The sequence below is a fragment of the Rhipicephalus microplus genome, chromosome 6 (genome assembly GCF_043290135.1).
Source record: "Rhipicephalus microplus isolate Deutch F79 chromosome 6, USDA_Rmic, whole genome shotgun sequence".
NCBI lineage: Eukaryota > Metazoa > Arthropoda > Arachnida > Ixodida > Ixodidae > Rhipicephalus > Rhipicephalus microplus.
In genome coordinates, this window is record NC_134705.1 from 23673055 (window position 1) to 23745143 (window position 72089).

Below are 72089 nucleotides of genomic sequence, written 5' to 3' on the forward strand. Positions count from 1 at the left end.
TGAGAATACCAGAAGTTCAATAACACAACTACAGAGAAAGAAAAACACCTTTTATGAAGTCATTTTATGGTAAAAACACTTTGTTAACTGTGTTAATGTACTGCTACAAGAGCTAAACTAGTAATTTTATGTTCCTCCTCAACCAGAGCTTAGAAACATATTTCACTCCCTGACATGCCCCCCACAGACAACATTGTAGGCTTGAGGGTAACGAATCTGTGTACATACGCAAATATTTTTTTACAAACTTGTCTTCAATTGAATCATTTGCAGCCATTAACATGTACCTGGAGAAATTGGTGAAGCTAGCTTGGCATACTCACTTACATTTCATAAGCAACTCTATCATTTGAAAGGCATAAGCATGAATATAGGTTAGTCACAAATGGGATGAGTAAACCTGTGCAGGAATACGAGTAATTACTTACATGAGTGCGAGTTCACATGTAGCGCGAATGGTAGTGAGTCTCAGTGAGTGTGAGTTAATGTGAGTTTGAATGCGAGTGACTACTCATGACATTGAGTGGGAGAATGTGAGTATGAGGTAGTGACAAGTGATGTGAGTAGACTCGAGCATCAACATGAGTGAACACTCATTGATTTGAGTAGACATGAGGTGGCGAATGGGTGAGTATTGAAGGGGGCAGTGGAGGGAATAACTTTCAGCGTATGCATTATAGTGAGTGAAGTGTAAGTGTGAGTCACATGAATCAGTGCAAGTACTCTAAAATTTCGACCGAGAACCCTCCCCCTTTACAGGGAATGATAATCTTACCCGATTTGGAAAAGAGGATCTTTCTCTGTCACCGACTAGTCACTGGGGCTTATTTAAGACCTACACCAAAAATGGGAGGAGGCTCTAGCTTGGATGGGGGTGCTTGCTTGGCCTTTTACGGTAGGTGCGAGTCTGAGTATAGGTGAATGTCAAGGGGTGCGAAGAGCTGTAATATGACAATTGTATGGTACGGGAAACAATGAATCGGAGTTGGTACTCACGCTTATAAAGTACACTTTGGGCTAAAAATTTTTTATGTGCTTATACACTTTTGCATATGCAGCACTGTTATTCCTGTGAAACCATAACCTGTTCGTTTATTCAAGCCTGTATTTTTTCCAATCTACATTCATCACCCTAACTCTCATAATCCGATTAGACAGCAGTATTGGGAAATAATTAAATAGATATTCTGAACCCACAGTTTTCCATCAGGGGAGTGAATATTTAGGTTCCCCGCAGCTCCCTTTCCCCTTCAATGTGAAAATATTGTTACATGACATCGGCAACGAAAGAGCATTATAGATGTCAAAGACGATGAAAGCGACCGTGCTCGTGTTGTTGTTGCTGCTGTTCTTCCATCTTGGCTGCAGCTGCCTCTAACTCTCCCTGTATATTTTGGAAATATAGTTATTTCATTCATTCTCTCACCCTGTGACATTTGGTGGTAGTGCCGGGTAGAACACGATATAACGGAGCTCTGCAGTGGCCGACGCTTGGATTTTTCCACCATGGCAAACCAGGGACTGGCTCCCGCCGAGGCGACTACAACAACAACTGTTGTCCTTCCGCAGTTAAAAGATCCTGGCACGTTCTGTGGCACGGATGATGTCGACATCGAAGAATGGTTGCCGTTGTACGAACGTACAAGTAAGAATTACCGCTGGGATGAAACTCTTATGTTAGCAAATATCCTGTTCCACTTAAAAGGAACAGCAAAAGTGTGGTTCGAGAACCGCGAAGATGAAATTGGAAGCTGGGATGCGTGCAAAGAAAAGATGCGCGCCCTTTTCGGCAAGTCTGTGGGTAGAAAGGCAGCGGCCAAGAAGGAGTTGGCATCTCGTGCGCAAACGTCATCATAGTCCTACGTGACTTACATACAGGACGTCCTTGCCCTTTGCCGAAAAGCGGACAACGGTATGGAAGAAACCAAAAAAGTAGCTCACATAATTAAAGGCAATGCAGACGATGCATTCAACCTTTTCATATGCAAGGACTGCAATACGGTCGGTGCCATCATCAAGGAGTGCCAGCGTTTTGAGGCCGCAAAAAGTCAACGTATCGCCCATAAATTCACCGACTACCAAACACAGCAGCAACCTGGTTGTGTGAAGACAGGCCTGAGCTGCAGACGCCGTTAACTGCAGAGCACGTGACCAAGATCATCAGACGTGAACTTGAAGCTCTGTCTCCTGCGTCCACGTGCTCCCATGTCTCTGACTCTAGCCCTCAGATGGTGCCACTGGTACATGCCATTGTGCGACTAGAGCTTTCCAATGCTGGACTGGCCTCCGAGTGCACTACAGCACCCTCACAGCCGATCAACTGTCGTCGACCCCCTGTTTCTTATGCCCAAAGCCAAAACCTTCTGGGGCGCCCTCGCAATCCAGCCGAGTGGAGAACTGCTGACGATCGCCCGATTTGTTTCAACTGCTACCGTATTAGACACGTGGCCCGCCATTGTAACACTCGGTGGTATTGGCATCAGGCATCCTATGGGTACACCCATCGGTCAGAGAGGGATCATGGACACCTTCAAACTTACCGGGAGTCACCTCAGGGCACCAGTGAAGGCGTTCCTTCTATGGCGTGATATCGTCGTCGCTCTCCATCTCCGCATGCTCACCAGTCCCGTTCACCGCTCTCCCGTCGCCCATCGTCTCGCTCGCCCCAATTTCGCCGACCAACGTCGCCGACGGACCACCTGCCGCGGGAAAACTAGATGACGCAGCTCCCGGAAGTGATACTGCATCGACCACTTGCCCGCCAAATGCTCTGACCATGCTGCCGACTCGACGCAACCTTATTGACGTTGAAGTAGATGACACACCCGTTGTTGCACTTGTGGACACAGGGGCTCAGATATCAGTGATGAATTCAGAACTTCGTAGCCGCCTTAGGAAAGTTTTAACGCCACCCACAGTGCCGCTCATCCAGGTCGCCGACGGTGGCACGTTTCCTGTGCTTGGATTGTGCTCGGCGCGTATAAGTGTGGCTGATCGCTCCACGACAGTGCTATTTGCTGTGCTCGAGAAATGTTCCCATGAACTTATCCTCTGCATGGTCTTTTTATCCGCCCACTCTGCCCTTATTGATTGTGGAACCGGCATGCTTCAACTTGATTTACCGTGTCACCATGACGACCCAACCCCAGCTCAACCCCGTCTGTGTTCTGCATATCACGTTCGCCTAGCATCTCAAGCCGTTACTTACGTGAACCTGAGATCTGTCCCTCCTGTTCCCGATGGTGACTACATGTTGACACCTATTGCTGACGTTCTGCTGGCCAAAAATGTTGCAGTGCCTCACACACTTTTGACAGTCACGGCAAATACAGCGTCTCTTCCGATCTTAAACTTCAGCTGGTGTGCTCAAGTTATCCCAGATGGTATGACTTCGGAAAACGTTTTTTTCTATAGATGCTGCCATTTCGGCGTTTGTTGCCGAGTCTTCTTCGTCCTCTGTTCCGTTTTTATCCTCGAAGAGCGCAGCGGATGCCACCATCGACAAGATGATCACCCCGGACTTTCTTCCAGCACAGACAGCTGACATCCGGCACCTGCTGAAATGCTACCGCGACATCTTTGATATTGATGACCGCCCTTTGGGTCAGACATCCTTTGTAACTCATAGGAATAACACTAAAGACGCCAGCCCCATCTGACGACGTCCTTATCGCGTGTCTAATGCTGAGCGACAATTTATCCAGCATGAAGTTGAAGAAATGCTCACAAAAGACGTCATAGAACCTTATTGAAGTTCATGGGCATCGCCGGTCGTGCTAGTCAAGAAGAAGGATTGCAGCTGGCGTTTCTGCGTAGACTACCGCCACCTAAACAAAGTAACACGTAAGGACGTGTATCCACTGCCGCGGATTGACGATGCTCTCGACTGCATTCATGGTTCTGCCTACTTTTCATCTATCGACTTGCGATCAGGATTCTCGGCAGATTTCTGTCGATCATCGAGACCGTGATAAAACCGCATTCATCACACCGGATGGACTTTTACAGTACAAGGTTATGCCATTCGGATTGTGTAATGCGCCAGCTACATTTGAAAGGATGATGGACTCTCCCCTGCATGGATACAAATGGACCACGTGCCTGTGCTATCTCGATGACGTCATCGTATGTTCACCTACATTCGAAAGCCACCTTAGCCGCCTAAAGGCTCTTCTTGAGGTTTTCCGGAAAGCAGGACTTCAGCTCAACTCTTCCAAATGTCGCTTTGGCCGTCGGAAAATCACTGTACTGGGCCACCTTGTCAGTTCTCGAGGCGTGCAACCTGATCCTGACAAAATTCGAGTTGTCAAAGATTTTCCCATACCACGTTGCGCCAACGATGTACGGAGTTTTATCGGCCTTTGTTGTTACTTTCGACGTTTTGTGAAGAATTTTGTTTACATTCCCCAACCACTTACGGAGCTACTGAAGAAGGACATGCCTTTTTATTAGAGTACTGACCAAGCAACTGCCTTCAGCACCCTTACAACATTATTTACTTCCCCGCCCATCTTGGCCCATTTCGACCCGTCAGCCCATACTGAAGTTCGTACCGATGCCAGCAGAAATAGAATTGGTGCTGTTCTCGCCCAGCGGCAACGAGGACAGGATCGTGTCATTGCTTATGCCAGTCGCCTCCTTTCTTCTTGGAGAGCAAGTTTTCCATGACAGAGCGTGAGTGCCTCGCACTAGTCTGGGCAGTTGGAAAATTTCGACCATTATGACCGCACCTTTTCGGTAATTACAGATCACCACGCCTTGTGCTGGCTGTCGTCCCTTAAAGATCCAACAGGACGACTTGGCCATTGGGCCTTAAAACTACAAGAATACAGCTTTGACGTGGCATACAAATCTGGCCGAATGCACCAGGATGCCGTCTGTCTATCCCTTCACCCCGTAGACCCACCTGACCTTTCAGCACATGAGTCTGACCCTTGTTTTTTTTTTGCCATGTCGGCTTTCACCGACATACGCAAGGATCAGCTCAGCGATGTTCACTTACGGTGTATCGTGCAGAGTCAACGCTTGCCCCACGTAGACCCGTCGCTACACTTGTTCGTTTTCCGCGATGGCATTCTTTACCGACACAACACGAGCACCGCAGGACCAGAGCTACTACTCGTAGTTCCTGCGACACTCCGTTCCGCTGTACTTGAACAGATTCACGACGCCCCAACCGCGGGACATCTCGGGGTCATGCGCACGTACGATCGCGTGTGGCGTAGATTCGTCTGGCCAGGCCTTTACCGTTCTGGGCGCCAATACGTTGCTGCATGCAAGTCCTGCCAGCGCTCCAAACATTCCACCTTGCCAACAGCTGGTCCGCTCCAACCAATAGACATACCCACCGTTCCTTTCTACCGCGTCGGTATTGATCTCGTTGGACCATTTCCTACTTCTCTCACTGAAAACAAGTAGATAGCCGTAGCCACTGATTACGCCACAAGATACGCTATCACACGAATGCTACCGACAAGCTGTGCCACTGACGTCACGGAATTCTTGCTTCATGACGTAATTCTTCACCATGGCGCTCCTCGACACCTGCTGACTGATCGGGGTCGCTCATTTCTTTCAAAGTAGTAAGTGACATCCTTCGCTCATGTTCGACGCGTCACAAGCTCACTACCGCCTATCACCCACAAACAAATGGTCTTACCGAGCGCCTAAATGGAACATTGACAACAATGCTCTCCATGTACATTTCCAAAGATCACTTTGATTGGGATAGTACTTTTCCTTATATGACATTGGCGTGCAATTCATCATGCCACGACACCACTGGCTTCTCCCCCTTCTATTTATTTTCGGCCTCCATCCAGCGTTACCCTACGAGACTCTTCTCCTGTCAACTACGCATACGGTTACAGAGTGCGCCCGGGATGCCACTGCTAGGGCTCAAGTGGCCCGCTTAATCGCACGGGAACGTCTTCTTGGCTCGTAGTTCTCTCAGAAGGCCCGCTACGATAGCCCTCACAGAGTATTTTCCTACTTTCCTGTTTCATTGGTTCTCCTCTGGACACCATGCCGCCACGTTGGCCTCTCTTCGAAGCTCCTGTCTCGCTGCTCGGGGCCTTACAAGGTTTTACGCCGGCTTACTGATGTCACATACGAGATTGCTTCGTTGGACAGTCAGTTATCGTCGTCCGCACCCGCTACTGACGTCGTCCACGTGACCGCCTAAGACTGTGCTTATCCGCATGTGATCCTACTCTCCTTTAGGCGCCGAGACGGCGCTGCCAGCAGCGGGGGGTTGTATGTTACACGACATCGGCAACGAAAGAGCATCATAGATGACGAAGACGATGAAAGCGACCGTGCTGGTGTTGTTGTTGCTGCTGTTCTTTCATCTTAGCTGCAGCTGCCTCTCCCTGTATATTTTGTAAATATATTTATTTCACTCATTCTCTCCGCCCATGACAATATAAGGCAGATTTTGCACACTCTCCTCTTAGAAGAAACTGGTAGTTTAGGTAAAAGCTGACACTTGTTTTACCTCTTAGGTGAAACCTGTGACTGTATGCTCATGCGCTTTGCGTGCACTTAAAGCCACTTGTCATGTGCGCCTTACGAAATCCACTCAATTCCAGAGAGTTTTTGTAATACCACTGTAACACTGGAGCTTTCAATGTCATTCGAATGAAATGATATTTGCATCTAATGAGATTATGCGAATGCTACACAGAGATATACAATCCCATTAAAATCAAAGAAAATGGGCAATCGAATGAGTTCGAGAAACATATTCGCCGATGCAGTTTAACCAAATGTATACCTTCTACCCCAGAGACATAAAAGGTGACATTTAGCAGTATATATTTGAGCTGCATGGATGCAAACACGCTAATAGTGCAGCTTTCTTTTTGGGGCATCTATTATTTTAACAAGAATGCTGTTACAAATGTCTTCACTCTCCACCTCAGTGGCGCTTGGCTGCCGGTGCTGTCGGCCATGACATAAACAAGCAGACACTTCTGGACACGCGTATGCGTGTTTTGCAGTGAAGGCATCAGCTGCATGAGCGCATTGAACCCACGCAGGGACGCTTGCTAAGCTAGGGCCGTTCCGTTGCGAGCTGTTCGCCCACATGGGCCCGTGCGAGACCGTGTTTTAAAGCGAAAAAATGTGATACGCTCTGGGTTTATGTTTGCAGTTGCACCACAAGATACCAGGTGTGCAATTGTTACTTCGCGTTCTAAAAAAACCTGAATAGACCTGAGACGTTCATTTTGTCGTTTTTTTGTCACCCCGCGCGCGCCGTGCTCCTTGTGGTTATTTTATCGGCTCTGTGTATACTGGTTAGGTGGGTCGTCTTGGCTCATGGTGGCCATTTATTCTGCGATATAAAATTTCTATGCGTATTTATTTAGGAAATGATTTTTTCGCATGTTTTTTAAAAAGAAATAACACAAGCAATAAGCAGTTGCAAGTGAGCACCTGTCCTGTCTACGTGTTTTTTTCTGAATATCTTCAATTTATCACTCTACATTTTCCTTTTTCAATTTTTGCAACAATTTCTTTCTGAATTGTTGACATTGATGCCATGTACAATCACAATGACAACTTTTTCCAGCCGTGGTGTAGCACCACCACGAATCAAATAGTATTCGTAGCTCAGTTTACCATTTGAATCTAGAAACATTAACATCTCCAGTCTAATTAGTCTGCTTGCGCTATTCAGCGATATTTTCGTAAAAAAGTTTTCGTTTGCTGCATATAACGTCCTTAAAAAAGTTTTCTTATCCTCCGTAAAGCTTTCAAAGTTTTCATATCTTCCGTAACTAGCCTTCCGTATATACGACATGTCTTCCGTATCTTTCCATATCTTTTATAAGGATTTTTTCGTAGGTCCAACATGACTTCCGTATGTTTCCATATTTCCCTTAAAAAATTTTCCGTATATGCCATACAACTTCCGTATACTTCCACATAACTCCATATCTATTCCGTATATTTCATAAGAAAATCGTACGTCGTCCATATTTTTTCCGCAGGATTTCATACAGAACATTTTAGTAGGGTAACTAAAAGCTACAATATATGTAGAAGTAGCGCACTTTTGCCTGGCACAAGTTAGTGTCGTGTTGTAGCAAGTTTCGTGTCTTTGTTGTCCCTACTCATAGGTCGCTACTTCGCCATGCGGTATAGTTATTCGTGGCTGCTCATTTTTGAAACTATTCAACAACTATTCTATCTAGTCATGACACATGCGTATTAGATACTGTCTCAAAAATGCTTCCTTTGAGCAGCCCCAGCGATATTTTTAAATGCTAAGGAATTCCTAGCGAAATTCAGCGTCTCTGAGCATATCTATCTATCTATCTATCTATCTATCTGTCTATCTATCTATCTATCTATCTATCTATCTATCTATCTATCTATCTATCTATCTATCTATCTATCTATCTATCTATCTATCTATCTATCTATCTATCTATCTAGCCGCTTACGACTTTTGCTCTGCTGGCTGTTTCGATAATGGTATCGACACCAAATTTGGTATGGCATAACATCACTGTATGAATAACATATTTGACAAGTAATAAATAACATGAAAATTATGATATGTATGTCATGAATTTTATGATTCACAGTTCATGACTCTGCAGCTCTTGCGGTGGTTTCGTTGACATGGCATGTTGCTAAACTGCTATGGTATGGCATGATTGCATGGCGAAGAAAAGTGACAGACCCTAACATGAAAATCATGACATGCGTGTTATGTAACAACATGACTACATGGCACGCTCAAGATGCGCTCGCAACCGTTTCGCTAGCGTCACATATACCAAATTCGGTATTAGAGTACGTGATTGAGTGACGATGGTATGTGACTGGTGCAAACATGATAATCATGAGATCCTAGTCTTGTAACAACTTGATAGGTACCACGCTCATGATGCACTGTAGGCCGTTTTGCTAGCTTCACCTTTACCAAACTCGGTATTATGCGATGCGAACGGACGACATAGACACATCTAAACATGATAATCACGACATGCATGTCATGTAACAACATGACTACATGCCACACTGATAATGCGCTACCGGCCGTTTTCGCTAGCTTAACATATGCCAAGTTTGGTAGTACGTTACGCAAATGGAGGACGAATGTATGTTAATGGTGCAAACATAATAATCACGAAATGCGTGTCATGTGAGAACATCACTACGTGCTGCAGTCAAGGCACCAATACATTTCAACGTGACGCGGTGCGCGTGCTCACCGGTGTTCATTTTGTCACATCACGCCGGCAATGCCACGCCAGGCGCCGGTTTCGCCATATAGTCGCAGGCGTGCGCCGCGCTGCGCTGCCTTGATGCATGCGCGTTATAGCGCGTCCGGCGTCCCTTTGTTATGAAAAGTGGGAGACGCAGTGTTGTCTGGGTAACAAATGAATGCGAAATGCAGCATGTCGCAGTTCGCGCCGGTTGCCATTGAGCTGCGCAGATGGACGCTGGTCGCGCCTCGCGTAAGACTATACGGTGCTAGCGTGTTTCTAACGTAGCGTCGCTGTGCCCAGTGTGCGCGCATTAACGTTACATCGGAGTATATTGGGCCCTCCATGATGCGTTCGAGGCCGTTTAGCTAGCTTGATTGAATTGTGGGGTTTATCATCTCAAAACCACCATATGATTATGAAAGACTCCGTAGTGGAGGGCTCCGGGGCTCGCTAGCTTCACATTTACCGAATTTGCTGTTACGTGGCGTCAATGGATGATGAAATATATGACTGGTGCAAACATGATAATCCTGACACACTTGTCATGTAAGAACATGACAACATACCACGGTCATAGCGTGATCGCGGCTGTTTTGCTACCTCCACATATACTGAATTCGGTATTACGTGACGTGAATAGATGATGAAGGTAAACGACACATCCAAACATGATGACCACGACCGGCCATCATGCACAACATCTTTACCTACACGTCGTAACGTGGTGCTGATTTTAAAGTGACGTATCAACATTTCTCAATGGTGCTTCGCATATTATCGATTCTCACTGTACGTAGGATCTGCCAATTTTTTTATATTGACGCCACCTGAGTTTGCTTTCGCCCTGATTCTTGGTCAAATATACTTCTTTCATTCTCTACAGATGAAAACAGAATGCTATACACTTATCCACCTGGATGCCTGACAACAGCTGGTATAGAATGCCTTCCTGAAGGTAAATACTTGAAATATTTTAGAAACTTCTGCAAAACAGAAATAATAACCTAAATAGTAATTCATTCGTCGCTATAGGTTGAAATGCGAAACAGCTATGTTACCGCTAAACATTTTTCTTGAAAATCAAACAGGTCAGCAGAAGGATTGGACAAACAGTACGTGTTCAGAATATAGAAAGTTCCAAATTTTTTATACATTATTTTTAATAGTGCCACAGATATTCTGCATTTACGCTTCATAGCTACGCTTCGTGCTGGAAACAAATCTACTAATACGCAGTGGTGGTCATGTATTACCTTGTATGGCATCATTGAAATCATTGAACTGTTGTGTTTTTATGCATCTCGTAAATGTTATTTTTTGTAACGCCGGCATAAAGCAGTTTTTCAATCTTTATTCAGTATGTACCAACTATACTGATGCTGCAGTATTTTTTGAAGTACGTCAGTCTCTATCGTATGCGTAGTTCACTGAGAAACGTAAAATTATTGACTTGGCTTTTCTAAGTCAATGAAAGGCATGTCCTGCAAAAGTGCTGCCTGGGAAAACCAAATGTTAACAGATTGTATCAAAGTTGCAGATTTTATGTATAAGGCGCTTACCACACTGAACTAACAATGACTGAAGAATGAAATGCACCAGTGGGCTAGAGAAACGCCTGATTGATTTGATTGATTTGTGTGGTTTACCGTCCCAAAACCGCCATATGATTATGAGAGACGCCGTAGTGGAGGGCTCTGGAAATTTTGACTGCCTGAGGTTCTTTAACGTGCACCCAAATCTGAGCACATGGGCCTACGACATTTCCACCCCCGACGGAATTGCAGCCGCCACATCTGGGATTCAAACCCGCGACCAGCGGGTCATCAGCTGAGAATCTTAGCCACTTGACCACCGCAGAGGGGCCTAAAGAAACGCTAGGTCAGTATTTTAGAACTATTCTGTAAGAAAGACGATAAACTTTGAAGTAAATCACTCAACTGTCTCCTAACGTTGTACAAGATGTTTCCGAAGATTATTTCTGATAGCATAACAGCTCTGCTTACCCCTAAGAAACCTAGCGAATAACCTTTCCTGCATGAAAACGGTTCGCTGCCATGAATTTTTTCAAGTGTTTGATCAAATTATTCATAAACATGAATACAAACTTCTTTACTTCATATGGCATTCATAGATTACGAGAGACATTGGTCTCGGTAGAGACCACAGCATTTCTTGAGGCACTGCGTTGGCAGGGAGTAATTAGAACATACGTGAATGCCAGTTGATATATACTTAGACTACATAATCATTTTGCTCCTCTGTCTGGAGCGGCTGCAGGCCCATTGCCATATTTTCTAGGAACAATTCTATTTTGCAAAAGCGCTGATAGTATCTTTCTTCCATGTTTAGCAAGGTGCACTAGAGCTGGGAGACAACTTCATTAGGCGGATTCATGCTCTCGCTCACACAAGAGAGCATTTCGCGAATCTTCGACTGTGCCCTGCTAGCCATTTTATCCTGCTCTCCAGCAATGGGCCTCTTTTTGGCGGGCCTCTCCGCGTCACAGGCGGCCACCACCGGTGTCTCCGTTGGTACTGACTCAGCTATTAAAAACCAGTTTTTCTTGCGGACCTTCGACGCGAAATGTTTGATCTGTCTTTATGTCTTTACAATTGCCTGTTTGTCCTCTCTAACAGTACCGTAAACGGCGCCAGAGAACACAAACGGTCCTCAAAACGACCGACCCCATCTGTAGCGCCCGACAAAATTGCTCAAGCTTCAGCAGTCATACTTGTGAGATTGTCAATTAAAAACAACTACCCTGTTGAAAAAACGTCCACCATAGGAATGGTGGAATCCACCAACCACCATTTTGGTGGATTATGAGTGTGGAAATGTTGATGGCGCGTGGTGTATGGTGGCGTATGGTGGAGCGGATGGTGGATGGCGCACTCCAGCCGGCAATGGTGGAGCGCGAAGCAGCGTCAGAACTACCGTGACGAGCTGCCACTAAAAAAGTAATAAACAATATTGTATAAAAAAGAATGTAGCAAGCACCTGTAACAAAAGGTGCGCCAGCGTGGGATCGAACCTGCCACCTCCAATTTTGAACTGAGCACACTAACCACTGCGCCAGGCCGACAGATGGCGTCATGGGTGTTAAAGAAGTAGTCAACTCACAAAATCACTGTTTAACTTCAGTTCTGTTTGTTGTTTACTCGGGAGGGATGGGATGAGCACCTGCAACTAAACTTTCCACATTTGATAAACGCAACGAAATGCTGCCTGTAACAATTGCCACTGCTATAATGGCGATTGCGCTATGTTTTTGTTACAATTTACAACAACAAGAAAAAAAACAAATCAGTGGACTGAAGAGCCGGTAGAGTTTATCGGCGGTTTCTGGCAAGTTTTTTATCCGTTTCTCGCTCCTTTCAATGGGCGATATCAGTTCAGGCTTTATTACACTTCATGTTCATTTGATAGACACACACACCAAATTGATTTTGATGTTTTTCGCGCAACGCACACCGCAGTCGTGCCAGCGTACCGCTGTTGCTATCGTTCGTTATGTTCGTTATGTAGCTATCGTTCCCCGGCTGCGGCGGCTGCATTTCCGATGGAGGCGGAAATGTTGTAGGCCCGTGTGCTCAGATTTGGGTGCACGTTAAAGAACCCCAGGTGGTCTAAATTTCCGGAGCCCTCCACTACGGCGTCTCTCATAATCATATAGTGGTTTTGGGACGTTAAACCCTACATATCAATCAATCAATCAAATCATGTAGCTATCGTTCATATGTTTGTTATGTAGCTGTTGCTAACTACATAACGGCTTGTCCAAAACGAATGCATTGCACCAAATACATTACGTTATCTTATTCGTTCAGTAAGCGCACGAATTGACGTGTCTATGTTCTCGCATAAGAGCCAGCGAATTGCTGGCGAGTGCGACCGGTGGCTGTCGGTGAGGGGAGGCGTACCTTTGGTCGAAGTGCTGCAAGCCCGTCGCATTGATGTTTGTCGCTTCTTGCGCGGACAGCGTACACAATAAAAAAGGCTTCATTTAGGTTATATGATGCCGCAGCTGTGCTGTATTGTCACTTTTACTCGTCAAAATTGCGTATTCTGAAAACCAAAAGCGCCAATAACGTTTGTACGGGCTCGGTCGGTATGACTAACCTTTGGTGGAAATCATTGTGGTAGAACAAAAGGGTGAAAGTTAAATTCGCTGGCACTCATCTTGACGCATGTCAAAAGTTGAAAGTTTATGTGTATTCGCACGTACTTTGTTAACTTAAAGGGACGGCTCAACCAATAGAGTGTGCAAGAATTACCAGAGTTGGGTTTCTAGCGTGGCGACATCAAGTGACGGCGCTGTGTTCTGCTCCATCATTGAAAGGGGCAATTGCGAGCTAGAGTCCATTTATTTGTCGACAGCTGCGTACCGATGTAAAACATTTATTTTCATGTTCACAGTGACAACTCCAGTAAACATGTAAACATATTTCCGCCCGCATATACTATGCTCCACAAAAATTGAAGCGTTGTTGACACCACAGGAATATATAAAAAAAACGTACTAAAAAGCGTAATGAGCAGCGTTGGTTTCTTTTGACCGTAAACATATATCTCTGCGCATTCAAGAATGAAACACTACAAATAAGTGATTTCACATACTGTAATGTGCTTTTCATCATGCCACCGCCATCCACCAAGCTCCCGCCATGCCACCGTCATCCACCTTGCTCACCAAGCCTTCCACTAAACACGTTTTGCCTCGCCATCATGAGCCGGCATTTTCCGCCGTCAACACTATTGGCTCGCCCCCACCACCACAATCTGCCACCATTCTTTCCACTATAGCCGTCATCAGCCGGCATTTTCCACTGTCACCACCATTCGCTCGCCACCACCACCTCCGCCATCTGCCATCATTTTTTTCACTCTCGCCGTCATCAGCCATTATGCCCGCTACAGTTTCTATTATATTCTATTATATTCACTAATATTTCCACCATATTCACTAATAGTTCCACCATATCCACCAACGATTCCAGCATCCATCAACCCAGGATTTTCAATAGGGTATTGCGCTTATCTGAGGCACCATAGCAACAGGTCAATATTTTGTTTGTATTTTTACTAGAAAAAGCGTACTTAAGCATTTTAAGAATCGTAGCCTTTATAACGCTGCGTTGGCCATGCAACGCTTGCACGAATCGGCAAGTGTTTCTAACGCTTGCTAAGACGACATGGTGGTGTCACCTACTGCTCGCCTTTCATTCTACACCTTATCACCTTAGAGACGGGTCCGCATGGCGCGCGCTCCGTTTTCCAGGATAACTGCCAGATAGCGCTTATGTCTTACGTGTGACGTGACTTGATGTCCTCGTTCGCTTCCGCTGCACGCTCAAGGCACTCTAACGCAGCGCCTCGAAAATACCGTTTACTGATTTTCTTGCCCAGAATTTATCAAATAAACGTTCTGTTCACTCTCTTCAGATGCAAGACTGTCGTCTTTAGATGACATTTGCGGTGTAACATGCAGGTAGGAGGCCAATATTTTTGTCTGCCAACCTAAAAGCTCTTCCTTGCCTCTTCTAATCACGGCCATTTCTGCCATGAGATTCGCTATCCTTTTTCTCACCATCTCGTTTTCGCAATCTAATTTCGAAAGCCTGTTTTAATTGCGCAGCGCAGACCCTGCGTTTCCTGTTTCACAGACCTAATCCACCTAAGTCGGCTGGCCCCCTGGTCTTCGTTGCCTGGACAAAGATCTTCTTGACTTGAACTTGATTTGCGGTCCTCCTCCGCATCGGTGACAATGATAGCTAGAACGCCCCTTAGATTGTGACTTGGCCATAGACGGGGAATTGGAGCATTCTCTGGATTGGGAGTGTCTTGTAGATCGGCAACGCTGTCTGTACCTGGAGCGTCTTTTGTGCCCTTGCATCGAAAGCTGCTGAGTCTGTTTTCTGTCACGGCTGCCAGATGGTGTGGTCGAGTCTTGATTTCTTTAGGCTTCGGCCGCTCTTTTTTATCTTCTCCTTACCACGTACGGGATCTGGTACCAGTGGCTGCACAGTTTGGCTGTGGTCATGTGTGCACCATCGCCAACTTGCACTTGGTAATACATTGATGCAGCTCGTCCGGTTTCCATGCGCTGCATCCTCTACAAATAGTTTCTCACAGTTTAGGCACACATCAGTCCGATGTCCCAATCTGCCACATGCATAGCAGTTGTGCACCTGCTTTCCACACGAAAAGCACATCACTAACACTAGTCCATAGCGCACAAAGTTTGGAACTTTTCAACTGTCGAATGCAACAATATTGTAGCCCATGTTCTTGATCTTTTTTCCCACCAGAGCCTGCGGATTTCTGGCATTGATGTTCTTCAATTATTCAGTGCTTTTGCTCATGGTGATGCCCCTAATCACCCACTTACAAGTACGGTGCGGCGCAGCTTCGTAGGCACTGACCTCATGTTTGTTTCCTCTCACCACGATCACAATTTTTCTAGTGTATCTTCCTGAATTGACCCGGTCTGGCTTGCTAACCACGATTATGTCTTACTGAAAGTTCAGAGTTCGGGCAGATGACATCTGCTCCAGTATGAGTTCTAGTGACAGTTGCTTTTTTAAGAGGCTGAAGGAGGGAAATCACATTGGGTAGACTTAACTTTTCAGGAAGCCACTTTTAGTGGCAATGATGGCGCGTTCACGTTTCGGTGTTTTCGTGCTAAGAACTTTTACTGTCAAATTGCAGTTGGAGATGCGCGCGTCCTTCACGTCAAGTGTTTACAATTCTACACCTTGTGCGCTCATATATTTTCATAAGAGCATGAATAAGTATTCTCCAAATACGCCAGCTTGAAATCAAATATACAATTGACGTTGCGCTAACACACATGTCATTTTTGCAGATAGCAAACGCTTCACCTATCTTTCTTATATGAGATTCTTTTCTGAATATTCCCAGTGACGTTCTATTAGGAACACAAGCGAACTGGCCCAACACTCTTTTGCCGCACCTTTTCTCCTTTGCTCTCTTGCAGCGATGTACATGGACAACCACATCACGAAGTCAATGATGTGTTCTAATCTGTATGGCTCGGTATGTAATGACAATTATTTCTACAATAACGAAAGAAAGGACTCCTCTTTTTGGCCATACCGATATAGCAGCCTGTATCTAATCTACAAAACGTTGCAAAAGGCCATCCATGGTGAGTGAGTGACATTGTTTTGCCTAAAAGCTGAAATACGAACTTAGTAACGCGTATGTTTTCACAAACACAATAAAAACTTTGTCTTTATACTTTTACGCAGGCTCAATGTGGACGAGAAGGCGCCACTTTTGTGACTATATGCTAAAAGTTCTAATGATACTATTGTGTTTTTTGAAGTCCAGAATTTAAAATGCGCCTACGTTATCAATGGTGGGATAAAGTCCTTAAATAGGCACCGCTCACTTCAGGCACTATTGTGTAACAAGTGGGTATATTGATAGCGCAAACTATATATTTTATTTCTTTATCTGTATACCCAAACCATTGTAATTATCACCATCGGTCGTCACGCAGGCTGCGCGATTTCGGCCTCGCATGACTGCATTGAAAAGTAACCTTTCTACAGAAGCACCGCACTTCATCTGATACATTGAGGAAGTGAAGGGTTAATATATTTACACTCAAAATACTAGTTGAATGTTTCCTAACGATCGAGTGCACTGACAGCGAGATAAGTTGCCAAAATCTCTTTAACTCAAAATACACACTGAACGCTTCGTAGCAGTTGCGTATGGGCAGTTGCTTTCAAATGCGGCAATTTACTTCAAGGTTCTTTTACATGCCTTGCTTAACCTGACATTTCTCACAAAATCATAAACAGGCTGTTTTGTTTAACTCACGTGGAATATCTGTTAGGCGTGGTATGTATGCAGTGTCGCGTCCAGAACAAAGATAGAATGAATTATGAGCAGCTTCTCGGCACGTAATCGTACGGGTCAGGTGACCTATACTACACTGCTTTGAACACGGCACTTTCACTTCTGTATATGGCGAAATCTTTCTGTGCTCCTTGGGATGACTTTATTAAATTCCATAGTATGGTCTTGTCGGCTTTTAGGAAATGTTGAAGGTAACATCTACCTTTTGGGAATGCTGCGCATGTCCGAATTAGGTGTTCCATACAGCATCTGATAGCGTGTGAATTGCGTAGAAGTATTGTCACTCGAAAGTTGGTTGGCTTGCTGCCATTAGTCTGGTATGGGTGGTGTGTATGCACAGTTGGTCATTACATTGTTCAAAAAATTGTGTTGGCGCCAAAACTCACTTTTGTACTTTAGCATACATGCTGGTGTAGCTTGCAGCATTCTTTTTCCGCTGCCTAAATTCATTTTATTGTTAATGTGGTACATCAGCGCTCTGCCAAGAGAGCTTGCTCACCGTGTATTAAAATAGGGATTTTGGTACAAAAGTGGTGTGGCACTTGGGTTTGGGAATGGTATATGAACACAAATCCACCTACTTGAGCGGCAACTACAAGAACAGCTGCCTTTTCCCTGTCTATGCCAGGATGTCCTGGTCTCATAGAGAATCTCGGCATTCCTTCTGATGCCTTGAAATATTTTTATTTCTGTCTGGTGCCTTGGCTTTATCAACTTCAGTGCTTGGCACCGTCAGTTCAGTTACCGCCTCGGACAAATCGGTAAGGATGCGATAGCTAACTCTTTCGTTACTGATGCCTTCTTGATTAAGAGGAATCAGAGCGATTTTATATTTTCTGGTGACAATGCTGTTCAAGACTGTCTAAGTTATCAGAAAGGTTGCGAATCGCTGCTTGAAGTTAGGTTTGCCTATTCCGCATGTATACCTCACAATATATGCCAGGCGAATTTCCGCCGTGGTAACTCAGTTGGAAAAGCTTCGGTTGCATTTTTTGAAGGTATCATGTTTGGTCCTTGGCCGCGACAACTTATAATTTCGTCCACTTTCATATCTTCATATTTACGTTGCAATTCTTTGTAATAACATCACCTCTAGTTTTCTTGGCAAGATTGTCTTATAAATTTTATTCATATTGTGCCTAGCAAAAAAACAACTGTTTAATATTGTCACGGGGGCGAGAGAATGAATGAAATAAACATATGTACAAAACATACAGCGAGAGTCCGAGGCAGCTGCAGCCAAGATGAAGGTACAACAACAGCGACTACACGAGTCCTCATCGTATTGATTGTCTTCGTTGTCTACCTGATACTGTCTCGTTGCCAATGTGATGTAACATATAAGTCCCCGCCGCTGCTAGCGCGTCTCGGCGCCTAAAGGAGAGAAGCATCATGTGCAGATATGTATGGTTTCAGATGGGACACGCGGACGACGTCAGTGGCGGATGTGCACGACGACTGTCTGTCTAATGAAGCGATCTCATATGTGACCTCAGTAAGCCGCCGTCAAGCCTTGTGAAGCCCCGAGTAGCGAGTGAGGAGCTTCGCAGAGAGTTCAACGTGGCGGCATGGTGACCAGAGGAGGAACAATGAACCTGAAGAGTAGGAAACTACTCTGTGATGGCTATCATAGCGGGCTTTCTGAGAGAGCTGCGAGCCAAAAAGATGTTCACGTGCGATTTGGCGGGCCACTTGAGCCCGTGCAATGGCATCGCGGGCGTACTCTGTAACTCTTTGCGTAGTTGATTTAAGAAGATTCTCGAAGGGTAACGCTGGATGGCAGCCGAACAATAAATAGAAGGGGGAGAAGCCAGCGGTGTCGTGGCGTAACGAATTGTATGCAAATGTCACAAAGGCAAACTACTATCCCGATCAAGGTGATCTTTGGAAACATACATAGAGAGAATTGTTCTCAAGGTTCGATTTAGGTGCTCGCTAAAACAACCTGTTTGCGGGTGGTGTGCCGTAGTGAGCTTGTGACGCGCCGAACACGAGCGAAAGATGTCACTTACTATTTTTGAAAGAAATGAGCGACCAAAATCGGCCAGCTGCTGTCGAGGAGCGGCATAGTGAAGAATTACGTCATGAAGCAAGATGTCCGCGACGTCAGTGGCACAGATTGTCGGTAGCGCTTATGTGATAGCGTATCTTGGGGCGTAGTCAGTGGCTACGGCTATCCACTTGTTTCCAGTGAGAGAAATAGGAAATGGTCCAACGAGATCAAGACCGACGCGGTAGAAGGCGACAGTGGGTATGTTTATTGGATAGAGCGGACCAGCTGGTGGCAAGGTGGAAGGTTTGGAGCACTGGCAGGACTCACAAGCAGCAACGTATCGGCGCAGAGAACGGTGAAGGCCAGGCCAAAAGAATCTACGCCGCCCGAGATCGTACGTGTGCGTGACCCCGAGATGTCCAGTGATTGGGGCGTCGTGAAGCTGTTCAAGTACAGCGAAACGGAGTGTCGGGAGAACTAGGAGTAGTAGCTCTGGTCCCTAGACGCTGGTCTTGCGTCGGTAAAGAATGCCATGGTGGTAAAGAATGCCATAGCGACGGGTCTACTTAGGGCAACCGTAGACTCTGCATGATCGACCACAAGTGCACATCGCTGAGCTATTCTTTGCGCATGTCGGTGAAAGCAGACATTGCGAAAATACAAGGGCCAGAAACATGTGCTGAAAGGTCGGTGGGTCCACGTGGTGACGGGATAGACAGACGGCATCCTGGTGCATTAGGCTAGATTTGTATGCCACGTCAAAGTTGTATGCTTGGACTTTTAAGGCTCAATGGCCAAGTCGTCCACTTGGACCTTTAAGGGATGACAGCCAGCACAAGGCATGTTGATCCGTAATTACCAAAAAGGTGCGGCCAAACAAGTATGGCCGAATTTTTCCGACTGCCCAGACTAGTTCGAGGTACTCACGTTCTCTGATACAAAGCTTGCTCTCCGAAGGAGAATGGAGGCAACTAGCATAAGCGATGACGCAATCTTGTCCTTGTTGTCGCTTCGCAACAGCAGCACCAATTTTATGTCCGCTGGCATCGGTATGAACTTCAGTATGGACTGACCGGTCGCAATGGGCCAAGATGGGTGAGGAAGGAAGTAATGCTGTAAGGGTGCTTAAGGCAGTTTCTTGGTCTATACCCCAATAAAAAGGCATGTCCTTCTTCAGTATTTCCGTAAGCGGTCGGGCAATGTGTTTTAACAAAAGTCTTCAAAACGTCGAAAGAAAGAACACATGCCGTTCAAACTGCGTACGTCTTTTGCGGTACGTGGTACGGCAAAACGTTCTACAACTCGAATTTCGCTAGGATCAGGTTCTACGCCTCGAGCACTGACAAGGTGGCCCAGCACGGTGATTTCCCTATGGTCAAAGCGACATTTGGAAGAGTTGAGTTGAAGTTCTGCTGTCCGAAAAACCTCAAGAACAGCCGATAAGGAGCAAATATCGCTTTCTATTGTAGGTGAGAAAACGATGACATCATCGAGATAGCACAGACATGTGGACCATTCGTGTCTATGCAAAAGAGAGTCCATCATCCTTTAAAATGTAGCTGGGGCTTTACACAATTCGAATTGTATAACCTTGAACTGGAAAAGTTCCTCCGGTGTGATGAATGCGGTTTTCTCACGGTCTCGATGATCGACAGAAATCTGCCAGTAATCTGATCGTAAGTCAATAGATGAAAAGTGGGCAGACCCATGTAGGCAGTCGAGAGCATCGTCAATGCGTGGTAGTGAATGCACGTCCTTACATGTTACTTTGTTTAGGTGGCGGTAGTCTACGCAGAAGTGCCAGCTGCCATCCTTCTTTTTGACTAGCACGACCGGTGATGCCCATGGACTTCAGGAAGGTTAAATGACGTCTTTTGTGAGCATTTCTTCATTTTCGTGCTGGATAACTTGTCGCTCAGCACTAGACACGCGATAAGGACGTCGCCGAATGGGGCTGGCGTCTCCAGTGTTAATCGTATGCGTTACGAAGGATGTCTGACCCAAAGTGCGGTCATCAACATCAAAGATATCACGATAGGCTTTCAGCAGGTGCCGGATGTCAGCTGTCTGTGCTACAAGAAGATCAGGGACGACCATCTTGTTGATGGTGGCATCCGCTGCGCTCTTTGAGGAGGAGAATAGAGCTGACGATGAAGAAGATTCGGCAACGAACGCTGAAATGGTAGCATCTATAGAAGAAACTTTTGCCAAAGTCATAGCATCTGGGATAACTTGAGTGCACCAGCTGAAGTTCAGGATCAGAACAGATACTGTATTGCCCGTGACTGTCAAAAGTGTGTGAGGCACTGCAGCGTTTTTAGCCAGCAGAACGTCAGCCATAGGTGTCATCATGTAAACACCGTCGGGAACAGGAGGGATAGATCTGAGGTTCACGTAGGTAACGGATTGAGGTGATAGGAGAACGTGATGTACAGAACACCGACGTGGTTGAGCTGGTGTTGGGTCATCAGGGTAACACGGTAAATCAGGTTGAAGCATTCCGGTTCCACAATCAATAAGGGCAGAGTGAGTGGATAAATAGTCCACGCCGAGGATACGTTCTTGGGAACATTTCTCGAGCACAGTAAATAGCACTGTCGTGGAGCGAACGGCAACACTTATACGCGCGGAGCACATTCTAAGCACGGGAAACCTTTCACCAGCCACTGGTGACCTGGATGAGAGCACGCGGACGCAGGAGACAGAGCTTCAAGTTCACGTCTGATCATCTTGGTCACATGCGCGGCAGTTAACGGCGTCTGTTGTGCAGGCCCGCCTTTCACCACCAGGTTGTTGCTGTATTTGGTAGTCGAGTGAATTGGTGGGAGATACGTCGACTTTTGCGGCCTCAAAATGCTGGCACTCCTTGATGACGGCATCTACCGTCTTGCAGCTTTTGCACGTGAGAAGGTTGAAAACATCATTTGCAATACCTTTCAATATGTGTGCTACTTTCTCGGTTTCTTCCATGCCAATGTCTGCTGTTCAGCAAAGGGCGAGCACGTCCTCTATGGAAGTCACGTAGGACTCTGCTGACATTTGCGGACGAGATGCCAACTCCTTCTTGGCCGATGCCTTTCTACCCAAGAACTTGCCGAAAAGGACGCGCATCTTTTCGTTTCACGCATCCCAGCTTCCTATTTCATCTTCGTGGTTTTCGAACCACACATTTGCTGTTCCTTTCAAGTACACCAGGATGTTGGCCAACATAGGAGTTTGATCCTAGCGGTAACTCTTACTTGTACGTTCGTACAACGGCAACCATTCTTCAATGACGACATCAGTGCCACAGAAGGTGCTAGGATTTTTTAGCTGCGAAAAAACAACAGTTGTAGTCGCCTCGGCGGGAGTGGGTGCCTGGTTTGCCATGGCGGAAAAAGGCTAACGTCGACAACTGCGCAGCTCCGTTATATCGTGTTGTACACCGCCCCACCACCAAATGTCACGAAGGCCAGAGAATGAATGAAATAACTATATTTACAAAATACAGGGGAGTCAGAGGCAGCTACATCCAAGATGGAGGTACAACAACAGCAACAACACAAGCGCGATCGCATCCATCGTCTTCGTCGTCTACCTGATGCTCTGTCGTGGCCGATGTCATGTAACACTATAAACATCTTTCCTTCATGCCCTGTTGTCACGCGTTCCTTTATGCTCGCATTTTTCGTGCCGTAAAGGTGTCGAAAAGTGTGTTCACGCCAAGTGCCATGAATAATGGTTGGAACGTGTGCTTGAGAAAGAGCGCTGTAAAAACAAGTGCAAATGGTCGTCGATGCAAGTGGTGAACTGGGCCCACTTTTTTCTTCATTTTGTTTTTTATTTTAAATCACTTTCTCTAGTGATTATAAGGCAACAATTACCGGTGCGTTGTGTGTAGCGCAAATAATGCGGCTCATGTAGAGTGCCGAGCCAGTCCCCGACCCGTAAACTAACGAAGCTGATCGGTTCCGCGAAGGCTAACGCGGAAGACCTGCGCATGGGAAATTAGGGAGACTCCTTCGTTCACATGGTTCACGAGCGGAGCCATCAAGGTCGCCCTCGTTCGGGACTAGAAGGAGAAGGCTTACTCGGAAGAGCGTCTGGCAAAAAGCAGGCCATGTGCCGCCGTCTAAGTTAAAGGCATTGTTGGCCTGCACGCGTGTCATTGAGAATGACGCTTGGACGCGACCACTGGGCTGACGAAGACGTAGTGGCGGCATGAGCACGAGCTTATCCTTTGAGCTATACGTCATACCGACTGTCATTAGAAAAGCGGTGCGCCTTGTTGTAACGTGCACACCTGGTCAGCGCACAGGGCCTCACGGTGTATTCCCCGCGATTAAGAAGGCTTCTATGAAGCTAAGTGTAATGAGAAAGCTGATGGAGTTCGAGCGTGAGAACGGATATTGATGGAGGTCGGCCGATACATGTCCTGGCAGTGGAGAGAGTGTGACACGCGTAGAATCTATCCTTTTGCGTATTGCATATGGTAACGTGGTTTTTTCCACTGCAGTGTTCATTAGAAAAGTGTTTATGCAATCGGTTGTGATGGTGCGAGCCACAACGTGTGATTGACTTGTGTGAAGACCCTTTGTTCAACCGAGGGTTGAAAAGAGGATGTTTGAGTCTGAAAGGAAAAGCGGAGATTCAGGCTTGGACTCGGGCAGACACCTGAGGCTAAAATAAAGCGTCTCTTCACCAAACTACGGCTTTTACTTTCGCGCTGCCTCCGTGCACTGGAGTAATCGAGAAGAAGGAAATGAACTGGCGCAGTCGACGTAAAGCGGGGAGCCCGCTGCGAGAAAGGTGTTGATGTCCGGGAAGCTGACAAGACGTACGCTGCTTCGATACCTGCTGTCTCGCTGCGACAAGTAGCGCTGGCATTTGGTACGAGCCTGCCGATCAACATTGGAACCTAGAGTTGGGCAGCGCAAAAGCGCTGCGCGTCAGTGAAAGAGAGCAGAGCCAAATTTCGTCGTTTAGCGACGGACATACCAGAGAGGCACTGCAGGGTGCTGCTTCAGGAGGAGAGCAGCAGGGCAGTCGATGTGACAGACTCAGTCAGCGACAGAATTGATTGGGCGGAGACCTGCTGCTTTGGAAATGGTCGTCACACACAGCGTTGGTAACGAGGCGGGCGCAGTTCCTACTGCCAAGTTCCTCGGGCGACGCATTGCTGCAAAGTGAGGCCAGCTTTGTGCTCTCTTGGGCCCCCCCCTCCCCCCCCCTACCAAATTTGTGTTTACTGAATGCACTTGCGTTCAGCCACTCTCTAAAAGATGGCAGACTGAGATAGAGATGTGAGAGAAAGGGACGCCGTTAATGAATCGGATTGCACCCGAGAAGTGTAGCTTGAAATCGAAGCGCTGAAACTGAAGCTTGAGCTAGAAAAGATGAGATTGTCACGTGCCTTAACAGAGAAACCGGAAAACCGGAACCAGAAAACCAGTATTGAGTGGTACGTGAGAGATCTAAAGGCAGTGTTTGCGCCCATTCGCACTGATGAGCCTTAGATTTCCGCCTGGTTCAAAACGTGGACACTCTTTTTGCGGTATTGGGCATACCCGATGAAACTCAGGGCACGATTATATTACCATTTTTTACTGAAAAGATGCGCACGTTTATTGCCAACCAAGCAGAAGCTGGGGTAATGCCGTACTCGGATTAAAACATAGAGTGCTGAAGGAGCTGCGGTTAACTCCAAGCGAGTACCGACGATTGCTCGTGGAAAGCAAAATAGAAGCAAACGAGTCTTGGAGCCAAGTGACGGCGCGCCTAGAGACAAGATTGCTTACTACGTTAGAAGTAGACAAGTGGAGACAGTGAATGTCGTCAGGAGTTGCTAATAGCTGACAGGCTAAAACAGTTATAGCCAAGTGATCTTCGCTCGCTGGTCACTCAGCAGGAAGTGAAGGGCTGGTTGAAGGCCAAGGATATCACAGAGGTAGCCGCTAATTTTGAGGAAAGCCTCGACAGTGGCAGACAAGGCAGTTACCGCGGTGTGCAACCAAAAAAATTCAGTTATGGGCCGCAAGACAAACCATTTAGGCATGTTTATCTGCGGAAAATATGGTCACTTAGAGAGATTGCGTGCTTTCACGTGACACTTCTGCTAATATAGCAGAAGGTATATGTGTGGTTCCCCAGAATAAACGGTCATTTGAGAGCCGAGCCACACAATCGCGACGCTCAGCGGTTATGGAAAACTCACTGATGAGGGACTCGCAGGTCGAGATTTTCGTGGGAAACAAGCTTGGTTTTGCGCGAATTGACTCAGCTGCAAATGTCACAGTGGTACGGGAGAATGAAGTGTCTGCTGAGATTTTTAGTAAGAGTAGTGGCACAGTAAGGCTTACAGACGCTTTTGGGCATACTATTACCGCCCCTCTGCTGTATGTACTCCTTGGTCTTCCAACCTCGTCAGGGAGCGGTGCTTAACCGGTGAAACTGAGATGTGCAGTGACTGATCAGCTAACTACTGGTGTGTCGGTATTGCTTACTCCTGCTGGTTATGAGTGCCTTCATCACCAACAAAATCTACTTAATGATACAATGGAGTGTGACGTGACGGTGAACTGTATAAACAGCTAGCTAGACCGGAGCAGTATTCACCGATGACAGAGCCAGAGCATGCGCATCGAGATTATCGCCCTAGTGCTAACACCGTGCCGAGGACAGTAGAAAAACTGGACAGCCGAGCAAGGAAGCCGCAAACGACTAAGTCCGCGTCAGGTGCAGAGCAGGCGCTGTTGAAACCTTGCAATTCTGCTGCGGAATGTGACAATGTGAACAGCTACCGGCTTGGTCAACTTGGTGAAAGTAATCTCGAGGGGGAGAGGGAACGAGATGAATCACTTGCCATGGAGCGGCGTAAGAAGAAAAAGGGGTCGCACGCCAAGGTATCTGATAGGGAGCAGTTAGACGGTAAGCAGTCACGCCAGTCAGTAGAACCAAAGTCGCGCCGAGACGAAGTGTTAGCACACGGCAACTCTTGCGGTGGTAACTTCTCAGAAAGTAACACGAGAAAGCGCGCTCAAGAGCGGCTAGCGTTGGGGTTTGGTAGTTGAACAAGCGGGTTATACGCCTTGCGTATTCCCTGTTTAAAAGGAAAAGTCGTTAGCACAGGAACATCGCGTGTGCGCCTCAAGGGTGAAGTGGAGCCGTAAGTTCTTCCGAGAATTGAGCTACCGAATCTGTTGAAGGTAATTTTGCTCTGAGTTGTTGATCCTATGTTCTGAAACCGTTTTTTTCACGTGATCGCCACGGCGAGAAGATATTTTGGTAACCACTTTTTTGTGTTTTTATGTATGTCGTGTTAACGAAGAGTGGTGACATTGTCAAAGACTTTTAGTGAAAAGTCAGTTATTTATCCGAAATAGCGGTTTCAGAGTGTCGAACATGCTGCCGTGAAGCGTAGAGGCCCAGGTAGCGTTGGAGTCAAAGGCCTGCACACTGATTTCTGAGTTGATGGCAACCAACCACAGCAAAGCTTTTGTTTGGCCACGAATGTATCGGAAACGGCAATGAGAAGTTGCCTCTGCCATAGGAAAGGGGAATATAAACGATCAGTAACTGAACCAGTCATGAAGGGAGGCGTCCACAGTTGAATAATAGGGCAATGTGAAACAAAAATTGTTCGTAACAAAGGCGCATTGCACAAGGCTGTGATGCTCTTTCGCGTCTTGTCTGATCATTGGATTCAGTGATTGTAACTGCTTAGAGGCAAGGTGAAGTTTTGTCTGTTTCATATGGTTGAGTTTTTTTTCGTTGTTGTTGTGTAGCCACTCAAGTAGTTTTTGTGAAGTTAATGAGTGTACAGGAGTTTGCTTCACCTGTTTAAGTGTTATGTGTGACATTAGGTGGTTCGAAGAGACTAATAGCTCTGGCGTGATGTGAAAATATTTTGTTTGTTGAACCAGACATTTTTCGTCATGTTATTGTAGAGATGCGAGCTTGCCTCTAAGTGGTAAAACTGCTTCTAGGTGTAGTAGTTGTGTTATGTAGGAATAATTTTGTAGATGAATTGGGTAGCATTTCTGTGAAATTCATTAAAATTTTTTTCTTGGTGCGATCCGTTGAGACTGAGGTATACCTTAGCGCTCGGTCCGTCGCTCTCTTTGAGTGCATAATGCGGGGCCTTAAGGGCGCGCAGAGTGGGTATCCCGTGTTGGGACAATGACCGTTTGGTGTTGTGAGTTTAAAAAACAATATGTCGCCGAATCATGCACGGTGTGCGTGCCCTGTTTCAAGCCAAAGTGAACTGACTGGCGTGGTTGACTTCATTCAGAGTGTGTACATCATTGTTGTGCAATACTAAAGTGTTTTATTTCGGGAAATCATCCGCACATTATGTATATAATAATGTCACTTAACCACTAAGTACCGTGAGCGCAAGCCGTGGCTACCGGATATGATGGACGACGGTGTTCTGAAGCAGCGCGCGCTTTGGTTCGCTGTTGATTATTCAAACAACCATCTTGCCAGTTTTCGGTGTGTCTCCTCGCCGGCTCACTTCTTTCGAGTTGAAGACCCTTTTTAGCACGTGACAACTGGTGGAGCTGCTGGGTAACCCCCAACCAATGTTCTAAACGCCTCCAATTAGCCCTGTACCTGCAGTGACAACACATGTTCGCCGCTGAAGCCGAAGACTCTGAAGACTACCTCCTGAGCGTGGACCCCTTCCAGAGATAATATCTGTCACACCCCCGATTGCCAGGGAAGGCGCTGCAGCCTCCATTGCACCGGAAAGCGCTGCAGCCAAGCCTCATACGCTGTGGAAGCCACGTGTGCCGAAAGTGTTCCATAGTTTTGTCTTGGAGGATGTCGAAGACTGGCTGGCTTAGTTCGAATGGGTCTCCGACAACAAGGGTTGAACCGACTTCGACAAGATTAGGAACACGTATTTCAGCTTGGAGGACGGCGCTCCTACTTGGTACGAAAACCGTGAGCTCTTTTCCTCGTGGAGCGTCTTTCGTTGATACTTGCTGGCAAGTGGGGCCAATGCCGATTGCCGTGAGCGAGCTGAGCGAGGGATTCAGTCAGGCCTCTTGATGCCGAATGAAAGTGCCATGATGTACGTCGAGGAAATCATGAGCTTCTTTCGTCGAGTCGACTCCGATATGGCGGAAGAAAAAGGTCCGTCATCTAATGCGAGGAGCGAAAGAGCAGCTTTTCGCTGGCCTCGTTCGCTGCCTTCAAAGACCATGGTAGAATTTTCGACCGAAATGACAACCATGGAAAAAGTGCTGTAGCAGTGCTCTTCTACTGTGTACGACCGGCAAGTGAGTGTCGCTTCGTCAGTAGTTCAGATCAGAGGTGCAGGAAGCAGCATCAACATCGAGTCTCTCTGCGACCTCATTTAATCGGTGGTGCGCGATGAACTACAAAAAACGCAGTGCCAGTCCTAACAAACTGCAAGGTGTATTTGCAGCCTCGTCAGAAACGAAGTACGACAGGCTCTCCAAGTGCCGTCTTCCAGTTATGCCCCACCTGCCCCGATGGAGCCCCATTGTGCATCATACGCAGAAGCTGCCAGTCGATATATTCCTGTTTCCCCGCGCTTCATTAATCCTAGGCCTCAGGATGCGCTTTCTTCGCTGCAGCCAATTCAGCACTTGGAAAATCGACAGCCGCTTCCCAGAAAATCAAGCGTATGGCGCAAACCGGACAGACACCCACTGTGTTATCACAGTGGTGAAGCTGAAAATGTGTACCGGGAATGTCTCTATCGTTGCCTCGAACTACAGAGTTTTGCCGTCGACTCGCCACGGCCGAGATTCGGCGAAAGACCGAAAGCTATTGAAGAATACCTTTCACAACAACGCATGCCACTGCGGCGGCAGTCGCGGTCTCTATCCCCAAGGCGATCTTCTCCAAATTTTTGAAGCCTCCCTGAGGCGGCGTCAAAGCACTCGATGAGCACTAGGCAGGAAAACTAACGACAGCGACCTTCCGGAGCGAGGCCACTGACACTCCACGCTAGCAAGGCCCCCCACCGACGCAAGCACGGACCCGGAGCGATTCCCCGATGACCGCAACGAGAGCCAGAAGCATATTTTCTTTGGATATACATGTGGTAGTCGACTGTCACCATGACGTTAGTGCTTTATTGGACACAGGTGCGGACTATTCGATCATGAGCGTGAAGCTAGCAGCGCACATAGAGAAAGTTGTTACGCCTTGGTACGAAGCTCAAATTCATATTACAGGCGGGCACGTAGCCACCTGAATCGGCAAGTGCACTATCAGAGTGAGCATTCGGGGACGTACGTTTCTCACCAGCTGCCTCGTACTTCGTCACTGTTCGCGAGCCCTAATCCTGGGAGTCGACTTTTTGCGGCAGCACGGTGCTATTATCGATCTTCGTGAGTGTACCGTGACGTTTTCGGCAGCTGGATTCTCCGACATATCTGACGACATCTGTGACAGCACGAATCGCATTTCTGCCGACATCATCACGTTACCTCCACGTTTAAGCGTCCTAGTTGATGTGTTGTCCGACAAGTTACGTGATGGTGAGGTTGTCGGCGAAGGCAACTTGGCGCATTTGTTTGCGCTAGGTGTCTGCGCTGCACGCAGCCTCGTCACGTTTTATGACGGATGCTGTCCCTTACTTGTGACTAATTTTAGTAACGAGTAGTGGTACCTGTTTCCTGACACTGCGATCGCTTTCGCCTACCCTATCGCAGACGTTTCTGAATGCTTCGCATCTAGATCAGCCGACGACGGGCTTCCACCAACACCAAGCGACGTGACTTTACTACTTGCCAAAGTTGATGTCAACTCAACCCTCTCGGAACAACAACAGACTAAGCTACGTGAACTGCTATATCAGTTTAAAGAGGGTTTCGCGTCCAATTCGAAGGTTTGTCAAACTCCAATCACAAAACACCAAATATTTCCGTATACCTACGCCTCGCCCATATAACAACACCCTTACCGCGTTTCGGCAAAGGAACGTAACGTGATTAATGCTGAAGTCGAGAGATGTTGCAAGATCACGTTATACAACCTTCGAAGAGTGCCTGGTCATATACGGTTGTGCCCGTGACGAAAAAAGATGGATCACTGTGCTTCTGCGTGAACTACAGAAAACTGAAAAGCGGGACTAAAAAGACGTATATTCGCTGCCCCGCATCGACGACTCCCATGACAGACTGCGTTGAGCCAAGTATTTTTCATTGATATACTTGAAAAGTGGTTACAGGCAGATCAAAGTTGATAAACGAGATCGTGAAAAAACCGCCTTCGTTGCACCGGATGGCCTATACGAATTCAATATGCTTCCCTTCTGCCTCTTTTCTGCACCTTCGCCATTCCAGAGAATCATGAACACTCTTCTTACCTGTCTGAAGTGACACACGTGCCTAGTTTATCTGAATGATGTCATGCTTTCTGCAACCTTTGAGGAGCACCTGAAGCGTCTGCAGAATGTGCTGGAAGCACTCTGCTCTGATAACCTGCCACCTGCTAACCTGTGGTGTACGGCAGTATCTTGTCCCACGTACGGCGCTCCAAGTCAACGTAAATGAACAACATATCGGTCAGAGTTCTGTTGAGTCGCTTGGTTAGCCCATTCGTTTGGGGGTGGTAAGGCGTTGTTTTTCTATGACATGTGTGGGTAAGTTTCATAATGGACTGCGTCAGACTAGCTGTGAATGCAGTTCCTCGATCCGTGATAACCATCTTTGGGGCACCATGCCGTAGTACAATGTTAGTTACGAAAAATTCAGAGATTTCTATAACCGTGCCCCTGGTGAGAGAGGCTGTCTCGGCATACCGGGTTAAGTAGTCTGCCGCCACTACTATCCATCGGTTGCCCATTGATGACGTAGGAAATGCACCACGTAGATCCATTCCTACTTGTTCAAACGGATATTCAGGGGGTTCGATTGGCTAGAGAAATCCTGCAGGTGTCAATGGAGGCGTTTTGCGTCTCTGGCAATCTCTACACGTCCTTACAAAATGCTGTACAGCATCCAGTAACTTTGGCCAGTAGTACATGGTGCGGATGCGAGGCAATGTTCTACTCACTCTGAGGTGTCCTGCTGCAGAGTCACCAAGGTAGGCTTCCAGGATATCGGTTCGCAAGGCCGAAGGAACGACGAGTAGGAACTTTTTCCTGCTGTGCTTGAAGTTTCTCTTGTATAAAACGTCGTTTCTCATCAGGTACAAGGACAATCCCCGGAAGAAAACTCAGACACGCACGGATTGCCCTTCCAGATGCTTGATCAGTTTAAGCAACTCCGCGTCAGATTGTTGATATTCTGTCATGTCTGCGGTGCTTATGGCATCAAGAAACAGAAAGTCGCCTTCATCTTCCCCATGTGCAGATTCTATTGGTGCGCGTGACAAGCAATCGGCATCGCTGTGCTTGCGACCCGACTTGTATACGACTGATATGTCGTATTTTTGCAACCTGAGGCTTCATATAGCAAGTCGCCCAGAAGGGTCCTTTAGGCCTGTGAGCCAGCACCGCGAGTGATGGTCGCTCACTGCTCGAAATGGTCTACCATATAAGTACGGTCGGAATTTCTGTATGGCCCATATTACCGCCAGACATTCTTTTTCCGTCGCCGAATAATTTATTTCAGCTCTCGAAAGAGTGCGACTAGCATATGCGACCCCTCTTTCTTCTCCGTTTTGCAGCTGCACAAAAACGGCGCCTAGTCCCATATTGCTTGCGTCCGTGTGAATCTCTGTTTCGGCTTCTTCGGGGAATTGTGCCAGGACGCGGTGGTTTAGGAGTCGGTGTCATAGCTCAATGAACGCGCCTTCTTTCTCGCTTGTCCAGATGAAAGTTGTGTCTTCTTTCGTCAGTCGGGTTAGTGGTTCCGCGATCTTCGAATAATCTTTGATGAATCTTCTGTAATAGGCACAAAGTCCTAAGAATCCTCTAACAGTCCTTTTATCCGTCGGTCTAGGAAACTTTTCTACAGCTGCTGTCTTTTTAGGGTCCGGTCGAATGCCTTTCGAGTTAACCACATGACCGACGAAAAGCAGTTCATGAAAACAAAAATGACACTTTTGGGGTTTTATCGTCAGCCCTGCTGAACTAATAGCTTCGTTCTACACGCAGTCGTTCCACATTCTGATCAAAGGCGGCCGAAAAGACCACGACGTCATCAAGATTAACAAGGCAGGACTGCCATTTTAACCCGGACAGCACAGTATCCATCATCCACTGAAATGTGGTGGGTGCGGAACACAGGCCAGTTGGGAGTACCTTGAACTCGTATAACCCATCTGGGGTGACGAAAGCAGTTTTCTCGCGATCTCGTTCGTCCACCTCTATGTGCCAGTATCTGCTCTTGAGGTCTAGAGAGAAGAATTTCGCGTCTCGTAGTCTGTCAAGGGTGTCATCGATCCTTGGAAGAAGATAAACATCCCGCTTTGTGACAACGTTCAATTTTCGGTAGTCAATGCAGAAGCGTTAGCTCTGGTACTTTTTCTTTACTAGCACTACAGGTGAGGCCCGTGGGCTGGCCGACGGTTGAATTACGTAGTCCTTAAGGATTTCTTCAACTTGGTCTCTGATGACTTCTCTCTCTCTTGGTGACAATCGGTACGGGTGCTGGCAAATAGGTCTAACAGATTGATCGATTATGATCCGTTGTTTGGTGATGGATGTTCTTTGCACTTTCGATAACGTGGAAAAACACGAGGCGTACTCCCGTATAAGGCTCTCGATCTTTTGTTTATGTTTCGGTTGTAGGGCTGCTTCGATGCGGATAGATGCGAGTATGGAATTTATACCGTTAGGGTGAAGTGGTGCAGTCTCAGGAGAATTCAAGTCCATAATCGGAATGTAATCGTGCAAGTGACCGACAACTGTTCCCTTCGCAAGATGCTGCACCTCATTCAGGAAGACACTCGTACACCTATCACGCGGTCGTACAATACCTCTTGCAGCACAGATCCCTTTCTCGTGTAATAGCCCAGTATTGCTTTCTGTCATTCCTTCATAGTAGTTCTACACATTGCTTTTTACGGTGACAACGATGATGGATCTTGCAGGCACTGTTACATCATCACCTGCAATCTGGAGCACATCGAATTGTTTTTCACTCTCGAATGTTGAGAATGCGGGTTACGTCGAGAACGAGACGCACGCTGCCTGCAAGTTTATCACTGCGACATTGGCCTGCAAAAAGTCCATTCCGATAACTGCATCTCTTGAACACTCCGACAGGACAATGAAGCTGGCGACGTAGGTGAAGCCGCGTATTCCGACTCTAGAGGTGAAAATGCCTGCCGGATCAATTAGGTGTCCCCCGGCGGTTCGCACTTGTGGTCCTATCCAAGTGGTCAGCACTTTTTTCAGCGCTCTGGCAAGTCCCCTGCTCATGACGGAATATTCTGCGCCTGTATCTACCAAAGCATTTGTTTCGTAGCCATTTATAATTACCGACAAATGAGAAGTGACGTTACCGTTTACGCGCGTAGTCTCGTGTCCATCATCACATTTTGAAATCGGCCCTGGAGGTTGTTTTCTTGCGTCGGCAGTGGCCTTACCTCCCCAGGTCGCCGATTATAGTTTTCCCGAAGCAGGCTTTGCGGAAGTTGCCTTGGAGAGTTCGAAGATGGGTGCGGACTTGGTGACCGATACCTCAGTGGCGCTGTCCACCGAGACTGATGCTGCCGCGAGGAGTGAAAACCTTGACGCATTGACAAGTACTCCTCAATCTCAAAAAGTCGCTCCCCATTCTGTGGACAGGCAGCGTTTACGGGAAAGCCCCAAAGTTCAACTCGGCGATATTCACACATCCGTTTAAAATGGCAAGCTTCGCCGCAGTGATAACAAAGCGAAATTCGATCAGGAGTGCGCCATATATCAGCTTTTGGGATCTTCGTCTCGGCTGGGGACGGCGTGAATCGAGGTTTCGGCAGATGCGGGTTTGCTGTGGCGAAATAAGGTCCAGGGGCGGCGAAAGGAGGTCCAGAAGTGACGAAAGGAGTTACAGGGTCGCCTCTCAGCACCGCGGCGTACGATACTGTGGGCTGCATTGAAACCGATGCTTGAACAGGCTAGGCTTGTGGCTGCTGCTCACGGACTGCCTGTCTCACCTCCTTCCGAACAAGTTCCGCTAATGACGAGACCGTTGAGGGGTTGCCGTTTAGCTTCTGGAGCTCTTTCCGAAGCACTGACCAAATGAGCTCTCGTAAGACAACAATGCCATCCCCGAAGACTGCTGACACCATGTCTACGGATGCGACATTAACATCTCGATTGTAGTGCCTCGCTCGCTGTTGCAGTCTTTTCAACCGCTGTCGCCTCGGTGCGAAGTTCAGCAACGTTCCGAGGAGGCATCGGAACAAACCTTCAAAAATCTCCTGCTTCACCCCACGCATCGGGGCCGAAGTTTCTTGTCCTCACTAATATTTCGATCAGACCGGCGAAATAAACGGCACATGTCTTCCCCGTACATTGCGACGCTTTCATTGTTGCGCTGGTTTCTTGCTTTTAAGGCAGCTTCAGCTCTTTCTTTACGGTCTGTACTCGGGTATGTAGCCAGTAGATTTCGTCGGAAATAATCCCAGGACCGAATAGCAGCTTTATGGTTTTCAAACCTCGTTCGTGCGCTGTCCTGCAACGCGAAATAAACACGGCGGAGCTTCCGTTCTTTGGTCCATTCGTTTCAATTCGTGACGTGCTCAAATCCCTCCGACCAATCCTCGGGCGTCTTCATGAGGATCACGATGAAAAGGGTCGGGCATCCGTGGCTCATCAACAACGACGTGCGTGGCAGCAACTGGAGACGAAACGACGTGTGCGGAAGTGGTTGGAGACGACATTTCGGTACTCTCACTGGAGACAGCTGGATACAGTGTATGCTCTCGTGGCAGGGGAAATTCCATCGGCTCACCACGTAGACCACCGCTGGAGCGCTGAACCAACTGGCGTGAGCTCAGTTGGTTCGACTGCTCGACGTTCCGGGCTGCTTCCTCGAAGTCCAACTGGGTTTGGGATCATTATCCCACACCTCCACCAGAATTGTTATGCACAATCCAAATGGTGTTCGAATAACTGTTTATTGGGGCTAACTTGTGCCCGAAAACTAAAGGAAAATGTGGCGGCGTTTCTAACAAGTGATCAGCAAAAGGAATCGATCTCCTAGAAGCCTTCGAGCGGTGCACCACTTCTTTTTCTTCAAAACCCTGTGCTGAGAAGGAGCGCGCCATCACGACCTCTTCTTGTTTCATCAACGGGCCACTGGTCTCTTGAAGGGCACACGAACTAGCGCGCGTAGTTTGAATACTGCGTCTGCCTTTCGCCAATATGATTTAGGTTAGCTCTTTGTAGACCGAAATAGCACAAAGGGTAGGAGTAAATCGCAAGGTATATAAGATGGCGAAAATATGGGGTAGGAAACGTATGCGTCTGTAACTGGCGTCATAGTATTTTATGGTAGCGCGAAGCTCCATGGTGTAAGGGAGGGGGTATATAGTGTGCTGTAGGCGGTAGGCATTTGTTATATTGTGGAAGGTCAAAAGACGATCTCTCGTGCTGAAAAAGTCCACTTAGTCTAAGGCCGGTCATTCCTCGAGCACAGGTATGAGCCGCGTCATTGTCACTCAATCCCGCATACGTGCGCGTCCTATTGAGAGCAGCGTCTTGCATGGGAGGATTTTTCTTAAGAAATGAAAGGGCAGTTGATGAGACGACACCTGCAATGAAGTTACGTATTGCAGTTTTGGGGTCACTTACAATCATAGTGATATTGGGTATGGATTGATAGGTATGGAAAATCAGGCGGATGGTAGCAATTGCGAATTGCCAACCAGAATTTTAGCGTGTTTAATTACACACTCTCCAAACTATTTTGAAGGGTGACTCCAGATTGAGCACTTAAGAAGTGGGCGTGCTTTTTACACCAAGAAATACACCACCACCTTTTTCAATGACACGATCTTTTCGGTAAATATTATAGCGTTTACTGCCAGCAGCAACTTTGTTATTTTTGATTGAAGGGTGCACCCACGTTTCTGTGATCATGAGTATATCAAAATTACTGTCTTCGAAAAAGGAGCAGACTGCATCGCGTTTGGGTAATATGCTTCTAATGTTAGTAAATGATATCATTAAAGAAGGAGTAGCCAAATAAGCTGTAGGCTTTTGGTGGTGCTTCCGTGCACATGTTTGTTCCGCGCAATCTCTCTGATGAAATAATGGTTTTGCTGACACTACGAAGTGTGTAGGTTTCGCCATCTCTGTTTAGCCTGTCCACTGAAAGCTTACACGGCTTTTTTTGCGTTTTAGCGAATTCAACTAGGCTCTTTTTTGCCTGCCGTGTAGCTAGAGAAAAATATTTTCCGGTAGAGTATTTAGACATTTTTAGCTTTGGTGCAGATGCAAGAATTTGCTGCTTATCCTTAAAGAAAGTAAGTTTTGCTATTATGAGCCTCTGTTTGCTGTTCCTGAACTTCCCGAGCCAGTGCCCACGTTAGAATTGTGCGCCAGTCAAAGAAACTTTAAGTTTTTTAGAGAAAAACCCGAAAATTTTTTTCAGATGCTGTTCACTACTCGTTAGGGTCATCATCTAGTAAAAAAAGAGCAAGTTAGATCGCCTCTGTCTGTTCTCAGTATTGTTAAGCCGAGACGTAATCTCGGTCAAAAAGTCTGAAATTCGGTGAAAGAAATTATGAGCCGTACCGTTATCGGTTCTCGAACGTTACTTGACAGTTTATTCAAGCGGGACAATACTTTCAGTCAAGCGAGCAACTTCATTCGTTGAAGCCGTCAGTTTTTCAATTGTATCGCTTAATTGTATTGACAAAGCCACCTGCCCTTCCTTTAAATTTTGTATTGTTGACGTAGTGACTTTAAAAGCTTCAGACTTGGCTTTGTTCATGGGTCCAGGGTTTATTCAATATCACCCGAAAAAATAAGCAGTATGTCGAAAATGAGCAGAAAAAGGCAAGATATTCGCGACAAAAACCCTTTCAAAGCATCAGACCACTCGACTTGGCACTACACCGACATCAAGTAGTAATTTCTACTCTGAATACAGACAGCATCTATGTAGTCACTAACCTGCAAATAGAGGGTTTGAAACACATTCATCTCTGGTGCGGTGCCGTGCCTGAAGTGGTCTGCCGGTGCTGACCTCTTCGGCAGCGGTACCGCACCAGAGATGCATGTATGCTGATCTGATTCCGTCAGGAATAGTAGTCGATCCTCCTAGCAGCCAGATGTGCGTTCACATTTGCTTGTCCCGCAACGGCATTTATAATGCAGAAGCAGGCTAAGCCGGCGAATCGCCGTCAAAGAACAGTGCGCACGTGCCAGCGAGGTAAGAACAAGCAGCCCAGGCTATCGTAGCTTGAAAACTGAGCGGCTGAAACACATGCATCTCCGGTGTGCTGCCGTGCATTGATTGAGTTCCCTACAATTTCGGGCAAGGCTTACAGCTCGTAAGGTTTTCAAGCACATTCATCATTGTACAAATTTTTTCGCAAAAAATAAACTTGATGCAGGAAGATATATATGAACAAAAGCAATATTTAGAGTATGAGAAACAGGCTAGCGGAGTTATGCGGTTTACAGAGGACATTGCAAGCTGCCTGGTTATTTATTCTGCCTTCCCTGTCGTTATGAATACCGTTATATAAACAGCATGGTCTCGAACCTTGCAGTAGAAGGCCTTTGAGGTATCTGCAGTGATAAGGTGAGTTTACTTCGGCAATGCCGCGCACACATTGAAGTTCATTCATAGTGACATCGAGGTTCTCCCCCTCGCAATTAGAGGCTCTCTAAATATCTTCACTCTGCCAATGCAGTGAGTCTACCCGGTAGAATAAGCGAACTGTTTCAACAGTATGTCATACAAACTCGAGTCCTGAACATGTTTTGCCTGTTCTATGAAACCGCGAATTACATCAAAAAAACAACCCTTAGGCTTTCAGAACTTGCTATATAAAAAACCACAGCCTTCTCGTTGAAACCCACGCTGCCTTTATTGTAAAAGAGTTACCGCTCAGAACAAACATTGCGGCTCGTCAAGTATGGCGGCCGCTTTAGCCAGTTGTAGGCAACCATAATCGAAGTTGTCATCATCCTTAAACACGGAAACGGGCGCACATGAAGGCTCGATATTGCCTACAAGATGCTAACGCCCCTGGTAACGACCTTTACATTGATCCGCAATACTTGATAGCACGAGCAGCACGAGGGTGCTGCGTATGTGCTCATGCTGCCTTCAAGAATAAAATTTTTATGCTGCAGGTGGAACAAAAGAACCTGCATGAAAAAAGGCATACGGCCACGAACACGCCTCCGGTTGGAGTGCTTTGAGTTCGCAAAACTACAGCACGACAATCACCTTCCCGTCGCTGCACTGTTAAAATGTTGACTGAGTGGCGGTGCTGACGTGTTCTCACGTGGTGTTCCTTTGATAACAGCTCCAAATGTCCCACATGCGTTTTTAACGCCACGTGCGTTCCTGTAGCCACTTTAAACAAATCTGCTGTCACGCGCTCCACGCTGTCTTCATGCCACAGCCACCGCAGAGCAAGTTTGGAGCAAACTCACCTGCTGAGATGCTCGGGCCACCGTGCAACGCATCCCAGTTAGCGCATCATCAGCGAGTTGCAAGAATGAGATGAAGTTTCCGCAGGATGGCACGAAATCCGCTCTTTTACCTTGCATTAGAGTTTTCGTAATACAGCAGCTGAAAGTTTTGTAAGTTGTGCAGCTACTCATCGTCGTCTAACATCAGCCAGTCATAGCATAGAAATTTTCGGGTAAAGAATACCCTTGATGGGGAGGCAAGAAAGTCTGTCATCTGGTCGACAGAAAACGCTTTGAGACTAAACAGGCGAGACTCCGATGGCCTCGCTAACGAGAACTGTGAAGCTCAAGTGTTCGCAAACAGTGGACTTCTCAGGTACCTTCACTGCAACCCTGATGACCTGCTTCATGCGTCTCATACTTCTTCATGCGTCCTCATGCGTCTCTCAAATTGTTCTTCATGCGTCTCATAATAGGCGTGTGCCGTACCCCGTATGTAGAATAGAATATTTGCCAGCATAAGCGTTTTGTCCCACCTGTAGTGCTTGCTGGCGAGCTCGAATAATGCGAACCATTCTTCGATGTCCGTGGTGTTCGTCCCAGAAAACGTGCCAGGGTCAAGAACATAGAGGGGGGGGGAGTACAGGTAATATATGGAGCTGGCGTGGATGGCGAGGCTTCAGTGCCTGTTACAGGCATTGCGGCTGGACAAAGCTGGCGTCCACTGCGGTGTTCCAGAGCCACGTTGTGTGAAGACCCCGCACCTTCTACCAAAAGAAGTTACGGGAAAGATTTATTTACCGACAGCAGGTCTTGCTTACGGCTTAAAAGGCGCACAGTCACGTAGGCCAACGGGGGAAGCTCGAGAGACCAACCCACAACAACCACGTTGCCGTCTTCTTCCTTTCGTGTGCCATTTCAGCTGTGCCTATGCTCCTTTGGACGCCGGCAGATTAAACTACTCGGCCACCTTGTGGACGCCACTGGTGTTCAAGCCGACCCTGACAAAGTCCATGCAGTTCTAGAATTCCCGGTTCCGCATTCCACGCAAGAAGTTTGCAGTTTTATTAAGTTCTGCTAATACTTCCGCCGCTTTGTCTTCAACTTCGCGGATATTGCTAGGTCCCTCACGGATCTTCTCAAAAAGAACGTGGTCTTTTCTTTGGGGAAGGCAACGAACATTCCTTCGTGTCGTTAATTACCGCCCTCACATCACCACCTGTGTTGGCTCATTTTGATCCAGCGGCTCGAACAGAGCTTCGCACCGATTCAAGTGGCCATGGTATTAGTGCTATACTTGCTCAGATACAAAATGGCACCAACTGTGTTATAGCCATCGCCAGTCGCCTTCTGTCGCAAGAGGAAAAAATTGTTCCATCACTGAGCGGGACTGCTTAGCCCACGTTTTGGGCCATTGCGATATTCCGTCCGTACTTATACGGACGTCCGTTCGGAGTCATCATGGATCATCATACGCTTTGCTGACTGTCTACGCTGAAGGACCCTACAAGAAGAAAGAAATTTATGTAGCGCGAGGCGAGAAAAAGAACACAGGAAGGAATGGACAGAAGAGTACAATCATTGTTGGTCGGCATAAGGATGAGAGGACTCGGTTGATCATAGAAGCCGAACTTATTGATGCGCTTGGAGATGTATGTATCAGCAACACTTCAATTGCCTTGAAACCCAAGGAACCTTGTTCCTGCGTACGCAGTGATACGTGATTTTGTCTCTGAGGTTTTTTTGTAGTCCTATTTATCGTTTTTTCTTGTAAGTAGATGACATTGTTATGCATTTATATGAATACACGTGCTTATCTACTTGCTCGCCTGACTATTATGGTTTGAAAGCGGCTTGGAGGTCGAAAATAAAAATGTTGTCGCTAGTAGCGCTCTGTCCTCTCAGTCTATTCCTTCCTGTGTTCGTTTTTTCACCTCGCGCTACATAAATTTCTTTCACATGTTTCACCAACAAGCCCACATCGCCACTCTTGTCACCTACAAGAAGACTCGACCGATGGGCACTTCAATTACAGGAGTACACGTTCCCGGTTGTGTACAAATCTGGAAAGGTGCACAGCGATGCTGACTGCTCAGCCCGGAATCCTGTTGATCCACCTAACTCCACTGATTTAGAATCTGATGCTTTCGTTTTAGTCGTCACTCACTTTCTGAACGTGGCCGACGATCAGCGCCGAGATCCATTGCTGCTCACCATCATTGATCGCCCTCAATCGCGTCATACTGACCGCTTAGCCGATTCCTGCTTCAAGACAACGTTTTGTACCGCCGCAACTTGCACCCCGATAGCGCGAAACGTTTACTCGTCGTATCACATCATGTCTTGCGACAATTCCATGACGCTCCAATTATTTGACATCTAGGAGTCTCCAGAACTTACGACCGCGTTCGACGACGAGTATTCTGGAAGGGTCTCTACCGCTCCGTTCGCCGTTACGTCACATCTTGCGACCTGTGCCAGCGACCAACAAAGTTCAACAAGAAAGTAACAAGAAAGTAACAACACCTTACTCGGACTCGTCTCTCCATGCTGCGACGAACGCCATTTGTCGTCCACTCGCCCAGTGTACAGTTCGTGTTTTCATAGACAGTATTCATCATCGTATTGCTGTTGCAGTTCTCCGTGAGTGCAACCACAAACTCATTTTGGGGTGGGATTTTCTGTCGTCTGCACACGCTTCTATATCTTGTCGTCAGCGCCTCATCCACCTCAATCCCACAGACTCTTCTGTATCGGAACCCGAACAGCGCATTCGTCTTGTCACTACTTCAGATTATGTTCTTTGACCATCCCGAGAAGAAGTAATTAGCGTTGATTGCAGCAACATTGTGGATGGCGACGTGCTTTTACTACCTTTTGGCCACACAATTGGCAGCAGCGGTTGCGGTCGCAAACAAGTCGCTAATCTACTGCTACTTTCGTCACAGGACAGTATATGCGGAACTGTCTACGAGCCGAAGCAAGGAAAGGATATCGCCTCTGCACGTGTATCGCCAGCGGACCGTTTCGTCACGACAGTGATTGGTGTGCTGCGTCTGCCCTCTACCGGCCAAGTTCCCGCATATAAGCAAGCATCGCTGGCGCCGAGTCACAATTGGCAGCAGCGGTTGCGGTCGCAAACAAGTCGCTAATCTACTGCTACTTTCGTCACAGGTTGGTCTTATTTCTCCACCCAACCATACTTCTTTTGTTCCGTGAATACCGTTGCCGCTGCTGCCCAATCGTGTGCTGTTGTATAGAATGCCGACGAACGCTGAGTTGGCAAAAGAAATTGAGTGTTTACGCACTGAGGTCGCGGCGATGCGTGACAGCCTTAGTATGTTCAACGAGCTTGTCGAGAGTGTTAAGAAGCAGAATTCCGACCTCGCTACTGAGAACAAGGCTTTGAAAGATGAAAATAAGCAACTGACACGAAGGGTTTCTGAACTTGAACAGTACTCCCGACTAAATAATGTAGAAATAAAAGGCGTCCCTGCAACAAAACGTGAAAGCTGTCTGGCAGTTGTTCAGTCCATGGGTGATGCTGTAGGGTGCAAGATTGCACCTGAGGATCTTGATACTGTGCATCGTGTGCCAGCCAAAAAAGACACGAACATTATCGCGCGCTTCTGCTCCCGAGAAAAAAAGACTGAGTTCTTGAAAAAAGTACGCAAGGCCCGCTTGACGACTGCGGCCCTTGGGTTTTCCCAAAACAATCAGAAGCCCTTATATGCAAATGATCATCTCACACAAGAAAGGAAACGGCTGTTCGCACAGGCACTTGAACTGAAAAAAGCTAAAGGCTGGAAACATCTCTGGACTGATCACTGCATGATTAAGGCCAGAAGGACGGACGACAGCCGCGTCTACCGTATCTCTAGTGCGGGTGACCTTGCTGTGTTGGTCTAGCCTACCAGTATTGCTATTTACTGCTTCGTATTTTAAACCTACGCAACAATGTTTTCTTGTCAAGCTCTGAAAAAACATTTCAGTGATAAAAACCCAAAACTATCACTGATACATTTGAATATTCGCAGCCTACGTAAAAACCACGACAGTCTCATTGCATTTCTTTCTTTAATTAATCACAATTTCTCATTTATTTGTTTGTCTGAGACGTGGTTGTCGCCAGACGACAGAAACTTGTATGCGCTATCAGGATACAATGCAGAGTACTGCTATCGTGCTACACCACGGGGCGGTGGATCCGCCGTTTTTATTAAATTGTCATTGTCATACAAACGCCGCAATGACCTTGCGTTTTCTAATATGTTCTGTGAATCTGTATGGATAGAATTTGACAAGAGTGTTTTCTCAGTCGATGGCCGGAACACAGTATTAGGGTGCATTTATCGTTCGCCAGCATCTTCACAGTCTGAGTTCTGTTTTCAGTTCGATAAGTTGTTGCACACTATTACGAACGAAAACAAAAATATCATCATCTGCGGAGACATCAACGTCAACATTATCGACCCTACTAATCAGTCATGTTCTGATTATCTCGGGTGTTTACATGGCTACGGTTTTGAATCTTTAATAACCACTCCCACCAGATGTGACATAGCAGGATCTAATACCTTAATTGACCACATATTAACCAATTTTGCTACAGACAATACAGAAGGAGTCATTGAGCACAGCATAACGGATCATTACCCTATATTCCTGACTTTGGGCACAGAAAATTACAAGTGTAAGGAAAACAAAGAGAGGATATCTTTTAATTCTCAAAAATTCGTATCTATGGTACAATCAATTGACTGGACCGTCGTAATAAGTGAATCCTGCGCTGAAAAGGCTTATCAGCTATTTTTGACTACAGTTACACAATGCATTAACGAATGCACGACGGTACATATCACAGCTCGTCATTTTAGTAATCCCAGAAAACCTTGGGTTACAAGGGCGCTACTTCGTTGTATCTTGAAGAAAAACCAACTTCACAAAAGAGTGACTTGTGAGCCAATTAACTCTGAACTTAAAATTCGTTTCAAGAAATATTCCAACACGCTTGCAGCCGCACTTAAATGTGCAAAACGAGAATACTTTCAGAAAAAAATTTTGGATAATGGCAATGATACGAGGCGCAACTGGCAGGTCATAAACGAATTCTTAAATAATAAATGTCGTGAGCAGATAATGAAAGTTAGAGCTGAAGCAGAAACATACAGCCATCCAACTGATATCGCCAATGCGTTCAGTGAGTATTTTAGCAGTACCTGTGAATCACTGAGAAATCCCCCATTACCAACATTACCTCGCCAGCCTTATTCTTTCTTCTTGCGACCAACAAGTGCAGAGGAAGTTCTTCGTGTTATAACTTCGCTCAGGTCCACGGGACCTGGTCTTGACTCTGTTCATCCATCCCACATCAAGTTAGTCTCTAGTGAGCTATCTCCTGTCATTGCAGATTTTGTTAACAAGATGTTTAAAGCAGGCATAATTCCCGATTCCCTAAAAGTTGGTAGAATAACACCTGTTCACAAAAAAGGTGATCGCGAACTTCTGAGTAATTATAGGCCCATTTGTATTCTTCCATTTTTCAGCAAAATAATCGAGCGTCTTATGCATACAAGATTAATATCCTACCTGACAAAGTTTAATCTGTTGACATCTAAACAGTACGGCTTTCCGCCTGGCTATTCCACTGAGCTTGCGCTTCTAACCCTCACCGATAAAGTAAAAGGGGCAATCGACCAAGGCTTCGTAGTTGGTGGCGTATTCATAGATTTAACGAAAGCTTTTGACACAATTAATCACAAAATTCTTATACATAAACTTGAATCGTATGGCATAACTGGCCCTGCACTTCAATTTATATCTAGTTATCTCTGCAATCGCACTCAAGTTGTTCAGATTGACGGTAAAGTTTCAGCAGCTAAGAAAGTAAATCAAGGTGTTCCTCAGGGCTCGATCCTTGGCCCGCTGCTCTTTTTGCTATTTATTAATGATCTACCTAATGTTTTGACCGCTACAGATTGTATCTTATATGCAGATGACACGACCATTTTTACTTATGCTAACAATGTCGATGAGCTACAACGAAACATTAACGTGGATCTACATAATATAAGTTCCTGGTGTCGAATGAACATGTTAAGAATTAATCCATCAAAAACCGTTTTTATAGTTTTTCATTCCTTCCCGACTGTACTTTCAAAATCTATATCTGTGCGTCTGGACGATAATTTAATTCCCATGTCCGACAGTACAACGTTTCTCGGTGTAGTTCTTGACCGGCATATGAAATTCAATCTTCATGCGCAATCACTCATTCGCAAGATAACCTTTGGAATACGCGCCATAATCAAAACTCGTTCATATTTTCAGCCACACATAATCCACTCCCTTTATCACGCACATATTCACAGCCATTTATCTCATTGCATATCAGCCTGGGGTAACACATATTTGACCCACCTCAACCAACTACAACGCCTACAGAATCAAGCACTTCGACTCATGACTTTCAGCCATTTCTTAACCAATGCAACGCCACTTTATCAGAATTTAAATATACATCCTCTTTATCACCTCTTTCAGCTGAAGTTATCAGTTGTGATGTATAGGCTTTTTCGCGGTAATGTGCATATAGATGGCATTGTCTTGGAAGGCCTTGTAAATAATAATATTACTAGGTTTTCTGAGCTTGATAACCGCCTTCTGCCTAAAGTTCGCACAAACTACGGCAAGTTCACTACCACATTTACGGGAATCAAGCTGTGGAATTCCCTTCCTTACGTAATAAAATCATCAACCACAGAACATGCATTCAAAAACCAAGTAAAGAAATATTTTTTGCAACAGTTGTCTTGATTGATTGATTTGTGGGGTTTAACGTCCCAAAACCACCATATGATTATGAGAGACGCCGTAGTGGAGGGCTCCGGAAATTTTGACCACCTGGGGTTCTTTAACGTGCACCCAAATCTGAGCACACGGGCCTACGACATTTCCGCCTCCATCGGAAATGCAGCCGCCACATCCGGGATTTGAACCCGCGACCTGCGGGTCAGCAGCCGAGTACCTTAGCCACTAGACCACCGCGGCGGGGCGCAACAGTTGTCTTCATCTTAGCAACTGCTTTTTAATGTAGCGATAACAATTGCTACATGTTATATTGTCCTTACGTTTTGTATTATAACTTGCGCTTGTTTGTTCTTCAGAGTTTTCTTTTTTGCCTTGCTAAACATATATGTATTTTCTACTTTCGTTTTTTCGCACTGTGCTTTTTTTTTCTTACTGAAGATACCGTAACAACTGAATGTTGTATATTTTGTTTCTTCTCCCGTTAACATCATGTATGGGAGCCCCCCTGACAGTTTCCAACTTTGGGGCTCCTTGTGTGTATTACCAATCCTGTACGCACTTTTCTGTAAACTGACATCGTTGTTGAATAAACTTGAAACTTGAAAACACGGTACATCGAGGCATTCTGATCATTCCAGGCCTTGTTCGTTTTTTTTGAAGGGTTTGCTTTTATTACGGCGTTAAATCAGACCCCAGAACCCTTATTGTTGCCCTGTGGATCAACAGTCACATGCGCTATGTAGCCACATCCCGTTGCAATTGTTGCCCTTCCAAGTCAAGAAGACCTACCAGAGCCAAGCACGCCGCCACTCAACTCTCCCACTCCTTTATCGGTGACGATAAGCCCTGATTTGACAGCAGCCCAGAGTCAGGAATCGCTGACTTTATTGAACAGACATCGCCCTTTGTTTGACGTTCATTCCGCTGTCCTTGGTATGACAACTTCTGCGACTCACCGAATTTAGACTGACGGCTCCCGAATAATTCACCGGCGCCCATACCACGTGTCTCTCGCACAAAGAAAGATAATCGAGTAAAACGTATCAGATATGCTTAGACGAAATATCATACGTCCTTCCTCGAGTCCGTGGTCTTCGCCAATTCTGTTGGTGCAAAAGAAAGAGGGAACGGTACGTTTTTGCGGTGATTACCGGGCATTGAACAAAATAACGCGCAGATATGTTTACCCTCTCTCACGAATTGATGACGCACTAGATTTGTTGCATGGCGCAGAGTAGTTTTCGAGCCTTGACCTGCGTTCTGGCTACTGGCAATTACCAGTGTCCGAATCTGACAAAGAGAAGACGGCTTTTACCACCCAAGATGGGCTATATGAATTTAACGTAATGCCTTTCGGACTTTGTAACGCGCCTCCTACCTTCAAACGTATGATCGACAGCGTACTGCGTGGCCTGAAGTGAAAAACCTGCTTATGCTACCTAGACGACATCATAGTGTTTTCGTCTACCTTTTCGCAACATCTACAACGTCTCGAAGAAGTCCTAGGTTGCCTTGCAAAAACTGGTTTACAGCTGAATACGAAAAAATGCACCTTCGCAAGCAAGACGATCAAAGTTCTAGGGCACTTAGTCAGCAAAGACGGCATTCGACCGGATCCTGAAAAGCTTGCCGCCATCCTCGAGTTTCCCCATCCGTTGCGTCAAAAGGACCTGCGCAGTTTTCTCGGCTTGGCATCCTACTTTTGGCGCTTCATACGCAATTTCGCAAGGCTTGCCTCTCCGCTCCATCAACTGCTCGCAAGTAACACGGCATTCGTCTGGTCCGAAGACTGTGAAAGGGCTTTCCTGGCGTTGAAGCAAGCCCTGACATCCGACCCGGTACTATGTCGTTTTGATCCAGGTGAACCCACAATTCTTCACACTGACGCAAGTGGTCATGGTCTCAGTGCCGTTCTACTGCAGCGTGACAACACCGCACGCGAACGTGTGATCGCTTATGCCAGTCGTGCTTTGACTGTTGCCGAGAAAAATTATACAATAACCGAACAAGACTGCCTTGCTGATGTATGGGCGGTACAAAAATTTCGTCCATACCTCCACGGCCGCCACTTCACAGTCGTTACCAACCACAAAGCATTGTGCTGGCTTTCGTCGCTAAGGAACTTATCGGGTCGTTTTGGCCGCTGGGTGCTTCGTTTACTAGAGCACAACTCTGATGTCGCCTACAGGTCTGGTAAGAAGCACCAAGATGCTGATGCTCTCTCTCGCAGCCCTCTACCCAACCATAATAGCCCACCATCACCATTTTCCACCGCACCATTAGCCATCGCAAGTCTCAGTTGGGTAAGATCCGGCCGCCCTTCTACCCTTCCGTCACATCAACGCGTTGACCCTTACTACCGCTCTATAATAGCACGCTTAGAAGGTATATCCCCTCCTCGAAGGCCCGACTTCGCCGACAACTGAAACCCACCCATCTTGTTACCCGTCAAGCACTTGCGTGCGGTTAACTTATACAGCACTGTGAACGCAAAAGAACCAAATCACTCGCGGTGGTAGCATAGCAGGACAAACAATACGATACGATATATGTCCGATGTCTGCGACGCCCAAGGCGCTTGGTAATTTATCTCTGGCGTGATGTGACAGCACTAACGCCGACGCGTGCACCGGTTCACGACTAAGTGTGTTGCGTACGGCAGCGGCATCAGCGCTTGCTTCATCGTACAGATCTTCACCATTTCTATCTGGGAAAGCACCGCATCAGATGTCTGACAGTAGACAAACTTGAAAAATTTTCCCCAGTAAAATAGTCTATCTTGCTCAACTTCAATCAACAATCATGCATATACAGTAGTTGTGCATGATTCAATGACAAAAATATATTTCTCATGTGCCCAGCAAAATACTTTCTCACACTTGAAAATTGGCGCGTGAAGTGGGACCAAAACAGCGCCAAAAAACAAAAAGCAGCAGATGCATAAATTGGCTTATACTGGTGAAATGTTATGCCAACAAAGTTGACTCTTTAGCCGACACCGGCCATAACGTTCAAATGACGGGTCAATAATGCGGAACTAATTGCGTAGCTCCGCCCAAACTGACAGTTACTTGTACAATTAGGCCCAATGTAGCTGTTCTAATACGCTGGCACAGCCCATATTGGCTGAAAGTTATGAATGCTGGTTCAACATCGCCATTCGAATCGGCTGGCACAGCCATTTGTGGCGGTACGTTGGCATACCTGGGTACAATTACGCCCAATGTGGCTGTTCTAATACACTGGAACAGCACATATTGGCTGAAAGTTATGAATGCTGGTTCAACATCGCCATTCTACTCGGCTGGTACAGCCATTTGTGGCGGTACATTGGCATACCTGGGTCATTCTTGGGCCAGGTACTGCCAATCCATCCCCAAAACTGACCGCACGTTCTGTGCTACCTGGGCACTCTCCCATTTATGCTCTGGCAAATTCTGGCTCTTTGCAATTGTCTCAAACCTGTGAAGATACGCATCAAAGACGTCCTTCTCACGAAAGGCCACAAGCATTTTGCTTGGGTTCAAGTGGAACTCATTATCATCCAGTTCGCTGCTTTCAACTCTGAACTGGACGGGAGTTTAACTTCGCTGTTGCCAATAGAGTTGCTCGAGTTCTAACTTGTGCGGCCACTGCCTTTCCCTCTCTGCCCTCTTGGTTCGCATCAGCCTCTCTTGCATTTTTTTTTCTTCCTTCAGCAGTCACTCCTTTGCCTCTTTCTTCTTTTAACTGCCACTCCTTCGCTTTTCTTTCTTTTTCGCCCTCTTAGCAGCAGTCTTTCCTTTCTCTAATTCCAATTCGATTTGCTGCTCTTTTTTTTTTCAAGCTGCTGCTCATTCCCCTTTCTTCAACGTTTTCGCTTGCTCAGCTGCGAGCCTTTTTTTCTCCAGTTCCAACTTCAATTGGTCTTCTGTTTCTTCTTTGAACTGCCGCTCCTTCGCCTCTTTTTTTTTCTTTCGCCCTCTTACGTTCTACTTTTTCTCTCTGGCTAACCCACTTCCGTAGCTCGACACGATAAAGACGCATCTTTCTATCAAGAGCGACTAAGTTTGGCAGACCCATGGTGCCTCGCAAATAAAGCTGAGCCACGTGCACAAACATTTCTGCCTAACTCCGTATATTAAAACACTTTGCACACTCGTTAGCGAGAACCATGCAACCAACTAAAATTATTCAGAAAAAACTATCAACAACTCGAGGCTTTTTTCACTACTTCGGCACATTGGGCACCAAAAAGGTCCTGTCGCTGACGCCAGAATAATTGTCACTAGTCCCATTAGTGAGGGAAGCAATAGCCAGGCTGATTGCAATGCTGAATAATCGGCCCACTAAACTGCACCACGAAAGCACACGCAATTTAATTGTAGTTCTATATGGCGTGCCAGCGAACGCCGGCTGTGGTTCAAAGAAAGTGTCAGAGCCGAGAGGTGTTAACGAAACAAAAGTATATTCTCAAATACGTCTGATCAAACAACACACAAGTTTGCACTATCGGCAATTATACAATAAGAAATGTCTTGAAACACTAGGTATTTTAAACGACGGGTACACAACACAGCAAGATATACTCAAAACATTGGGGACAAACAACAGAGAAGTGACACGCGAAAGGGCAGGTGCCACGTCTTCATCTTACTTCCCGAAGGACGCTGCTGCCCCACAGCTTGGGGTTCCTGAACACCCATCTGTCAACGCCGCTGAACTAACAGGATTCCTGTGTACTCAGCCGCCAAGTCCGGCCTTTTATGAGCGATCGCAATACCTTCAGCGTTTTTGTTCCGAACGCTCATGTCACCGGCCGACAACTGATTTCATTGAATATCGCAATTACGCAAACGCTCGTAGACGTGACAGCATACCTGGACACTTCGAAGAACGGCGACGACCTCGTCCTGCACCTGTGTGCTACAGCTGTGGTATGAATGGTCACATGTGAATACTCGTTCACACAACCCACGTTACGAACAGTGGCCACCACTAAAGCATCAACCTGCTGTTTACCTTTTCAAGGACACTGGCAAACCAATTCACGACCTGGTAGCAGCTTCTAGCACGGACACTAGCCCAACCACTCTCCTGCCTCTGATCGAAGTGCGACGCCACCTCCAGCACCTCGATCGTACCAGTCTCCGTCGCCACGTCACTGCCCACCATCACCACACCAGGAAAACTAGACAGCACGGCCGACAGGGGTGAGGTCACCGTTAACTCGCTGCAAAAAAAATACCTCAACCTTTGCTTACTTACAAAAGCAAAGTGCGAGTTTTCTTTAATGGTGTGCGTATGATGGCCTCGGTGGACATTGGTGCTACTGTTTTCATTAGGAGTGTGGCTTTTAAACGCCGTTTAGGACGCAAGGTGATGTTTCTTTGGGGGAAAGTGACAGCATTTTGTAGCGGTGGCGGTAACGCCTTGTGTCCCATTGGAGTTTGTACGGCAGAAGTGTCCCTAGGTAATCAAGTGTTTGCTACAGAATTCACAATTCGTCCAAGTACACATGACACAACCCTGGGAATTGATTTTATTCGAATGTGCGGCGCCGCTGTCGGTTGTAAAAATAGGCAGGTGTATATATGTGATGCTGTCCTTGAGGAGCTGTTGGAGGCTTTATTATAGTATAGCAGCCATATGTCTTTGCACACACACTCTGTACTTGCTCATGCCAGTGTAACTCCTCATTCAAAATGATGGCCGAATATATAAAAGAAGGAACTTGGTAAATAGAAACGTTGCTTATTGTTGGGTAAAAAAATTGAGTATCAGTGTGTTTCTTGCTATAGGTAAATACTACGTATTTTGTTTTAGTACAATTAGGAGTCAGCTAAATCTTCGCAAACCATTTGGAAATGTTCGACAAATCGGTCATCAAGTCCTTTTGTAGCGCGTCTACGGAGTGCCCAGTAAAAACTAAAACACTGTCATCCACATACATCAACGCCCCGCCGCGGTGGTCTAGTGGCTAAGGTACTCGGCTGCTGACCCGCAGGTCGCGGGTTCAAATCCCGGCTGCGGCGGCTGCATTTCCGATGGAGGCGGAAATGTTGTAGGCCCGTGTTCTCAGATTTGGGTGCACGTTAAAGAACCCCAGGTGGTCAAAATTTCCGGAGTCCTCCACTACGGCGTCTCTCATAATCTAATGGTGGTTTTGGGACGTTAAACCCCACAAATCAATCAATCACATACATCAATGCCGTTGACCCATGCACGCATTACGGAACATCATTGGCATAGAGAGAGAACAATATAGGTCCTAATACCGTGCCGTGCAGCATCCTGCATTTATTATAACTCTAAGATGAACTGATGTTATAAATGACTACCTTTTGCTTACGTGTCGATAAATATCGAGAAAATAAATAGTGTGGGTTGCCTGCGATTCCAAACGAATGCATTTTTGCAACAAAATGGAGTGGCTAATTGCATTGAATGCCTTCCTTACGTCTCAAAAGACTGCTATTGCTATGAAATTTTCATGTAGCGCAGAAGTAATATAATGCGTGAGCATTGGTAGAGCATTTGAAGCAGACATGTTAGCAACAAACCTGTGTGGCTGAGGACAAAGTGCCTTCTGATCTCATAGGAAGTTCTAAGTGGCAACGAAAATAATTTTTTAAGGATTGTGTTAATACTACTCAAGACAGATATTGGCATGTAGCTCCCCGAAGATTACGATCACCAAATTTGTAAACAGGTGCTACCTTAGCAGTCTTCAGTATGTTAAGATAAGTTTTAGAAGAAAATGCATGAAGAAATTGGACGAAATAAGCTACACAAAGACATCAATAATTTTCGTGAAAATCCTTGATGTTACAGCGTCATGGCCATCTGCCTTGTTCCCTGGCAACTTGCTAATAAATTGTCGGATTGATTCTCTATCACTTCACAAAGGTAGAAATCAAGAGGATCCCTTGATGATGCATTGAAGTTGGGCATATAAGTAGGGAATTTAATCGCAAGGCTGAGACCAATATTAGTAAAGTGTTTGTTAAAGTCGTAGGCCACTACACATATTGGGTTATTTCGTGCAGTGCGTTCTTTGATACACATGGCAGTGACGTCTTTAATATTTGGCCGAATTTCTGTCGTGCTGCCTACTTTTTTCACTAGACTAATAAAGATTTTAGATTTTCTTATCACCGCTACTGATTTGTTTCTGTACAATTTTAAATGATGAAGGCAGTGTTTAATGCTCCTCTTGTTTTTTTTTCAATTATTGTATTAGAATTTGTCAGCTTCAGACCCCCAAGTATATTTCTATTCATCCATGCACATATGGCATGCTCATATTTTGGCGCTAAAAGCTGCACGTGGATTGTTCGATGGCATCTACACTGCAATAAACGATGTTGTCACACTCGATGTCTACGTCTTCATCATAGAGGACATCAAAATTTGTAGCATTAAGTATTCTTTGCACGGAAATATAGTCTACACGTGTCTGTTTGAGGACAGATGCGTGAAAAACAGACTTAGTTTTTTTTTTGGGTAGAAACAGCAAAGTACAATTGTCGACCTTGATTAGGATTGTGAACAACAACAGCAACTGCGTTTACACCTGCCCATACAACAAAGTCCGCGCTGCACAACATGTGATCAAGAGTCGACTCTGAACGATTCGTTACACGAATAGGCGATGAAATAACATTTTTCAGATTAAGCGATTGTATCAAAACATGTCATAATATGTGTATTTAGAAACGTCGATGTTAGTTTTGCCACAAACATTAAGAGGTACTTTAGCCCCGCCGCGGTGGTCTAGTGGCTAAGGTACTCGGCTGCTGACCCGCAGGGCGTGGGTTCGAATCCCGGCTGCGGCGGCTGCATTTCCGATGGAGGCGGAAATGTTGTAGGCCCGTGTGCTCAGATTTGGGTGCACGTTAAAGAACCCCAGGTGGTCAAAATTTCCGGAGCCCTCCACTACGGCGTCTCTCATAATCATATCGTGGTTTTGGGACGTTAAACCCCACAAATCAATCAAGAGGTACTTTAGAAGCCACAATGGGGATCATCATACTTTCTATCGCAGTAATGAAGTTGGCTGTAACAAAATGTAGTGGATGATACTTGTGGTAACACCATTCCGACAACATAAGAAGAGCCTGTACACATAAACTGCAGCACGAGCTATCAATAAGGTGAATGAAATCACGCTGAACACCAGGTCACGGAATCAAATCCTGGCTGTGGCGGCTGCATATTCGATAGAGGCGGAAATGTTGTATGCCCGTGTACTCAGATTTGGGTGCACGTTAAAGAACCCCAGGTGGTCAAAATTTCCGGAGCCCTCCACTACGGCGTCTCTCATAATCAAATAGTGGTTTTGGGACGTTAAGCCCCACAACTCAATCAATTACTTCCGTTAAAGCTTTAGGCACTTCTTTCACAGTACCCACAGTTATGTGTGATAAGCCGGTGACGGCTTATCACACACAACACTTCTCATTCACTGAGCAGTCGAAGAAGCTGAATATTTAAAGCAGAAGTTGTTCACATGCCTGCATAAAGCAAGGAAAATTATTATCAGCCATGTAAAGCCTTGCTGCGGCCTGGACTACCCACGAATGATGGCCTATGTAGGCTGAAGCGTTGGTTTTATAGCAGAGCTTTCACGTCACCAAATTTTAGGGGGCGTTGCTCTTGATTTAGCTGATTTATTCCTAGTCGCGCTGAATGCCTCGAAAAACACGCGCTCAGCCCGACGAGTCAAACAAGTATCGACAGCTCAGAGACGTGGCAACAAAGTATCGGGGCTTTCACCAGGATTCCGGAAACCTTGTCCGCTTCCACCACCAGCGCTTTACATAAAGCAAGGTAGATGATTAGCTATTGTTCAAAGCCTTTTTGTTGCCTGGGCTGCCCGTGAATGACGAGTGAATGACCGTGAATGCCAGTGAATCATATGAGTGATTCTACATGATTTTGTACATGAATGATCCTACATGATTCCCGTATCCTTTCATATTTTTTATAAAAAGGCTTCCGTATTGGCCATAGAACTTCCGTATACTTCCATAAACATTAGTAATTTTCCGTATATTTCATCAAGATATACTGTACGGAGTCCATATTTTTACGTAGGATTTGATACGGAACGTCTCAATAGAGTTGTGACATGTTTCTTGAAGAGATGTAGTGTAGCATGCCGACGGAGCAATTTGCAATACCGTTATGCATTTTGCAGTATTAGTTCATGCTAATGCATGCCAGGTGCTCTAAGTTGGTCAAAGCCTTCGACTAAAGCATTTTAGATAACCTGGGCCGCTTCGGCTTTTTAAAACCAACAAAACAGCAAAACAAAATGGCATAGACACGTTCTTTAGGTTTCTATAACTACGTTCATTATATCAATATACAATGTGTTTCAAGAAATGGGTTCATTGCTATTTAAAAAATACAAAGAGGAGGCAAGCGCCTTCTACCTGCGGCGTTTCCTTTATTTAGGCAGAAGGAACCTTCAGACATTGAAATGGCAGTATATAGAAAAATATAAAACAATTGTGGAACTAGCCGGTTAAGTCAAATAGACGTATGAAAGTTCTCCGTAGAATACTCTATATAGCCATTTTGAAATTTTAGAAAGGCGGCAACTAATAGTTACCGCATATCAATGAAATATTGCTAATTTATCCGGCGAAAATAAAACCGAAGTAGCTAACGGCGCTTCTACCATTCACTTCGAAAATGCCCTGGATGAAAAGGTAATTTTAGACAATGTGAAAAGGTAATTGTTTTTATTTGTGTATTTACTCTCAATTTTAAGTTTGTACACATCTGAAGCGGCCTTCTACCAATTAAAAGGAAGTCCGCAGGTGGGTAGCATGAAGATGCCTTCCTTCTGTAATATTTATCAACATTGGGTGCATTTTTGAAACGCCCTGCATATGAGACCCGAGTTTAATATGGGCCTGACTGAAGCCCGGGTGCAACTCAAGCCGGAAGCTCATAGGCTCGAGCCTGGCCGAGGCCCGATTGAACAATGCGTGCTGGGCTGAGCCCGGGCTTTCTGGCCGGCCCGAGCACATGCAGTGCTCTACCAGCGCTACCCCTCATGTACCACTGCGTTGAGAGCAATCTCTGAAGAAAGGTGTACTGACACATTTTGTTGAGAAGCGTTCATTGTACTATGCCGTTTTGCTCGTGCGCAGTAATCATGAGGTGCTGAAAAGTGTATGGGTTGTGCTTTCTGATGGAAGAAATGTGCGTTATTATTTTGCGCTGGTCCTTGTGATTTTTCATCTGTGTTCTCGAGTGCTTCCGCTGAAGTGTCAGTATGCAACACAGCCAACTAGCTTTTGTTTCTGTATCAATAATTAAAGCTGTACTGAATCGATTTTGGGACGTCACAAAAGGGACATTGGAAGCTTTTTTTATATGTAGCGTAAACGCCCTTCATGCGCCGGAGCCACATAACACGTGTGAAGTTATTTATTGATTGCGAAAATTTCGTAACTTAGCGTCAGCAAGAAAATCCCCCCCTCCCCCTTCACTCCCCACTATGAAGGTAGTCCCGATAAGTCAACACTGTTGCACAAAGTTTGCGAATTCTGTATCCTACATGCAACGAAAATACCAAAGTTTACTGTCGGGGTCAGAAAACCAGACATCTGTCGTCATTTATTACGCGCACATTCAGCAAAAAACGGGTAAGCCGCTAATACGTAGCAAGTTGTTGTCACACCGTAATGTCACTGTTCTGTGACACATGGCTTAAATGCCACCCTTTTGATATTGTAGCGTTTATAGTTTTGCGGTATTAAAATACATCTGATTCATTCTCAGGCACTACAATGTTCTGTTTAGGATTCGCGGTATGAATGCTTTTTGTTTATAGAAAAATTCATATATTTCTAATTCATATCAGTATTTCCTTAGCATGAACAAACACGGATACCGACAGGTGAGGGCCACACAAGAGCTCTAGTTTTCAAGTAACCATTTGTTCACAAACCTGCATAATATATGTAGGCTTTCTTTCACGCTGTCAGAAGACTGAAAAACGGACTTCGATTTGAACGTGCAAAGAAACTGTTAAAATAATAGAAATTCCTGACATGCGTCTGAATCGCCTGTTTAATCTAGTCATCCCTAATTATCTATTTTCCGAAGAAAAACAGTGCAGAGAAAAATTATGCCTTATCACTTAATGGAATTATTTGTACGACATGGATAAGGAACGTATAATAACGCGGCCAATTGAGCTTTTATTTTGCATTCTTTCGCCACAAGGGCGAAGTAATAAATGCTGCAGCAGCAAATTGTTGTCATGGGAAGAACGGCAAGGAGCTCCTAATTTGCAGCGTGCACTTCAAACAGAGAGCACGCACCAAATACACAAAACGAGCATAAATTGTCAAAGTTCAAAATTTTAGGCGCGCTGATGAAACACAACGAAAGAAGCTCGAAACGAACGGAAAAGTACACACAGGACGAGCAAGATCAACTGCCATAAATGTTACTTCTCGTTGTGAAGCAGTGCACTCCTTTAGTCAATGTCGCCGCGAGCTAAGTTACCTTCGTGCTTACTTTAATCACTGTAATTCAAAGCAAACGTGCTGTAGAAGCGCAAGACGTACAAAGCCCTTCAATCACGAGATAAGTGCACGCACACGAGCAACCACGCCCCGTGAAGGTGCGCGCACCCTTCGCGTCATTTCACGACTAACAACGAAAACGCGCTTATTTGGCTACGTTTTGAGAACTACTATTGGTAATTGGTGTACAAAAATAGGTTGATGGTAGGAAGCTCGACAATAGAAACTTTGTGTCCTAGTGGTTGTCGCGCCCCGCTGCGGTGGTCAAGTGGCAAAGGTGTTCGGCTGCAGACCTGCAGGCCACGGGTTCGTATCCCGGCTGCGAGGACTGCATTTCTGATGGAGGCGGAAACGTTGTAGGCCCATCTGCTTAGATTTGGGTGCACGTTAAACAACCCCAGGTGGTCGAAATTTCCGGAGCCATTCACGAGGGCGTTTCTCATAACCATATGATGGTGTTGAGACGTTAAACCCCGCATATAAATAAATCAGTGGTTGTCGTGCCGCGTATGATGTGAAGTGAGAGGACGTTGGCTTGAAAGCAAGAAACGATTTCGGTGCCCGGCTACAAAAGGTTTTGTAGGTATATTTTGCAGTCTGTTAGCTAATAGTTCATAAAGTCATGTCGTGGCCGAAATATGTCAGGAAAGGCGTTGTGGACGCCTGCATAAACCATTTTTGTGTTTAAAACACACAAATGAAAAGAAACGGATGACAGAGCGTAGCACCAACCACCCAACCTGCCTAACTTTTTGGTGCAACAGGCCCGATATTGCCCAACGTCCCACTTTGTTTTACTTATAACCCTGATATTTTGGCCCGTAAAGAGTACTCTGTAAAAATACGCAGGCGTTCATCACTTTGCCAGAGCTGGAAAGGGGTATGAGAGAGATACCAGCAGATCAAGGCAATAGAATAGTCACCCAATGCTATACACGAAGCAGGCAAAATTTATTGAGGGACTAGAGCGGTTGCTCGAAGAGTGAGTGGAGAGTACGCACAGTACAGCTAAGCTAGGCGAGTGAATAAGTAAAAAGGGAGCGAAGAGGGAGCAGAGGCACAAGTCTGGTGGATTCAGTGAAAAGGGGGAAGACTTGTGTTGGAGGACCGGTGAAATTGAGAGAAGAGCTGAATAGCGAGTTATAAGGAGTTAAGGAGAGTGTGATGGTGGCGTCGCGACGGTGCAACGCATTCCGGGAAAAATAAAGTTGGTCTACCGAGCAGTATGAACGCGTGTAACGGAGCGCATCGCATACCGACGTTTGGCGACAAGTATGGGGAGAATAAAACAGCAACTCTCTCATGACGAACTGGCACACCTAGGCAACTACCAGAGAGAGAAAGGGGGACGCAATATTATTGGCAGCAGAGCAAGGTCCACAGGTTGAACAGCCGGAAGCTGCTCGAGCCCTGAAAAGGCGTGGCTATTCCAAGTTGCAACTTAGCTGTGACTAAGCGATTATGAAGCACTAAAGATCTCGAGTTCCGATCTCGAAATGTGGCGTCACGACTGCACAACATCAATGTTCATTGTTAACAAAAGTGTGTGTCCTCCTAGCACCGAGAAGAGTTAGACTCTAGCTGGTGAGTTCTGGAAAACTTCCTTCACCGACAAAAGTGGCTACAGCGAAAGCCGATGGACGGTTAATAGTACCATGATGTCGCAGCTTTACCACACCTATACAGTACTCAGTGTAAGTTACCCCTAATCTAGGCACAAACGACCAGCTCTAATGTTTCTTCAATCTTCTCAATCCTAAGTTAGTAAAACAGTGATAAACCTTTCAATACAATGAATGCTTTTACGGCGAGTTCACGGGTACCACCTCCGCGGGCGCTTTCTGCAACCGACCGAACGTCTCAGCACCACTTCGAAGCAGAAATCTTCCTTACGGAAGTACTCTCTGCGCGCCATAGTTGCAGGCAATGAATGTTTACCAGTAGTAGGTTTCACAATCCAGGCTTCATGGAGTATTCTACGTTGTGGGCGCGTATGAAGAGCTTCGTTTCGTACGTCTGGCACAGTGGCATGAAGCCCCGATATGCCATATAAGAGGCCTTTAAAGGCAGCAACTGCATATTGTGGTGCTTTCGACGGTTGTCAATCCTGCAGCCAAAGCAGGCGAACCTCCTCATTTATTCACACCTATAATACAGGTGGCGTTCTTTAATTTCGCAGTAGTTTACTCTCGTGCTCTCGCCTCACACGACGCAGCCTTTACGTGATCCTTCAAAGCATGTCATGCCGATGGAGACGGAAATTTTTACAGTAGTGCGCCTCGCACTTAAGAGCACAGTGAAAATTTTTATTTTTGTTTTTGACTGGCAAAACAGACAAGTGATGCTAGATCACACTTCATACTTTACCAGCCCAATAATGTTATAGTGCCTGTCAGAATACAGTACGTAAAAGGTGTCCTAGTTTTAAGTGAATATTCTATTTGAATAATGCAGAATGTCGAGCGCTCTTTCACAGCGCCACCTGCAGTCTGTACGCACAAAACGAGCACATTACTTCGCTCTAATCTATATTTTTATTGTGATATATATTATAATTCATTTGTTGCCTTGAACGCTCTCTTTTCAGTGGATTATCAAAATTTTGCTAAACCTGTCGACCAATCCAAGGAGGACGCAATATACAAGACATTGTACTTTATTAAAAATTGCACTTCAGGTGAGTGTAAGCCCTTTAAATATATATATATATATATATATATATATATATATATAAATAGATATATATAAATATACAAGTAGATTTTCCGTGAGCAGTCACAACATGGTTTATTTCGAGGTTTCAGCCAGAGTCTGGCCTTAATCAAGATTGTCAATCCTGTATATATATATATATATATATATATATATATATATATATATATATATATATATATATATATATATATATATATATATATATATATATATATATATATATATAAAGGGAAACGAGTGTATACTAGGGCTCGTTTTTCGTGTTTTACACAATATTAATGAGATCTAACAAACAATATTTCTAGGAAGGTAGTGGAGAAGTTATTAGGCCAATTGTAATGTAAATGAGAAGAAAGAAAAGCGGGTGAAAAGATAACTTGCCGTGGGCATGGTCCGAACCTGCGACCTTCGAATAACGCGTTCGATGCTCTACCACTTGAGCTACCACGACAGATACCCCCCCAGCCACTTTATTGGGTACCTATGTCAATTTAAACGTGGATAGATGGATGGATGGACATGGCTGTGCCCTTTAGAACGGACGGTGGCTAGCGCCACCAAGCCGCAATACTTAATGAATCAAAAACTAGATTTATTTATTTTTTTTCTTTAAAAAGTGAGTTTTAGGATTCGTACTACGCATTGAATAGTTTAATTTTCACTCGTGCCCTGACTTTAGCCACCAATAAGATAACCTCCTAGTAGTTAAGTCTACTCGCTTAAAGTCTATTTTGCCCTCCCGGTCCCTAAACCCCAGTGCATTGAAAAACTCTGCGCCATCATTCTGAACTATAGGGTGAAGCCCTTTACAGAACATTATCAATTGTTCGGCAGTTTCTTCTTCCTCTCCACACGCACTGCTTACTGCGTCTACTCCTTCGTATTTGGCTTGATATGTCTTGGTTCACAGTACTACCGTCCTGGCCTCAAACAGTAGAGAACTACCCCGAGTATTATCATAGATCCTTTCCTTGGCAATTTCCTGCTTAAAAGTTTGATAAATCTCTAGTGCGGACTTCTTAATCATGCCCATTCTCCACATGTCAGTCTCCGTTTCCTTCACTTTTTTCTTAACCGATAGTTCTTTTTGGTTTGGCCACCTGCTGTTTTCTAAGTATTTACCAGTCAATTTCTTGGTTCGCTTCCTCCATTTTGTATCGACATTCTTCATGTACAAGTAGCTGAAAACCTTCCTAGCCCAACGCTCCTCCCCCATTTCTCTCAATCGCTTCTCAAATTTTATCTTGCTGCTAGCTTCCCTGCCCACAAATGATGTCCATCCCATATCACCTTGTACTCCCTGATTTGGTGTATTCCCGTGAGCTCCTGAAGCAAGCCTGTCTATTCTACGTTGCTTAATTTCTAATCTTGCTTGAACTTCTGATCTCATGCACAAGGCGCATTGCCGAACGTCAGCCCAGGAACGATGACCCCTTTCCATATTCCTCTCACAGCATCATACCTATTGTAATTCCACAGTGCCCTATTTTTCATCACTGCTGCATTCCTGTTACCTTTAGTCGTCCCGTATATTTCGTGTTCCCTCAGGTACTCGGTTCCATAGCTTATCCATACGCCCAGATATTTGTATTTATCTGTTATCTCTAGCGTGACCTCCTGTATTCTAAGCTCACTACCTTCGTTCTCATTGAAAATCATGACTGCTGATTTTTCCTGACTGAATCTAAAATCTAACCTATCTCCCTTATTACTGCAGATGTCCATCAATCTCTGCAAATCTTCCTTGTTGTTGGCCATTAGCCCTATATCATCTGCATACATTAATGCTGGTAGTGCTTGATCAATGAGCTTTTCTTGTTTGACTAAAGAGAGGTTGAAGCCCGGTTCACTTCTCTCTAATGTGGCCTCAAATCCTTGTAGGTACATCATAAATAATAAGGGTGACAGGGGACACCCCTGCCTAAGCCCCCGTTTTACTTCTGCAGGCTTGGATACCTGTTTTTCCCACTTTATAACTACCTTGTTACCTTTATAAATATCCTTTAAAAGATTAGTGACTACATGCTCCAAGCCTAGTGTATCCAGTATTCCCCAGAATTCCTCTTGAACCACGCTATCGCACGCTCCCTTGATATCCAAAATTGCAAGCCAGAGAGGCCTGTGTTCGTTTTCTGCTATTTCGATGCACTGCTTCAGTGAGAACAGATTGTCTTCCAACCTCCTGTGTTTCCGAAACCCATTCTGCAGTTCCACCAACACCCTCTCATCCTCTATTCATGCCTGCAGTCTTTCCCTTAAAATCTGCATCGCCAGCCTGTAGACCACTGATGTCACTGTTATAGGACGGTAGTTGTTTATGTCGGCTTTGTCCCCCTTTCCTTTATAGATCATGCTCATCCTGCTAAGTTTCCATCCATCGGGAACTTCACCATCGATTATTATTTTGCTCACTGCCTCTCTCAAAGCCTGCTTAGACTTCGGACCTAATGTCTTTATCAGCATAATTGGAATGCCATCTGGCCCTGTTGATGTACTGCTAGGCACCCTTTTCTCAGCCCTTTCCCACTCTCGTTGTGAAAATGGAGCCATTGCACCACTTGATTCATCCTTGTCTATTGTGGTGCATAAAGTACTTCTTTGTTGAAATTTTTCTGTCAACCTTGTTCTTATATGTTCAATAGCTTCGTCCCCTTCAAGCCTAGCAACTAGAGCTGTAGTTATAAAACTCTGTTCTAGGCTCGCCTCATTTCTTAGGGAGTTTAGATGGTCCCAAAATTTCGCAGCTGCCTTTCTATCTTTTTATGTACTTCTGCCAGCCACTGGGCTCCCTTTCTTCTAATCTTTTTATTGATCAGAGGGGATGCATTCCTTCTACAGCTTAGAAAGGTTTCCCATTTTCTTTCAACATCATCTGTCAGTTCACCCCGCTGCTTAGCATGTCTGTGTTCCCTAGAGGCTTCCTGACGTTTTGCTATGGCTCTCTTAACTTCCTCATTCCACCAACTTTTGGGTTTGTGTCTTCTTTTCTGGGGTGACTTGTCACGCGTCTTAGCAAGCTCTAGCTAAAAGAGTCTAATTAGGTTCGTTTATGTCCACACTGTCTTATTATCCTCCTTGATTACTTTCTCAATTTGTTTAGCGGCTATTTCAATTTGCCTTTCTGGATAAAAATTTTTCTGTAGTTGCTCATCTTGTTTCCTTCCCACTTTCGCTGCTCTTTCAAAACTTAGCTTGATACGTTTATGATCACTACCCAGACTTCTGGAGCCACCTTCATCTATGTGCATTGCCCGGATCCTATCATACATCCTATGTGACATCAGTGCATAATCTATCGTCGACTGCAGTCTTCCTACCTCCCATGTTATTCGCCCTTCACACTTCTCGGTACTGTTGCCAATGATCAAATCAAGCCTTTCACACATACCCATGATCATTTTGCCTGTCGGGTCGGTACACCCATCTATATCTTCTATGTGTGCATTGATGTCTCCTAGTATAATTATCTCGCACTTTATTCCTATCTCCTGAATGTCTTTTGATATACACTCTACCATTGCCTGGTTTTCCTCTCTGGCCTTTGCTCCCGTCTACAAGTACACGAAACCAAGGAGTGTCATTTTTTCTGCTACTTTCCCTTTTAGCCATAAATGTTCCTAGCACTCCTGCTTGACCCTTTGCCAGTCTGTACTTTTATGAATGAATGCCCCAATACCACCCCCCTTTCTACTGCCTTCTGTTCTATTACAATATTCCCACGCGTAGTCCGAATTGTTCGGAGGTTGTTCCAAGTCCCTGAGATGTGTTTCTACAAAACCGTATACCATCGGCCTCTCTTCCCTTAGCTGTTCTTTTATCTCTTCCCACTTGAGCCTGTACCTACCACCCTGCATGTTAATATACCCTATGTCTGAATTGGCTCGGCGCTCGTGGCTACGTCTATTTATGCCCCGGACTCTACCTATCTTAGATATTGACCACCTTGATAATCGTATCTGTCTATACCACCTTTCGAAGAGTTTCTCTGGTTGTTTTCCTCATTACTAGCTATCCTGCACCCCGATGGGCTCGCTTGCCCCCCAAAAAAGCTACTGGCCGTACTGCAAGTCGCCAACCCACCTCATGACCTAGCCGCCCATCGGAGTGAATTCTGTTTCGTTGAAAACCACCCCACCTATGCACCTCTCTGTTTATTTCCACCACCTCAAAGCCTTTCTCTCGACTCATCCGCCATATCTCTTGGTTCGCGTTGACAACCGCTCTTTGCAGGTTGCTATCACGCACCGGTACCTCCGGTATCGTGCATATTGTAACGGAGACTACCTGTACCTTAGGAGAAGTGGCACGCATTTCATCGACGCCTTTCGCCAGTGTTATTGCTAGTCCTGCTGTATCTTCATTTAGGACATCGTTTAAACCGCCTGAAATTATCACGAGGTTTCGTCTATCAGCTGTTGCTTTGAGTTTTGCGCTCGCTTGCCTCATGACTGCTTCAAGCTTGCGTCCTGGGAACGCCCCTACTGTAACCCTCTTGTCACCTCTTACCCTCTTTTTGATTACTTCTGTGCATCGATTTAAATTCGACTTTCCGGCGATTATCACATGCTGTGACTTTTCAGCTGGAGCATCCTGCACCTGGGGGCTACTTGCACCTGTGACGCCGGGTGCTTTGTCCCCTCCCAGCCTCACCACTACCTCGCTGAAGCTAGGCCTTGCGACAATTGAACCGGCTGGACCTGTTTTTTCCAAACTTGCTTGCTCTTCTTTCTCCACCTTTCTGGTGGCCGGTTCCCTACTGTTCTCTCCGTGGGCCGCTTCTTTGTTCAGCTTCGCTAGTGCTTCCTCAGAGGACTTCAGTCTTTCTCCCATTGCCCTCGTTTTCTCTTGCTCTGTCGCCAATGCAGTCTCGAGCTCGGCGATTCTCATCAGCTGTTTACTCTGGGCAACCATCATTTTCTACATTTTTTCCTCGACCTCACATTGCCTACACTTCGCGTCAGCCTCTTCTCCATCCGCTTCTACGCTTGGGTCCACTTTCAAACCCACTCCACATCCTGAACACTTTACAGTCTTTTTAACCATGTCTTTCTGACACCAATTGTCCCTATACTTGATAATTACTAAACTCGAGTCCTGCACTACAAAAAAAAGAAAGTCTAAGCTCTACTATAAAAAATTGCGTGTTCAATGTACGCGCACCTCCCCCACGAGGTGGCAAAAGAAAAAAAAACAAAAAATTCAAACACACACACACCCACACTAACTAATAAATAGCTGGTTATTGGGCCCCCGAAAATCCATACCATAGAATAAGTGCTACGAAGATTTCAACCGCTGCCTTATAATTAAAAGACAAGCTCAAAACATGCAAAAACACTTATCTGCGCAGTCGATCCGGAGCGCTCAACAAACACGTCCATCCACCGTGACAGCCCGAACTGAACTCCACGTAGGAGTGTCGGTCAGCGCCACTAGTAGCCATGGCGGCGAGTGTGGCACACTCTTTTATAAGCCTGTTTAGCGTAACGTAGCTCGTGAACTTATTACTAACTGGCAGCTGACTAATAGTCTCCCGTATACAACCTAAAGGCACCAAGTCTGCCAGTACGAGACCCTCGTTAATCAATAAGGGAAACAAGTGTATACTTAAGGGCTCGTTTTTCGTGTTTTACACAATATTATTGAGATCTAACAGACAATAATGATAAGGAAGGTATAGGGGAAGTTATTTGGCCAATCGTAATGTAAATGAGAAGGACGAAAAGTGGGTGAAAAGATAACTTGCCGTGGGCAGGATCCGAACCTGCGACTTTCGAAGGTCGCAGGTTCGGATCCTGTCTACGGCAAGTTTTCTATATATATATATATATATATATATATATAGTTCACAAATCCTCTGTGTGTCGAACATTCGCCGATATATTATGTAAAAAAATGTTTACATAATTGACACCAAATTTTAACACCAGAGTGTTTATTGCCAATGTCTACCTGTTTATTTGGCCTTGCAAACAAAGACAGACCATTTAACAGGGACTCGAAACACCAGTGAACTGCGTGGCCATTTACTCAAAGCACTTGGCTGTGATTCCCTATCTACATAAGATTTCTCACAAATTGACCAAGATGAGTGTTTAGGCTGATGCGAAGCTGTTTTTCTCTGCTTCATCAAATTTTTCAATGCTCTGTAAATGAATGCGCAGTCCACATGGAGAAGCGGCTGCACAATCAAACATAGAAGACTATTCGTAGCATGTGTGATTGCTGTTGTTTACTTATGTATGATTTATGTTGGACAAACCGGCAGGCGCCAAAATGAGCGTTTAAATGAGCGTCATTACCGTGTACACTCAGCTGTTCAAGGTCATCTGGATATTCATTGTAGAGATTGTGGCTGCAGACTGGAATTTGAAAAGTGCACCATTTTCACCAAACACCGTCCGCTGCTAACCCAAGAGATTCTTGAGGCCAATCAAATGCAAACGCTTGGTAATCTATGTATCAGCATGCCTTTGGCTGCACTCACTAAAAACCAGATCGAGTATCTGGCTTCAACGCAACAGTTGGTGCGTTTGCGCTCAGGTGTGGTGTCATACCCACTTAATGAGATATTATAAGGCTGTGACGCAACACGTTGTGCGATTGTGCTGTGACCTACCACTTTCTGTCACGAGCTTTGATTTCCATCGTTTTCGCTCATAAAATTTTAATTGAAGTAGGCGCTCTTTTCTGTCCTTGTCTGTTCTTTCTAAATAAATGTACAGAAGGAGACGTTGGTGCCAATGTGTGGCGCCAACTTCTCTTCTTGCATAAAAGTCGACAACCCATATATGGTAGCAAACACAAGGCTATACATAGGTACATAGCACAACACTTACACAATGATTCCACGTTTTACAATACTTGAGTGTGTCTACACCACATGAAAACTTGTCCACATCACACAGAATTATGTCCATTTTCTTCCGTAGTTACGCCGTAATAACTCGTCCCCTCGCACTGTGCAAATATGTTGATTCCGAATCACCGACTAGCCCCAGCATCTGTCTCATCGAAGTACGATAAATGTGCTCACACCATCCCCCCCCCCCCCTTCAAAGCGACCAGCCTTGCCGCAACTCGAAGGTCAGCTGAACAAGTAATAAAATATTTTCATGCATGACACTTGAACAATTTTCGTGCTTTGACAACCATGGTTAGTAATGGACTGAAGCGGGGTGAAGGATTAGTTCTCTGGGGAAGTTCTCTGGGCTCTTATACCGGTGTATAAGTCAACGTACTGGTGAAGAATTTTCTCGCAGTGTCCTCACACTCGAGTGACGCTTCCTAGTAAGACCTCATCTTCGAATTTGAAAATCACGTCACGTCTTTTCCTGTAGCAGAGATATTTTCGTTCTTTTTGATGTTCATATGTGGGTTTGACGTGCTAAAATCACCATAATGCTATGAGAGGCGCCGTAGTGGAGGACTACGAAAAGTGTGGCCACCTTGAGTTCTTCAACGTGCACCCAAATCTTAGAACATGGGCCTCTAGATTCGTTATTCTTGAGTGCATTCGTGTTGCAACAGGGAGTTTCATGGCATTGCGCAACTGGAGTTCCAAATCTTCTGGTAGAGCAGTACTGGACGAAGCTGACTCAAAGAAAAATGCCGTGTCGAAGACTGAAGACGCAGATCGTCAATACACAAGGAAGAAATGGCTCTAGCCGGTAGATCTTTGTGTCGTGGTATTAGATGGTAAGTTGTCAAATGGTGGAATATTTCGACGGTTTTGTGATCCGTACGTAGGTACATGAAGATCATGTCAGATAGCGTTCGGTGAATGCCCTCAGCAAGGCCGTTCGTCTGTGGATGATATGTAGAAGTGGTTTGATGTGCCCATATACAAGCCCGTAGTAGTTCCTCGAGAACGGATGAAATGAAGGCCTTGCCCATTTCTCTAAGAAGAACGCGAGGAGCTTCATAGTGCAAGTAGGTGGACTGCAGGAAAAAGTCGGCAACTTGCGCAGCAGTACTATACCGAAGAGACGCAGTCTCGGCGTGTCTTCCCAAATGATCGACTACAGTAACTATCCAACGGTGACTATTAGACGCCATCAGCAAGGGACCTACGTTCGTTCCGACAATTTCAAAAGGTGTTGTAGAACAGAGAAGAGGCTGGATGTAACTGGAGGGTCGGGACATGGATCGCTTAAGGTGCTGACATGACGCGCACGCGCCCTCGTGCTTGACTACCGACGTGAAGAAGTCAAGACAGAAACAGCTGGTTCTGATGTGGTCGTAACTTACGCAAAAACCAGACGACCAATGACATCGTTAAAAGCTTGTGGCAGTTCTGAAAGACTGAAAACTAGTTCTTACCCCTGGTATGATAAATGTAGCGTTCGATCAAAGTGTCGTCGAGGCGAAATTGCCAAAGCTGTAGCATCAAGCGATGGTTAGGATATTTAGTAATGCCGCGAAGGTAGTCAAGACAAATTTATAGTAGGAGTCGGCGTAGTGAAGTGAACAGAAACAAGATAGCGAAGAATGTTATACTTGATCCAGTGAGGTGATCGACAGGTGTCGTGAGGCAGGCGGGAAGTCGAAGCGCCCAGGAGGCGGCGCGGCAAAGGTATTCGAGAGAGAGTGAAAGTGGGCATCAAAGCAGCGCATTGGGGTTATGATGATATTTGCCACACGCATATGTGACGCTAATGTCATACTCTTGCAAGCGCGGGACTCAGTGCGCTAGTCGCCCACACTTAATCTTCATTGAGAACAGCTAACACAGTGGTGATGGTTTGTGACGACAGTGTTTTACGGCCGCAGAGGTACGGGCAGAATTTATATCAACCACACAATAGCCAGACACTCCTGCTTTGTGATCGCACATTTTTTCTCCGCTGTCAACAGCGTCCCGCTTGCGTATGCCACAACCAGCTCTTGAGGAGCGACATCATACTGCAAAGGTCCTGCTGCAGTAATTTGCACGCTTGGGTCAGTGTGCAGGATAGTAGGCGCTTTCTTTTGTCAAAGTGGTGAGACATTGTTCCAGAACTCAGGCGTTCTTCAAGGACTTCAAAAGCGAACACGATGTCGTCGGACCAAGCGAAAGAAGCAGAAGTGACTAATTGCTTTTTTACAAGAGCCGCTAAAAACACGAAGTTGGGTATAAAGTGACGAAAGTAAAACGCCAGGCCAAAATAGAAAGAACTGCGCCATTACTTTAGAGTGGAAATCCAAGGAAACTGCAATACAGCGGTTATCTTGCCGGGATTTGGCCGTAGTCTATCTTGGAAATGACGTGACCGACCCCTTTTTTACTTGTTGTTATGGTGAAGCTGGACAGATAGAAATGGAGATAGCTTAATGTCTCCCCTTCGGTTCACCGAATGCCTGAACCAACACGTTTATAAAGGTCGACCTAGTGCTTGACATCGTCATCCCTGAGATCCGTGAGTATGGGCGGTTCGCGCTGAGGGCCGGTGACAGTGAACAAAAGGAGGGGAACCGCAGGCATCGGTGCAATGGGGTAGGGGCAGACGTTGGTACCGTTGTCTTATAGCTGTGGGGTTAAGCAGGCAGAAGTGGCGACCAGATCATAGCTCCTGCAGGAGGTCATCAAGAGCTTCAACCCCCCCCCCCCCCACCACTCTGAAAGATGGAGGAAGAATTTACCAGGCAGGGCCAGCAGCAGCGTTTATTCCGCGATGTATGCCTCCGCTCAGAACAGCAACGAGCAAGACCAATGGCAATGATGATGACTATGTACAAATGAGAACAATTATGTACAATAAATGTGCTTAGTTGACACATATATAGTCATGAATTCGTGTAGAGGACGAAGGCAGCAGACTGCCGGTCGAATAATGATCTGTTAATTTGGGCACAACTTGTGGTCACGTAAAGCTAAAGTCAGATTACAGCAAGACATTAACACTGATAGCAGGGATGAGAGCGTGGGCCATTGATCAACTGACAAGGGGTGAAGCGTGTCGGCAATTACAAGTTTGACATCCAATGTTCTAGCAATATCGATGATGATTGATATGTGGAGTTTAACGTCCCGAAACCACCATGTGACTATAAAAGACGCCGTAGTGGAGCGTTCCGAAAATTTCGGCAACCTTGGGTTCTTTACCGGGCACCCAAGTCTGAGCACACGGGCCTACAGCTTTTCACCCGCATCGAAAATGCAGCCACCGTAGCCGTTATTGAAGCATTATTGCTACCGGTAGCTTACGTTCCAGCATAATTTGTATTGTTAGCGAAGTGGGCGTAATCTTAAAAAATGATCTACTGCAGTCCCGAAGGATCTCAAACAGGGCAGGCACGATTTGCGCTGAGAATTACTGACAGTGAAACGGGGTTATAACATAAATTAGAATGTACCATTGCACATGTACCATTGCCGGGAACAACATCATAGTCGAGTGTACCGAGACGTCGAACGACCCTATACAGCGCAAAGTATTGTCGCAGAAGTTTTTCACTCAGTTCACGCCGACGTATCGGCATCCACACACAAAGTTGTTCACCTGGTTGGTATTCCACGAAGCTTCGTCGAAGATTTTAATGGCGGCTTTCCGCTGGCTGCTGATTCTTTATGCGCAGGCTGGCTAGTTGACGAACTTCTTTAGAGCGCTGAAGGTAGATGAATGTTTGTCAGCGGCATTTGCTAGAATGGCGTCGAGCCTCATTGTCAGGTTTCTTCCATAGACCAACTTGTATGGCGTCATCTGCGTCGTCTCCAGCACTGCCATGCTGTATGCGAAGGTCATGCAGGAAAGAATGGGGTCCTACGTATTGTGTTCGACGTCGACATACATAGCGAGCATGCCGGCGATGGTCTTATGTAGACGATTGTTCAGGCAATTGATTTGTGGGTGGCATTTGGTTGTATGGCGATGGCTTGTCTGGCTGTATTTCAGAATGTTTGAGCCAAGTAAGCAGTAAACGTCGTACCTCTGTCGGTGATGAAAACCATTAGGGCGCAATGCCGAAAGATGATGTCAACGAAGAACTTGGTTACCTAAGCGCCACTGCCTTTGGGCAGTGCTCCTGTTGCGGCGTAGCGGGCGAAGTAGACAGTAGCTACGACGATCCACTTATTACCGCAAGTCGACTTTTTTTAAAAACAATTCCAAGAGGTCCATCCCGACCTCCTGGATTTGTCACGGGGAATGTTGATTGGCTCGAGGAAGCCTGCTTGTCTTATGCGTGGTGTCTTCCGTTGTTGACAGTCTCGGTGTGTTCTCACGCAACAGCTGACGTAGGCTCTAAGGCGTGGCCAGTAGTGCCTCTATTGTATCCTCGTGAGCGTGCGGGAAACACAAAGGTGTCCTGTCGTTGGATAAATATGCAGAGCCTGGAGAAGCTCTAGTCGCAGAGCTGAAGGCACCACAAAAAGGTACTTAGTTCAGATTGGCCATAAATTTTTCTTTTGGGCAAGGCCGTTTCCCAGCAAAAACGACGTAAGAATCTATTTGAATCCATTCGCAACAGAAGAGGTCCTGCAATCGAGTGATTCACACAAAAAAGACATCATGAATTAGGAGCGTATGCAGAGGAAGGCTGTTAGATTTATTTTTGGGAAATACAAAAGAGAACATTCCCCTTCACTTTTAATGCTTATTATAAATAAGTTCTTTAGAACATCGCCGTGAACTTAGTCGCTTACAGTTCCTGCACATCATAATAAATAAGAAATTGGCCTTCAGAAGTCTCTTTTTTTAGTGCCACTAAACACACGGTCGACTAGACAGAGACACAGCTTTTCTCTCACGCCTATATTCGCCAAAACCTAATCTCAAATGAACATTTTTTTTCCGCGCACAATAAAAGAGTAGAACTCTTTACCTGTTCACGTCATACAATCGAAAACCTTTACAAAAGAATTGGAAAACCACTTCTCTTAATATTTAGTGTTTAAACATTTTTTGCAATTGTGTCGTGTATCCCATGCGTCTTGCACTGTACGTTTTTCTTCTTGCATTCTTAGTCTTTTTGTGAATGCCTTGTCGTTGTACTATTGTATTTGCCTACCCTGCATGGGCCAGAATATTGGCCTGCAGTATCAATAAATAAAATAAGTTATAAATAAATACACAAACTTTGGTTGCGCCCTTAAGTTTCAGATCAGCCCGCTGCCGTCCAGAGAATTCGTCGGCAGTTATCAGTCCCAAGAAGGAGACGTAAATCAAGTCGTCGGGTGGTGGTAAGTCGATGGGGGCTTGAGACAGGCAGTCGGCGTCTGAATGTTTGCTGACCGACTTGTCGATGACCCTAATGTCATGTTTTTGAAGTCTTAGCCTCCATCACGTAAGGGTACCTGAAGGGTCATTCAAATTAGATAGCCAACACAAGGCGTGTAGGTCGCTCACAACTTTGAAGGGCCTGCTTTAGAGGTAAGGACGAAACATTCACGCCGCCCAGATGATGGCAAGGCACTACTTTTCTGCTGCGGAATAATCGTTTTCTACCTTAAATAG

At 45.8% G+C, this 72089-nt stretch overlaps 1 long non-coding RNA gene across 1 annotated transcript; it reads left to right on the forward strand.

The window, feature by feature from the left end:
• The first annotated feature begins 10101 nt into the window (after nt 1–10101).
• LOC142764744 (uncharacterized) lies at nt 10102–59603 on the forward strand. Its single transcript, XR_012883854.1, has 3 exons — nt 10102–10179; nt 16222–16392; nt 59528–59603. It is a non-coding gene; the product is annotated as an uncharacterized LOC142764744 (long non-coding RNA).
• Nucleotides 59604–72089: the final 12486 nt, after the last annotated feature.